The following is a 72,089-nucleotide window of genomic DNA, read 5'->3' as shown; positions in this document are numbered from 1 at the left end:
GATTTCATAGTCTATTTTGCTCGCTCTATTAGCATGCTTAAGACTGTGATATATTTCTCCGCGACAATATTATATAAAGGAGCTTATACTTTGATTGATACTTACTGGTTCTTACAAAACCAATTACTGGTTAGTGAAAACCAATTTTTCGCCTGGGGAGTTGGTTTTAAATTTTATTGCTTGAAATAGTTATGGCTAGCAACTATTTTCATTGCCCAGGACTTGATGTGCTCACAATTACTTGTATTACTCGTTCCAGATTCAACATATCTATAAACACAATCCATCTAAGGGCCTTCAAACAAAGTTACACTGCATAGAAAATTATTGCGAAAGCTTCTTATGTGTCTTGCAATTTTAAATCCCGTTTGGAAGTTTAATTACCATGCGCTATAAAATCGCCTAGTATGCTCATGACCTTTTAACCTCGTACGTCGTGATGCTTATATGCACTTTGTTGCTAACAGGCTGAATTAGGACTCTCCATTCGTGAATTCACTGAGGTCCCTTAACCGCCGAGAGAACTGCATCCGTCTTTTGGCCTGATTTTGCAATATCCGCGGGCTGGAGGAACTCATTCAGAACCCCTCCAGTGTGTGTTCTTCGACTCGGTTTTGCCGGGCTGCTGAACTTGACGTCTCCCATGCGACCGATTCGCGAGGTGCAGAAGTTGGTCGCACGGCACGAGGTCTAATGGCTCCGAATCCTCGTCGAGAGACGGCCGAAATGCGCCGTATTTGAGTTGGAATGCCTTCCGAGGCCAAGAACGCATTCGACCGCGCGACCTTGTGACTTTGGCCCCCTTCAATTAGTCCACTGAGCCATTTCCCCCATTCAGCTTCGCATCCTCCCGCTCGACTCCGCATAGTACTCCTCGTTTTGGGTCATTGTGAGGGTATACTCAAGTCGGTCGTGACTTTAGGGTCCTTAGTTTGCTTCAGTACTTTCGGAATAGATTTACCGGAGGGTTCATTGCGAAAACATCGTCGGACCAAGAGAAATTATGCTCGCAGTGATACCTACTGCATACGTATGAGTTAATTGAACACTTTTCTCCCTGGTTATTGGTAAATACGACCTTGTTTTCTTGTTTTAATCCCTGGTAGCTATGAAGTGGCACTTAGGAGAGTTCCTCTCATAGGCATATTGGATTTTCCATTAGGTTTTCGTAATTTTACGTGAATTTCTCCCTCAGGTGTCAATATTTTTTGCAATCAATGTAGTCTATTTCCGAAATACTGGATTCAAAATTTCACTTAGTGTTTCCATCGTTAGTGGCAAAGTTTTAAAATGCTCGACTTTTTCATCGGACCAAAAGAAATCATACTCACCGCGATGTCTACTGCGTATAGTATAAGTTAATTGGAAAATTTTCTTCCAGATTTTTTTTTATATTTACGTATTACTTTTAAATATGGTTACATTTCCTTGTTTTAATCCCTGGTAGCTTTTGCAATGGCATATAGAAGAGTTCCTTGCGTGAGTATATTGAATCATTTAGAAGGATTTCATAACTTTACACAACTTTCTCCCTCAGATATTTTAATATAATATTGTAATATTTTATAAATAAAAATATTATTGGCATGCAGTGAACCATTTGCGAAACACCGCATTCCAAATTTAAGTGAATCTTGTCTAAAAAATATATCAAATAAAAGATAATTAAATGAACTATTAGGCCGTATTTATAACTACTTTTACTTACTCAAAGGGATAACAAAAGTACAAGTGAGAAAAGGTACGTTGTTTATTTGAAAGATAGCTGTTTCGTGTCACGGATAAAGAATGTGTGTTGAGAAAAGCAATTAAATTTAATACGATGATAGGTGTGATGTAAAGATTATTTGGCGCAGTGTTATGTAATATATTGGAGTTTGATTTTAGCATTGCATTTTAGCATTTTAAAATTTTCCAGCTTATTACAATAAATTTCTGATGTTGTTCATTGTAATATATATTATATTTTGGATTTATCACTGTGTATTTCAATATTTCATTTTTCTAGGAAAGCAGGATTTTCTTTTGTGTTAATCCATTATTCATTTTGTATTTCATTGTGAACGTTTGAGTCGACGACCCCACAGTGGGAGTCCGTCCCATAGAGACATAATTCCATTGAATAATTTTTTTAGTTCCTATAAGTCTATTAAGTAAGGAAATCTGTAATAAATATATAGGATCATAATTTCAATGCAAAAAAAATCTCAAAACTGATCCTTCTTATTTAAGATTTGATTTTTTTGCGTTTTTACTGTATGACTAGAAACAGGTGAAAACCGTTGAACTAGGTGACTCAATGAACAGGCCTTTGTAATAAATTAATTTCTAAGGTAGTAGACGTACCAAATAGACTGTGAAAATTCCTCGTTTTTTTAAACAGTTTCTAAAGGTCAATGACCATATCTTATTCTCTGCTGAAGATTTATTCTAATATTAATACAAATTAAGATCTGCAACGACATTATAGCTGCTGTAATCTATAGATACATGATACTTTTATGTGATTTATTTTACTATCATAATTAATGAATATTAGGTGTAGTTGGCAAATGTATGAAAAAACTACACTTTCCTCTCATTTAAAATATGTTCATTATTCGCTCAATATATATCAATCGTAAGACGTAGTTTCAGCAGGTATATACACTCAAACCCTTTTGTATATCGTCTTCATTTCTTTAATGCACCCAAAATGGATGCCCTCACCTTTCGATGTTATAATTCTCCATATTTAAAACACTCGCAACGTACCCAAAAGAAATCACAATACTTGCAGAATTTGTTACTTCATATATGGTAATAATGGGACATTTACAAAAATGTGGTGTAGGTTACCACTTCAAAGCTATGCAAAATAGGTTACTGACACTCACCCCGAGGTATAACATCACTTTTTCCGATCTGCAAGACCAAACGTCTTGTGTAAGTGAATCAATTATTGACCGTATCATTGATTTAAACATTAATCTGATTACCATATCTCCTATTTTTACCCTACAAAGTACTCAGTTAAATAGCTACATTCTCTTTTCTTTAACAGTTTATGGAAACACAGAGATTCTGAGAATATCAGTGTTTATTGATATTACTATGATTTCCTTCTCGTAGCCCCATCTAATTAATGCGGTAATATATATATCTCTCTCTCTCCCTCTCTCTCCCTCTCTCTCTCTCTCTCTCTCTCTCTCTATCTCTGGGGATTAACGTAATCCTATCGTCTTTATTGTATAGTAAAAGGGAAGATGGATTGGTTAGTCTCGCCTCTCGATGACATCCGCAAATACCCGAGAGTACCCTCAGTGAAAGCTTCCTCACTTCCCCGCTCGCGCCGGAAGTGCATAAACTGGTCTCCGAGTGTAGAGGCACTCTAGCTCGCCACCGCAAGTGACCGAGCTGCACTCTCAGACGCCGGCAGAGCCCTCTTCACTTGGACGTGGCCGACCGCATGCGGCGTCCGCCACGAAGAGCGTGCAGCGGAGTCAAGGCAGTTCACGTTAATAATGTTTGCTCTTTTCAATGTCAAAGATACCTCACTGACGAGTTGAATCTATTTTATGAATGGCTAAATAAATATATTTAAATCTTATCATTGCCTTAAAACTTTTCATTTGGTAAACGTACGGGACGGGTTTCAACACTCGAGTGTGATTCTCAAGGGAAATACAACGTGTTTCTCATCGCGAGTTCGTAATAATACCAATCATTTTAGGAAGATTTATACGGGAAGAATGACAAGGAGGGAAGGGAGGAATATCAAGGAGGATGTGAATGACTATGGTATGGATGTCAAAGGTTAGTCTACCGGCTCAGGGGTCGGCGTGACAAAATGTTTTTTGAAATTATTTAAAAAAGTTTTCTTCAGACTTTTTCAGAGTAGTTCTCAAAATCCAAAGCTTCAATTTTGGTCAAAAACTACAAATGCAAGCTATATATATAAATGATGTTATTTAGATCTGATTTAGATATAGGTTTAGAACTGAAACTATTTCCCTTCTAAGTCTATTATTTTGAAAAAACTAATTTCTATTTCCTATGTTATAATTAATTATATATGTATATCTATTATTATAAATTTTAAAGAATTTTAGAATCTTCTTTTTCTTCCGATCCCGTGTAAAAGAGTATAAAAATGGTTAACACCAGTTGTCTATAAAAATACTACCACTTTACTGAAAAGACGATGTAGGTTTTCAATGGCGCCTGAATAAAGAAAAAGATCCAGAGACTTCCATTCCGAGATTTTCAATTTTCTCAATACCGTGGCTTCCGCATTGATCCCGTCCTCTCTTTCTCTCGACATTTATTTTTTTCTCCTGGAAGTCGATGGGTCAATGAATCGCTCCCAGCGGGTAACGTGCCCTTCTCCGTTCTCCTCTGCCTAAATTCTCTCATCTTCGTCACTTTTCTTGCCGCTATCCCACTTCGCGGCACGGGTGGATGGCTTTCAGAGGAGGAGAAAGTCCGAGCCGCGGGACGGGCGGCTCCAGGAGTCTCATCCGATACTCCCCGAGGACTGATAGACCCTCTCCCCTCTCTCGCAGCGAGAGATATAGCTCGAGGAGTTCTATGTGCCCACTTGTCTCCCAATTTCTCCACTCCGACTCACTTCTATCGAAATCTTTCTCTCTCCACTTCACAGACCTCTCCCCCACCCTCTTCGCCCTCCAATGGGAGTTTGACACCGGAAATTTACTGCTGAAACAGTTTTCTCCACTGAAAGATTACCTTTTTCCAGTTCTTGTCTCGCCCAATATAATCGATCCTTCTGCTAGATCCTCTCTATCTCTAGCTTTAACAGCTGAACTCAAAAGAGTTTTTCTCCCGAAATTCTTGGTCGATATTCTGCAACTAAATGATATTTTCCGCTTAAAAAATTCCCCGTGAATTTTTACAAGAGACCATTTTGTGTCAGCGATTTTTAATAAATGTTGTGTGCTTAATGAGAGTTTGAATTAACTTGTGGTTACTATATTTATTTTCAGTAAACATTTTTTTAGATTAAACTGTTTTCAAACACGAGAGCTCCGCCCAGTTACACTTTTTTGTTGTAACGGTAATTTTCCTTAAGATTTCCTCTTGAAGAAAATATATTCTTGTATTTCTTGCTTATTTATATTTATATTCAGCCATATATTTTGATAATGTATCATGACAAAAAAAACGTATCCGTCACGGGGATCTATCTTATATAAATCGAACAATTGCTCTTATGTATCAAAGGTAGCTTTAAAAAAAAAACTAAATTAAAATTTTTCAAGTAAAAAGACTTTTAATTCCTAAGTATGCTATGGTATCTGAATTAACATTAGCGAGTAAAATTTGTAAAGCATAACTTTCAAAGAGCAGCACACACTAAATAACAGAAAGTTATGAAACTCGATTTATTGATACTATACATTTCATGGGAAGAATATCTCTCTCTCAAAAGTGTATATTTCATGATATAATGCATCACAAATATGCATGGCATTTCTATTTCATTTTTAATTGAAAGTAATGGCTTAAATTATAAAGGCATATGCTAAAGCATTTTAAGCCCAATTACTTTGATAAACCAACCATTGAACACAATTTTTATTCGCTTATTAATTTCTTCCATGTTGGGATGAACGTAATTTTGCCCCGTGTAGATTTTATGATGAGATTTCTCGAGGCTAGCAATTTCTGATGATGAGAGCACATCCCAAGGCACGCATCATTGGCCGCGTGCCCCCTACGTGGAATTTCCGGAATACTATTTTTCAGGTTCTCTCGAGTGAGAGCGTCTTCAGGCGAATTATCCCGCCTGAAGACGCCAGTATGTTTACGTGAAGCACCCTCTCTCGGTAAATAATAGAGTTAGGTGCGGCAATCTCATTATCCCATCCCGGCTCAACTCCCGAGAACTTATTCCTTCATGCGGGGCGTCTGAAAAGATCTCGACATAAGTCGAGGTTCAAATGAGAGAAGGGAAGGTTAAGGAACCCATCACTCAACATGGCCGCTCGTCATCAGCGTACCCACTTATGAACCTATCCCCAAACTGCCAATCTTTTCTTCCCTTAAAAATAACCCATATCAGGGTGAACGTATAAGGTTGAGCAAGGGCGCTTCTCTCGACAGATTGTGTCTCTTATACGCGCAGCCATCTATCCCCCCAATACCACCATCAGCTCGACAACCTCGTCTTTCCTCATCATGCGATGCCGTGATATCGTTGGGAAACAAGATTGGTCCATTATTGACCCCACTCCCGACAACCTCTTGGGGTGTCCTTCAGGTTTCTCATCTTCCTTCATCCTGACTACGCGTCTTCCAATACTAAAGTAAAGCTTCCTTAACACCTTAAGAAAGTTACTCCATGAAAACTTCGTTTTTCATGTTTGCATTACATAAGGCGCCTCATGCTGGAGGTTTAACTGTAATATTCGTACAAACTTAACTTAATTTTCACATAAAAACGTATTTTCCCATCGGCTCATAAGTGAGAACGGATGGGAAATATAACTGATAACTTTACCAAAAATAATCAAACCTGCATTGTAAACATATTTCTGAGAAATTTTTTGAGAAGACTTCTACTTCTGAGAGACTTCTAAATAATCTTACAAAGCGCAATAACGTACTGAAGGTCTTGAAAAATCACAAGGAATTGATATATTGGAATTAACCATTCTTCGATTGTGTACTTTTGAGGTAAAAGAGTAGATGCATTATTCAACCGTGACATGACGTATTTGGTTCCTCAAATAGGAAAATCCTGCGTAAGATATAACACGAAGTAATATGTACGAAGTGTGTAACAGTAATATGCACGAAGTTTTCAAATTTCGTATATATTACTGAGTAAATACTCTTTTTCAAACCAATCGTGTAAATTAATATAATTAATAAATAGTTTCTTTGTATCATGACTGAGCTGATTTCCGATTTTGAACTTATTCGGCTCAACTGAAGGAAATTATGAAATTTCTTTAGCCACGCTCTTGGAAATATATATTATTTGATTTTTCTCAGTTATAAAATACCTCCTTCCCGATTTAGAAATACATTATTTATGTCATCGTGAAATCTAAGGAAATGAAGTATGAACAAAAAGGAATGAGTGGGCGTGAATAGAGATTCAGCTCTGAAACTCTTGGTACCACTAGGAGTAGTATCAGTATAAACCTTGGTTGGCCAGGGCTTGATCTCATTTTCCATATTTCCTAAATTTTATATTTTTATGCCTCGTTGGCATAGGACTGCTAACTGTTTCCTTAAAACTTTTTCTGAATGAACAAATCGCGATAGGAGTTGTGATTTTTGACAGATGTGTATATAGATACAGAGTTAAATTAATTTGAACCTGAAAATAATGATTAAAAATCTCTTTGTTGTCCTAGCCAATGTCTCCTTCCAGAACAATTTAAATTGAGTGTTCAATTTTTGTAAAGCCTGACTTTTTAATTTTTTTATTTTGTTTGTCTCCCGCTGTACATGAAGAATAGAAGAAGCGAATGAACAAGAAGGGGGCCCTGACGAATTTGTTCGCTTTATGTTTGCGGTTAAGTGGATGCAAGGGAGTTCATTAGTTACATAAGGCCGGGAGTGGTTAAATTAAAGCACGAAAATGTAGCTGTGGCTGTTCCAGTGTTGTGGTCTGGTCGATTTTTTTTCCTGGCCACGCAGACATATTTCATTATTTATAAACCCCACATTGTTTACCCAACACGTTTTTTATACTTACACGGTTGTAATCGAGACATCTATTTCCATTTGTTTTCCTCGGTATTTCAGGAGTGCTATTTCTTCTAGTTATATACCCACACGCTCTAGTCCTAATTCTTTTTTACTCCAATACTGATTTATTCGAACCGATTTTGCGTGCGTGGCGGTATCCCATGGCAGTTTACAAGATATTTTTCTAATTTTTAATATTACGTTCAGCCTGATCGCGCTCATACATAAAGAATTCAATTCATGAAACGTCCCTAGTAACCTGAGTTTCAGGCGCGCAGGCTCTAATTTCTGGCGCAAAATTCATCTGTTATCGTTTTGGTATCTTCGTAGTTAATCAAGATAGTAAGTGAGTGCAGTGAGTTGATATTGTGTATGAACATAGGTCAAGCCATCCCAAAAATTCAAAATTTTTATATTAATGTCCTTGAGGACATGAAACTAGTTTTTAATGCTTCAATACCCAGGTAAAAATGTCATAATAAAGAGAGGAGTAGCTCATGTTTACCAAAAAAAACATGTAAGGTCTGGCAGACTCTGTTATATTGATGTGATCCTCCTGTTTTTGGGTTTAGGATTAGTTTCGAGTCTAAATATGACAATTGGTGAAACCGTAGACTTTAGATTCCAAGCAATGCGGAAAGAGATGAACTATATGAAAACAATTAACAAATAAAGTGATATTTTAAGATCATACAAACGATTTCATTCATTACTAATAGGTATGTAGTAGCAATTAATATTTATTACTATTTATGAGAAAATTGGGTTCCGCTATATGTAGCCAAATTAAACGTCCTAGTTTAGATCTTTTTAAAATCATTATCTAAACTCTGTAATTTCTAGTGTTTTCAGATGTAATCTATGGTGCTTCCAAGTATCTACGCTTCTGCGCAATGTTATTTGAATGGGCTTAAGTTTCACAGAAGGCACACAGCTGCTCACATTTATCACGAATATTTACGTTGTCTTTGTCATTCAAGAATGCCCGTTACTACTACAAAAAAAATGGTCAAAGACAGTAGGGTTTTTATTTCCTATACATTTAATGGAAATAGAAAGTGAATTTAAAAATGAGTGTGGCTCTTTTCGATGATGTTGTATTGCTCCATTCCATTTTTAGTTGACAATAATTTTTAATAGATTAGCTTGATGTATATCATAGTCATTATCACACCCTACGGATACTCTCAAAGACGGAATTGGAGCATTTTCCGTAAGAGGATTAATAAAAAACCCCAGTCCAACGCGACGTTCAATTCCCGCCATTTTTACCCGAACCTCTTCGTCCTCAAGGATCCCTTGCTCTATCGGCCCTAGGCACTCGTGAGAATCGTAAACACGGAGAAAAGGACGGGGGCGAGGTCGTGTCGTCTCCCACTCGAGCCCCAATCCCCAAAGTGTTGCGGCTGGAACGGGTGAAAAATCCAATGGAGTGATGTGTGCTGCTCCTCCTTCCCTTCCCTACATCCTTCCTTATTTATTCTTGATCTCCTTCGTTCTCAAAGGAAGTCTTGGCCGCAGAGCGACCTCGCAGGCACCTGACCCCTCGTAAGAGTGCCGCAAGGCTCTCCTCCCCCGACAGTTTGTTTTTCCTCAACTTCCCATTTCGGAGCTGACCCTGCAGGACATATACCTACGGAAAGGGTTCATTTTTCCCCCCTCCTCCCCTCCCGACCTCCGCGGCCCCTATCGAGTGACCTTATCCTCGCGCCTCTTCCGCAACGCTTCAGGGGCACTTCTGCTCGGCACGTCGCGGTGACGATACCTCTGCGACCCGCTGGGGCTCTGGGGAGACGTAAAGTATCCCTCGAGTACGGCTGGCGGCGATGAACACGAAGGGATCTCCGATAATGTTTCACGTGTCAGCACACGAAGATACAGAGTTTCCTTAATTGAGTTTCTTGGCTTTCTATGTGCAACTTCTCTTTCATTGTCTTTTCCATCCTTTCGTATGGTCCTATGTTAAGTTAATGATTTTTAACTACGTGCAAAAATATTAACATTGAGCTTCACTCCCGCTCAACCGGTTGTATTTTGTCAAGTGTCCTGACTTGCGTAATCATCCTGAAGGCATTCAGTGGACAGTTTTTAACTTTTAATTTCTTGTTAAGCATTACAATTTATCTCTGAGAGAATATTTGTTGTAATATGCAATGTTTACCTTTTGCTTAGTTTCAACGATTATCTACTCTATCTTCCAGCCCAATTGTATAATAATAGCATAAAAATTAAACAAATTAATCGTAAATTTTATTTTATTTATTTTTCAGTTTTTCGTTGAAATATTTATCTTTATTTATTTGATATTATCATGGTAGCAATGCGTAAATGTTTGCTAGAAATATTATCTCGATCTCTTCTAAAAATAACTTTTTATCTTTCTTACGAGCATCGTCAAGGAATTTTTATGACCTCTCCACTAGAATCTTTCCATTGGACTCTCTCTGTCATAAGGGCAAATCATGTCTGGAATGAATGTTGGCAACAGGAACGAACTCGTGACTTGCCCGTCCTTTTTTTCACCTCCGCCTGGCGATCGACTTTCTTTCATCTCCATAAAACGCGACAGCTTGCCCTCCAATGAAGAATTGCGATCAGCAAATCCTCCGCCATGTGGAGGGGCCTTTATCACCTCCAGCCGTCCCACCGACATTCAATCTCCAAGCCACGTCTCACCTCCCGCGTAAAAACTGCCACGTCGAATTCCGCGCTCTTCTCTCCCTGCAGCTCTGGGTCAACTTTCCTCTCCTCTTTACCTTTCCCCGAGCAAAGCCTCCGCGCAATCTCACGAACTTAGTCGCCTCCTGACATACTGCTCAGCCGAAGTCTTCCTCTCTTTCTCTCCGACACACGCGCAAGGCGCAGCCTAGGCCATTCGGATTCCATCCAAGACTTTATTCCTGGCGCGGAAAGTCTTCTGTTCACTCGACATTGCAAGTGTGATCGTCACTCTTCTCCTCTTTTGGCCTTCCACTGCAAGGGCGAATCCTCTTAGAGTGCTATGAGGTCTTCTTTGACGAATTCTTCGCGCAGCCTCCCGGCCATTCCGTTTCATGTCCCAATTTATTTCTCTTTTTCTGCACTAGGCTCGGTCTCCCTCCACCAGAAGTTTCAAGTCTCCAGTGTCGAATCCCACCTGAGTAGAAAGGCGCCATCCTGGACATAGGTGTTTGTAATCGTCACACGTTGTTGTTCGTTAGATTCTCCCGCTGCGCAGGTCTAAAATGCGCTGTTTTCGGGGCAGTTATGGCTAAAAAAAAGTCATTGAAATAAATACTTGCAATTTTTCACGATTATGAAATTTATTACGACCTAGATTTCAATGTTACTACATCATCTTCATTGCAATTTATTAGAATTATTTGTTTTTTAAGTCAATTACGAAGAAGAAAAAGGACTTTCAAATTATATTACAATTTGTCATTTTTCATAGTACACATCCCCTCATAGGCCCACTCCTATTCCTTCTTTATATAAACGACATTGGCGAAGTAGTACGCAGTAAAGTACGATTATTTGCAGACGACGCTGTAGTTTACAGAGAAATCCGTTCCAGCAAAGATATAGATGAACTAACGAATGACCTTGCTGCTACCCAAGCGTGGTGCGATGCTTGGCAGTTAGAATTAAATTTGAAAAAATGTGTCGTAATGAATTTCTGGAAGAAGACCAACTCCCTACAACGTAGCTATATAATTCGGGGTACCCAATTAGAGACTGTTGAATCCGTGAAATATCTAGGAGTTAGACTCAATAATGATCTATCGTGGAATAAACATATTCGAGAAATAACCGGTCAAGCTAATCGTAAAATGGGTTTTGTTAAAAGAATATTAGGAAAGTGCGACGACAAAGTGAGAGAAATTAGCTACTTTTCCCTCGTTAGACCACATTTGGAATACGCTGCCAGTGTTTGGGACCCTCATGAAAAAGGCTTAATAACAGAGTTAGAACGCGTGCAAAGAAGAGCTGCCAGGTATGTGAAAGGTCATTACGATAGTCTTGTTAGTGTAACTGACCTCTTATATAAACTCGGTTGGGAATCTCTGTCGGACCGTAGATTGAAAAATAGACTAAAACTTTTAGATAAATTCAAGAGCAGTGTCTTTTCTGACGAAGTTAACCATATCTTACGGACGCCAACATACTACGGAAGATCAGATCATATAAATAAAATAAGAGAGATAGATTGTAGAACAGACAGATTCCGAATGTCATTTTTTCCACGATCAATAAGAGATTATAACGGCAGCAATAGAACTCGTAAATAGATTGCATGACTTGTAGTGTAGCCTACTAACCTATGTATAAATTAATGCATGTTTCTTAATTCAATTATTATTTTTAACACCATATAATAGTATAGTTTGTTAGTATACGGGACGTTTTTTGGACGGTGTGGTGTGCATGAGGGAGTCCAAATGCTGGCTGCATGCTGGTGATTGATCACCCCCTGCCAAACACCCTAGAGGTGGCTCGCAGGGTATTATGTAGATGTAGATTTAGATGTCCCCTAGCTCGTATATGGCACTTTGAGTGCCAACTAATACCGATATTCAGAGGTAAACTAGTGACATATTGAACATTTTCTTAACTTTGTTTCATATTTTTACGTCTCGGCCAGTGTGAAAATAATTTGATCGCACTTGATTGGAATGGTATTACGTTTGATTTTAATATGCTGATTTCTTAATTTAAACAAATTTTCCCAGGGGCCCCCTGTTTCACTGGGGGTATTCTGTAGCCTCTAAACCCTCGGCAGGATTTCTGCCCCCCCCCGCACCCCCAACCAATATAAAACTCAATACTTTGCCTATGATTGCAGAGGGCCATATCTCATAAAAGTTAAGGGATGCATCGAAATAAACGAGAAATCTGTCTCCATGGACTTGAACTTCACGTTTTCCATCGAAAATGAGCCTTGTAGCCCCAAAATATCCTACTTTGGGTTCTTAGTTCTTATCGGTCCTTGGGTACGGGTTCCCGCTACCATAAAGTAACCAAATTTTTGCACATGAAAATGATCTCCTCATGGGTCATTTTGGAACTAGGAAAATACAACCTTTCCAAATTCTGAGAAATAAGAGATAGCCTACTGAAAACGGTAATATAATCGGATATTGCTTAAATATTATGCATTTTAAGTAAATTGAATATGAATTTATAAGCTAGTTCTCCATCCATTTGTATATTCCAAATCCAGTTATTTTTGAGAACCCAAGTATGGTTTCAGTAGATTTTACTTCAAAAATCCCATAAAATGATGAGGAACAAAGAAAACCTTCTATAAATTGTCTAAATTACTACATAAAATTCCAATTCTAAGGGTAAATTGAACGATATTATCCCAAAAACTTATTTCGTGGCAAATTACACAATCTTTTTGTTCCTTATTTTTTAATGATATCATGGCTTGGTTGATGGCTCGATATAACCTGGATTTAATGCTGCTTCCTTTGCAATGGACTAGGCTATATTTTTGAAGAAAACCCAGGAATTCTTTAGTTCCTTTGTTTAGATATTGAATAATAAAATAAAACCAGGTTTAATCAATTGTGTATTCAGTGATTGAGTAATCACTAACTATTAACAACTCCATGTCACTAAAGTACGCATTAAAACATAGAGTGGGTACTGCCTAGGTGTATTTCAAAGCCCTGACCTCACCTTCCTACCTCGCTTGGGAGAGCTATAGTTTCTGAGTGTATAGGTTTTACGTCTATGCTCCTTGAAACGTCCTCGTCTGTTCGCCACTGTTTTTTTATTATTCATGATTACCAATGTTTTATTTGGAGAAACGATTCATTAAGAACTAACTATTATTAAGTATTTATAGATTATCATCACTGGTCAACAATGCTTAAATTTGTCTGACATAGCTTTCCACTCAATTTTCCTTTCAGCCAGTTAATCAATTCATTCTTGCACAGTTCCCATGTACATGATGAATCACATGTTCCAGAGATTTAATTCGAGGTCTTTCTGTCTTCTTCTCTAGATTTTCATAAGAATTCCTTCTTTTCCCCATTTTTCAAACGTCTTGATATCTCACGCGGATACTCCGATAGATAGAAATCGTAAAGAATTGGAAAAGAAATCTTTCTACGTTCAAGGAGTGCTCTGTATCTTCAGGTCACCACCTCTTCCGACTTATGGTCTCCCGATTCCTGTCGATTTGCGCTCCCTCTCGACGCCTTTCGTCGCCATTATCGCCAGTGCCTTCCCGCCCAACACTATCTCTTCTCTTCACCTTGCACCTTCGCATTAATTCTTGCGCTCCCATTCCCCCCTCCCCCCACTCCCATTCCGATGCCTCGTTTGTTTCCGATTTCCGATCCCTCCCATTTCTCTCCTTTCTCCTCCGGGACCAAGGCCTCTGCAACTTTCACTCTCTCACCAGATTCGCAACCATTTCACAACTCTCACAGCTGCCTTATGCTTCACTCCTCCACTTTAGGTTATTCCCTGGATAGTCTTACCCAAGAAATCTCCTTTTTAATGAAAAGAAATGTGTTTCATTAATTATAATAAATTTACTAAATAGCTTTAAATATTTATACTGTATAGTAGTGGTTAAAGACTGCCAATAACATACCATCACTACCCGTCATACTTATGGGGAAGTATGCGATACATTTTAGCATTTTCAAGTGCAATATAAAAGAGGAATAGAGTACTTTACCTTCCATGTCACTCTAATTGAATCGTCCAGGGGACTATCCGTCTGGATGGAACAGTACTAGATGTGTATATATTCTTCGTTTTCTAATGTAATGGGAGGCTTTCGATCATTATAATTAAATCAAAGGGCCTCTTTCAGGAAATACAGAGAATTGTGGAGACGCGGGAACGTTTCCTAATGAACCGCCCTCTTCGTTGTCTTAAATAATTCATACTATGCGATCCAATTATTTAAAAACGATTTTTCTTTGCGATAGCCAATGTATCTTGAGTAGCTAAATGCTCGAGAGTCGGATATCTCTGTTAATTCAATTATTTTAATTGATTTCTTCGTAGTAATTAAGAAGTTAAGAGTGCGATAAAACTCAACGATGACGATGGCTCTCCTGGTCTTATACTCTATCTTTTGCAATCATCAGGGGAGTATATCAGCAATATTCCTAACCAAGTTTTGGGTAGCGATAGCGAAATCGTGCCATCCTAATTCTTCATTTCACAAGGTAGGAAATAAAATGGAATAAAAATGGCCAGTAATGTACATTGAAATTATGCATTCCAACATTTGCATGAAATTAATTTGATGAGTAAATTTCACGTATTATCTGCACTCATGCTGACCTCAGGGTTTAAAAATTTCCAGCAGGGGTAAAATATTAGTATTTCTTCCATGACCCTGCCTTGTCATTTGAAAGCTGAAATCCTTTGCACCTAAATAGCCTGTCGCATCGGCACAGCTTTTTTAAACTTCAGAGTACTCCGAAGCGTAGGCGGATTTAGGGGGAGTACCGGGGCACTTTCCACCTCCCAGACGCTTATAAAAAAAGACAAAATTTTAATACGGTTCATTTTGTTCGTTTTGTTTTGTGCATTACGGAGTCTCTCGGCCGTATTCATAGATTTCCGCTAAAATACGCTAGTAGGGCGACTAGCTTAGTCGGCTACTAAGACCTTTAAGTCGCCTACTAAGATATGGTATTCATGGATTCTATTATGTGAGCTACTAAGAGCTACTAACTTAGTATGCTACTAGCCAGCTCGGCAGTCGATACTCGGTAGAGATTTGGGTTCAACCCGCTAGGCTACGCTTGACAACACTGCATCTGACTCCTCCGTGGCGCGGAAAATTCGTAAAACTATCAAACAAAAGAAATTGATTCAGCAAAATGCATGGAAATTTTTACTTCATAATTGATAATTCGATGTGATATCGCATCGCAGACATATTTTTTGATTGCTGCACACAAACATTATGCAATACTACCATTGTGAAAGGGTAGATTTATGAGTAATACCGAAGCATTTGTATTTTGAGATGCAGTTATTGTTGTACAAACGGCCGTTTATTCATTGATCATATACATTTCATATTGTTTACACTTCCGATATTTGTTTTCATAAGTGTATGCGTGATTAGTATGGAAAAACATAACTAGCAACGTCAGTATTATACACATTTGTATACGGAAAGCAGAGATACACCTCAATGTCGGAGTAGAAACGAAAAATTTTGCAATGCAGAAATGAATCGTTAAGATAAATGTGTGAATGATACTCATTTATTACGTTACAAACACCGGCGTGCGAGCAATTAGTAACATATGTTTGCAACTCCTAAAATGTTAGTCAAGGAAACAACAATCTGCTTCGCTACATTTAAATATTTCAAATATTGACAGCGTGCGGAAATATACGGCATATAGTTTACTAGAGGTGGTTAATGTAAATAACAAAGCATAATTAACGTAACTTGTTTTACTTATTTATTGCTGATCATATCACAAATAGCACTACAACGCACACAACAGTTCACTTCACATTTCACGAGCTACATCTTTATGACACTTATTATCCGTACATTCCGAATCAGCTGGTTCAATGGAAAGCTTGACTCACACTTAATTTAAACACTATAACATAACTCTAGTCAAGCATGATTATCAGTTTTCCAATCACTCTGCACACACCAAAAGAATTGGCACTCGTTGACGTTCGAAAGAATTCTTCACATCTCACTTATCACTAATGATTTAGAATCAGTTGATGTTATTTCACATTACCATTACGTAGACAATGAAATAAATAGGCTGAAACAAATTTCTAAACCAGAAATTGTATTATCAACAAACTTCCAATCTCACTCTCCACTATCCCTCGCACCGTAACCAAAACAAAAACAACAGCGCAACGAAATACGCGAAATGTAAACACTGGCGAAATCTCACGATGAAGTGACTATAATAAGTAATAAAATCAAACACAACTTATAAGCGTACAAAAGAATGAAAATTTATAAGCGTTTGCTGTATCCCTAAAGAACAACTGCAAAGAAAATACGAAACATACCCCCTTCGCAAAAGCTAGTAAATACCTTTGATCGAAATGATTACCTAAACCAGTATGGAAGAAATAAATTATTTTGTCGAAGCTCATATACTCACAAATCACTTCACTTGTCGCTTCACTCTTTACTTCATCGTCTATACGCAATCAATTCACTTAGGGGTGCATTGAATGTACAAATTGTGTTCACTTACACTAGAGTCGTAGCTTCCTCGCAGCTACAAAAAACTTTCAATTCCTGTCAACAATTACACTACATACGTTGCCTGCCTTACTTGAAGAATGGATTCTCGTATTCCATTTTGGCACAAATGAGTAAAACTCTATAACAGTATACAAATAAAACCGGAGTTCGATCATCCACAACGGTCCGCCATATTTAGTAGCTCCCTTAGACAAGGCCGGAGGGCGACTAAGAACCGGCTACTAAGATAGTAGCATACTAAGTTAGTAGCCCTTACTAACGATCCATGAATACCATTTTGCTAGTATGCTACTACTTAGAACGCTACTTAGGCGTTACTAGCTTACTAAGGAAACTATGAATACGGCCGTCAGTCATTTAATTTCATACTTAAATAAAGAGAATATTTCGCACGGTAATTGTTGTATCTTTTTTTAATCTCAAGTATGAGGAGATCGTTGGCCTGTCAGGCCCTTGTGCCCTCCCAACAGAAAAAATCCTGGATCCGCCCTCGCTATAGAGAAATTCATAAGCCACTACGTGAGGAGATATGGAAGGAGTAGAAATATAGGTCAGAATTCTTTTGGATGGACACCGAAGATCGATTCAACTGGGGTAAGAGAGCGTAGCGTAATATGCAGCGTTTGACTCTCACAATTTGGGTCTCATTGCCAAGGTCACCTGCAGAGTAAAAGCTCAGACCTACCTGCGAGGGCATCGCGAGAAAACTAAAAAGGTACTCCAAAGCCAGCAACACGAGGGCATTTGTTTAGACAAGCAATCTCTCATCCCAACTTTCAATGCTAATACGTGATTCGCGCAAAATAAATCGTCTGAGCAAATCAATTACGCCACACATGGCATTATTGAAAATACTTTTGCGAATATAATACATTTGTTCGGGGTCCAATATATTCATTAACTAAAAATTACCATCGGAGGTTTGATGGTATGAATAAGCTTACTCGCAGCTTTACGAGCTACTGTGCAATTATGAAACCTCTTGGGAAAATCTCCCCACCTGAAACTTTTGTTTTTTTCTATACGCTTAGATTTCCTGGGAATTGTAATTGAGTTTTTTGTAATAATGTCACTCTTACATGTAAAAGTGGATTCAATTCCCGGGTCGAAGCCATGGGCCGCCCCCACAAAAAATGGTGAGAGTGCGAGGTGGCTCCTAGACAAAGGAATTACTCTCCTTTCCACCAAACCCCAGTCCCTGAGTGTTAGGAATTCAAACGGTCATAGCTCATAGTCCGGAGTTAGCGCTATCCTAGCAAATTCAAACCAACCTACGGATAAATCACTGAGTTAGAGACCATTATGCACATAAAATTAATCAAATAATATTTTCTCCCTTTAGTGCTTCCATTTAGTGTCTCATTGTTTCTTTTCGTGAATGGAATTCATTTTGATTACGATCCGGAAAATGGTGAGCGACTCTTTGATGCTCACCGTTTTTCACTTTAATGGTGGATGAAAGCCAAGTGTATATTGTTGAATATTGGCATAAGATGGGAGGATCATAAAATGTGAGGCGGGAAATGTTAACAAATGCAGCGACAGAAAAGCTAGTGAGGACTTTGATGAGATTGAGTTTCCTTCTGGACGATTATAAAATAAAATGGATGCGAAGGAATCGGGAGAGGTGGGATTTTTTTTTTTTAAAGGTGCAGGATCAAACTGAAAGATGAGGGAGAGTGAGAAATAGTATAGGAGAGAGACAGGAGCCGCTTAGGCGAGGTAAGGGGAGGATTTTGGGGCTTCGATACTATTTTTATTGAGGGTGAAGAAGGTGTGGTCGCCTTCAATTCAAAGGATTTATCTGTTCACTTTTCCCAATCCGGTAGGAAAAGTTACGAGAGAGAGAGAAAAAAAAGAACGGAAAAAATAGGTTTTGGAAGTGGCGAGGATTGACAGTTATAGGTGTGGTCGAGAAATGGAAGGACCGGAGAATGGACAACCTGCAAATTTTGAGCCTTTTTATTCTGCGGCGAGGGTCTTCATTTTAGTCGTTGGTTTAATGAAAGCGGGTAAGCTATGCGTGACCAAAGAGAGATGAGGTCCGACTTTGGGGTGGGGTAGAGCCTGAGGTATGGTTAGAGCGGAGGACTTTTATTTAGTTCAGTCAGAAAAGAACTGGAAGGATAGGTAGGTGGTCACATTTAAACGATCAAAAGGCTTATGCTACCCGAAGTTTATCCTCGGAGACATTTTCCTCTACTGAAACCTAGCGGAGCCGTAATAAAAGTAATCTTGAACCTTTAACAGTTTGGTTTAATGTAACTTAAAATTTTCTATTTATACATCTTTTGCTATGCACTTTAGTTTTAATTTTAGCAGTAAAGGATGAAATTTGCGTTTGTGCTGAAAACATAAATCGTAAAAACAAGCATTAGCGTATTCAGCACGTTCAAAGATAAGTTATAATGCCACAATGGTTTTTTATGAACCACGGTTACCATGGGAGGAAAGGAATTTAAAGCTGTTATGTTTGAGAAAATTGCCATTAAACTGTAAATCAGCAAAACATTGTATTAGTATTCCATTTTTGCAGAAATCCTACCTAATATTTCCACCATTCTTCTTCTACTAGTAGCTGAATTTTCTGATTCACTATTTTCATATTAAAAATAGATTATATGGTAGATGTACACGTCTGTCACCAAAGCCAAAGTTCAAAGTTTCCTTTCATTAATTATAGCAGCTACATTGAAATTGAGAAAGTATTTTTATTCCCGATGTATATAGTTATTCCAGAAGAGATGGCACATGGAAGAGACACACATTTTCATTGCTATTTACTGAATAAGCTTTAGGGTACCCTAACTATAGGGGTAACCACCTCATGTGCTATATTCATTATTCATAAAATCCCTTCGATAATTCACTTCTTTTCTTGGTGCATTAGTGTCTGCCAAAGTTTCCTTGCCAAATGGAATAATCTCGTAATAACGAGGATTGATACTTTAATTTCCAAAAATAAATGAATTGTTACTTAACCGCTGAGTTTATTTTTTCGATGGCTTAGAATGTTTATTAGCCAATTCTATGAAGACTCTAATCTCCTATATGTACTGAGGTTTTTTAACAATCATCAGAGAGTGCATTTTGTATAACTGTATGAAAAATCCATATTAAAATCATACATATGCGATTTGCTTAATGTATGCTCCTTTAGCAAAAATACTGACATCATAGAATAAATAGGCACTGATTTATTTGTCTTCTCATTTTGCTGGAAATACGCTTACGCACTTAAAATAATTAAATTTTATTGTTCAATTTCACTTAGGATTCTCTTCAAGGAACTATTTTATTATCTGCCATAACTGCCCAAGTTGTTTTTAAAAACCAATTACTAAATAAGAAGTTGAATATTTTATATCCCGGAAGGTATGTAAACCTTTTAAATTTAAGCCTTCTCTTAAGCTTCAAGTAAATTATTTTTTTAGGCAGAGAATCAACAACTTCTCTGGCAGACGAAAATCCACTACCAGAAATTATTCTTCCTTTGAATTATTTCTATGGCCCTCGGAGCCGGCCTTTGATAATCTTCTTGCGGAAAAACAATGAAAGCAGTTATTGTGTATGATGCAATACACCTTCCTGAAGTACCGTTGATAATGAATAAAATCATGGTTTGAATTGAATTCTCTTGAAAATATTCAACGAAGACGGCTATTATGTAAAATATGGAAAAATATTCCCATTTTTCATGATTTTAATGTTTAAGACGGCTAATTGTTACAGTTTTGAAGTACTGTTTACAATACTTGTGTGAAAAACAAGCTTCAAAAGTTAACGGTGGGTAAGATTTTTCTATTATTGTCCTAAAAATTGCGTTTAATTCAGCCTGATTTTCACGTGATCTGCGGATTTTCCCTTACTTGTGAAAAAAACAATATTTTTAAGATTTTCCTATATTTTATCAAAACAAAATGTAATTGATAAAAACATCTCCTGCGTAGTAATGGAGAGTCTAACCTTAACTAGGACTACTTAGACTTAAAGATAATGTTTACCAAATTTTTATCGGGAGACACTGACCCGAAATAGCTTATCAAAGTTGAAATATGTTCTTTTCGCCATACAAAAGGATATACACCACCGAGATACCACTACTTTTTGGACTGGTACCTACATACAATATGCATGGTGTGTAATGCATTTCATAGAATTATAAATGATATAAAAATGTGTGATACAATGTACACAATTAAGGAGAAGAATAAAAAGTGATTAATTTATGTTGAAGAGAATCTAAACCCGAAATGCAGATATTTACTTTATAAGTAAAAAAATTCTCATCCTCCGTATCTGTTAGTTCTAAAATTCATCGATCCTCTTTTTGCTTTTGGAGAATAGTATGGTGATAATAGTCATCATCTCATTTTTGCTAAAATACTTTAGCAACCTTTACCTAATTTGAGAATTTAAGTCATTATACATTTCAAATAGTAATACTAATGCTATTCTCAGGTAATGCTATTAATCTACAACTTTAAGAGCATGAATAGAGGAAACGGAATGAGTCAGACCTTTCAAAAAGTGTTTGCGCAGTAACATAAAGTGGAACGAAATAAATTAGCAATGCTAAAGAAAGAGAAATATTTAAAATACGAATATTCTGCAGAAAATATGAAGAGTCTCCAGTTTCCGCCGCATGTTGAACAGCGTAGAGGAATATAAAAATAGTTTTCTTTTCCAACTCCGGGATTGGGAGGATTGCGAAAGGAAAGAAAACAGCAGAATACAAGAGGACCTGAGTCGGAAGAAAAGGAGAAACGCTGATGGATAGTAACGGAATAATGAAAATGGGTAATCCACGGAAAGTTTGGGTTAAAAAATAAGGGGGACGAGAGAGAAAAGAATGATTTAAACCAAGAGAATTGGAGAGGCAAGGTGGGAAAGGGAAAATAGCTTAAGAGAGAGAGAGGGTAGAATGCGGTGGGCATTGAGAAGTGAGGGATTATGGAAAGCATGAGAGATTGGAAGGATGAGGGGAGAGAGGAGAATGAAAACAATCAAAAGAGCAGGGGAGGAGGAGAAAGTATTGGAAATGAGGAGGGAAAGGAAAGGGGTGTTGCGGAACGAAGAGTGATGGTGCGACTTCCCCTTTTGAATCCCAAGAGCGGCAGCTGGAGAATGCCTCAGAGAGAGGAGAGAAAAGTTAAATCACGTGGTGCGAAGTGAGTGAGGAAGATAAGGCAGAAACGATTCTCACGAAAGGAATCCCAAAGCTACGCGAATTATGAGGAAAAAGTAGACTGCCTGTTTTTTACATGAAATCATCAACTGTTTCATTATGAGAACTCATTTGATACAGTTGGTTAATTCAATAAAGGGGGTATTTCAATAGAATTTGCCCTACAGTTGGTTAATTCAATAAAGGCGTTCTTTCAATAGAATTTGCCCTTGTAATTTCAGCAAATTTTTCTATGAACCCTTATTGAATGCATTTGTGATTTGTGAATGATACAAATGGAATGTGAACACGAGATTTCGTGGTCATTGAGTTAAGAGATTGAAGTGGTTATTTTTCAGGAAAAGCGCGTAAGTACCAATATTGTGCACAAAAAATTTAAGTTATCGACGAAGAACCACAAGTGAGAAGTATAGGTAGTATAGAGCAATATATGAGGATGATAGATAAATATTTTTCGCATTCTGATGAAATTGCATCAAGGGGCATTAAGTAGGCGATTATAATTTGATGATATTTTTAGACTAAATACAAATAGATTAAAATACAGTGGGAATAAAAATATGCCTTCTCGGACGATGGAATGATGGACACACACTTCACCACCTGGACCAATGCCTCGCTTTTCCACTGACTCCAATTCTCACACATGACTCGTCGTGCTGCGTCGACTATATATCTTTTTTCATCTCATCCTATCACCTTATGATCATTCCCTGCAAGGTCGATAAAATGCTGTGACTGAGCCAGCATAAAACCGTGATTTTTCTGCGAAAATTTTCAAACGATATTCTTGTAATTAAGAATGTTCTTTCTGCCTCTCATAATTACTCGTAAAGCTCAAGATTTGTGCTGGGAGTGACACGTTTTTAATATATTTGCCACGTCATAATTGGTAGCATGAAGGGATTTTTTCCTTTCATCTTAAGAATTGCATCGTTAATTATAATTAATTGAAATTAATGAAAAAATTCATTCTTTTAATTGCTATAAATGCACAGCAGAACTTTTTTAATACTTTACTAATGTTCAGTCCAAAAGCAAATGCATTGAATAAGAAGGATCAATGTGGCTTGAAGCTTAGTAAGTATGTTTCACTCTTCCCATCGCTTTCCTTTTCAATTATTAGCTCAAAGTTTAGAAATTATCAAACAGAATTCCTTATTCCTCGAATGTAAATAGTGTTTTATACTTCGACGTATAAAATGATGACATGCATAATGAAAGTACAGTGTTTAAAGGAATACGATAATCTATGTAGGAAACTGCTTTGAATCTATCTATATAGTATATTAATATTTATAGTGAAATGTGTGCTTTAGTTATTTAAAACCGTCTTCCGTCTCAACCTATTTTTGATATTTAGAATGATTTTCGGCATAATAATATATGATAAAAAGATTTTTGATGCATTTCACCATTCATCTATGCAATTATTGTGGTTATTGTACGAAATAAAGGAATCTTTAACTAAGCTGAAATTCTTTCAAGGCCTGCAGTAGCCTTGAGGTGAAAAGCAACCGGATCCTCTCTCTCTCTTCTCTGCATTCGTAACTTTCTCTCTCTCTCTCTCTCTCTCTCTGCCTTTCCTCAAGCGTAACCCTCACTTTCTCCATTCCACCCGTGGGCTCATTTTAACAATTCATCTCCATGCCTTTTCCCATCCTCCCGCGGCTGCTGCTTCCGTACCTGATGCTCGCTGGGCATTTCCACTGTATTCCGACTCATCTGAGCGAAATGGCTAACGAGCACGTCGAGCATTCACCAAAAAGAATTCGAAAGCAGAGACAAGAAGAATAAGCAGAAGAGTGTTAAATTTAAATGGAATTCTGGAAATAAAGCGCAGTCTACAATATTTCCATTTTTGGGTAAGTTTGAATCGTAACGCTTATAATTTAAAATATTGATGCTTCTATCAGCTCAATTTTTCAAAGATAGAGCCGTTCGTCATAATTCCTAACATTAGAGTGGTTCTTTAAGTAACTGATGAATTATTATTTAGGTTACGAAATTTTAACTATGGTCACATGTTTAATTTGATAGATCCAAGTTGAAGAAAATCAGCGCTACTATCAGGAATATTACACGAATGAATTTTTTAAGCTCCATTATGTTATGATTTTTACATTATAGTGGTTATTTAAGTGATTGATGAATTATTACTTAGAATATAATAAACTATAGGTTTTTAATGCATTCTCTGGTCTATTTTTCAGATGTGTAGGATACGAACACTGTAACCACTATCCAGCCGGAGACCTTCATTAACACCGCAAGTAATGTATGCACGCTGCAAATATAATTCACTTGAATAAGATTCATCAAATAAGTTTTATTAACTTAAAACTCATACCCCTATTTTCATATAGGTTTATTGAAATGAGATCGTTACATTTTCCCAGTTTTGAAGGTAAATTAAATTAGTATGGAGTACATAACATATTATATTCAAGTGAAATTGACTGAAAGCCCTAATTAAATTTCCTTATCATTTCCTGGATGACTTAATGCTAATACATGGGTATTTCAACGAATTTCTTCTTATTTATACTACAATATTTCCACAGACTCATCTTTGCTCCGGAACTATTTTCATCCTTCGTCCTGTAATACTTGAAGAGCATGCACATATTACGGCCGAGCCGTGGCAGAACATGTGATACCTGTTCATTTTTTATGCGGGAATTATTGGAAAAGAAATATTTCGATAAAAATTGAGAGTCTGCATGGGGAGGGGTGAAGAAATATGAGTGGTACTTCAATATGAGAGCGAACTTACGAGCAGTTGGATGGATGGAAGGGATAAAGCCCACGTGGGAGCGGGTAACACGTGTGGAAACGTCCAGGCAAGTTAATGAAGGGTGGGAAATGTTGATGTGGGCGCAGAGGAGGAGGAGATGAGGCCGGGCTGGACCGAAAGAGAGGGGTGAGAATCCCGCGAGGGAGGGAGAGAGATATAGAGGGGAGAATCGGAGATTGTTGAGGAATGCGAAAGAGAAGAAGGAAGACCACGCGTTGGGCAACGGCATGTGTGGCTATGGAAGGTGAAGTGATGGAGAAGAGGGACTTAGGAGTGGAAGGGGACGGAAAAAAAACTATGGGAGAAGAGGAAGAGAAAGAGACGGGGTGATAAATCATAAAAAAAAGCGGAGAGTAGGGAAAATGCGAGCGGGAGTCGTGGGAAGGGGTTGATGGTTAGAGGGGGGTATATATAAGTCGGGAGTGACAGTTGTTGAGGATGGCAGGGAGGCCTCCGGTGATCTCTTGCATCAGCAATGAAGTCTCGAAAGGGTAGGTAGCTGCTGCCTCCGCCCCGGGGCGGCCGGTAAGGGAAGGGGCTGGATAGTGGGTGCGTGGGTATAGGGTATGAGCTAGGAGCGCCTTTTCCCCCAAATCCCTCGCTCCTCGCCCACTCCGCGACGCCTCCACACCCAAGTGTGGCGCTGAGCCTTAAAATGTTTCCTCCACTATACCCTAATTGTCCCTCCCTGTTGCTCCTTCTCGCCCCTCTGCCAAGCCGCATTCCTCTGCACGCACATCCCTTTTGCCTCAAGCCGGCATCAAATGGAACGTTTTCATTCCGGCCACTCCTCCGCTGCGTGCAGCCCCGTGGCTACTCAAGTCCCCCAACTTTCCACCCTGTTTGAGTCGCGCCTAACTGTGCTTTGCTCTCATCTGCTGGGGTAAGTACTTTAGCGTGACCGCAATGACGCCCATTACTACAGCTTCTACAGCAGGGCAGCTTCAGCAACTTTATTCCTTTGCTTTAGAAGTATTTTTATTGAGATTTTACGTCCGTTGAAGTATTTCTCTTGGCTAAAAATTCTTTTTTGGGAATATAGATGTGTTATTATTTTTTTATACTGTTGAAAATGTATGTTTGGGGGTAATGATAGTATTTTTAAGAGATATATGTACTAGGGAGTAGTCGTGTGGAAGCAAGGCCTTCACATAAGGGTAAGATTCTTCATGAATCATAAATATTTTCCGACAGAGGAAATTCTGAACTGGAATATTGTCCCAAAAGTGTCCTAAGTTTGGCTGATAGAGGTCCGTTTAATCCACCCCATCCCAATGGGATATGTACACATATCCATAATACTGTCGAGCATTTTAATGTCTTATACCTTATAGTATGAGAGAGGGTATTGCGATTTTATCCTACTTTGTGGAATTCCTCGGGTAATAACACCGATTTAGGTATTTTATCAAGACAAAATATTTCTGAGGATAAACAATGCATCGCATTTTATATTATTTTAAAAATATCATCATCTAAAATAGGTAAAATTACTTTTAAAAATTGCTAAAACATCATTTACTGCTACCCTAACAAAAAAAATCCATCATCAGCTGCTTCGTAACCATTGATCCCAGTGACCCATAGTTAAATCCTATTCGACGCCAGCATTGCGTGCAATCTCTGTATTTCAACATCTTGCTGACGTGGCTTCCCCCTCCTTTCCCCGCCACCGCTTCCCGTTCCAACAGCGCTTCAGGGGGTGCTTAGAGACGCCCTTCGCACCGCACCCCAAAAACCGCACCCACCGAAATCCTCCCCTCTCCCACACCCCCGCCCCATCCGCTCTCCCTCGCCCGCTTTTCACTTAAGTTGGTCCTAAAGCGCCCTCCAGCTAATTTCGGTGTCGTTCCTCGAGGTCGTTGGAGCGTGGCCTCCATCCCCTCCCCTGCGAATTTCATATTCTTTCAGCGCCACGGAAAATAGACGCTTCCAGGATCTCGGGAATTTTTCGCTACCCTTACCCCTTCATCTCTCTCTCTCCCTCCGCATTTCTCATATGTGAGGATGTATAATTTCTCGAGGGCTGGAATCGGTGCTGCAAATGGGAATATTTTTTGTGTATTGATCGCAGTGGTAACCCTTAGGTGGGGATTTTCTTCATAGAAACTATTCTCTGGGAGAAATTTGTATTCATGATGAAAGAACAAATTTTCTATTTTCCAAAAATACCCATTTTTAACCGCAAAACCCGTTTCACCACGCTGTGGAATATTCATGGCGAATGAAGGGAGGGAGTTGAAGATTTCTGTAAAGGTCAGAGCTGTGATTCTCATGTGAAATTTGTTGCGCAGCTCTGTAGAGGAAGCTGAGGATTATGGATGGGTCGAAGCATCCGGAAAAGATACAGGGTTGCTCCTAGTGGTCCATTGAACATTGCGCACATGTGCAATGCATCAACCTTGCATCATGATTCGTTGAAATAGGTTATCTTGAAGACATAAATTTATAACAGATATTACATGGATTTCTTCATTTAAAAACTACTATATAAATGAAAATAAAATATTAAAATACATTTCTTTAGCTTTTTAGAAATAATATTGTTAGGAATATGTATGCATTACGCAGCAGTCAGCGCGGGAGTGATCTTATCCTATGGGGTTTGTGTTCTATTATACAATTATGCTAAAATTATGTTTTTCTTAGATTAGCTTTTTCTGGAATTGACTCCTACTAAGATAACTTCATATCCGTTCAGCGTTATTTCCCGGAAGTTGGAGTGATAGTGTAAAGGTTGATCTCATCCAAATATGCTCCAATGAAGTTTTGATAGTAAACTTTCTGGAAAGTTGTAAACTTTCTGGAAAGTTGTTCCTTCCTTTCCTTCGGCAATGTATAATGTACCTAAGTTATGGCATTATTCCGCGAGGACAATACATTCAATTGAAGCTTTAACAATGCCACAATGCATTCAGTTCTGTGAAACGTTAATGACACTGAATTTCTTTAAGTTTCCCCAGTGGAAATTTTTGGACTTAACAGCACTTCCAGCATTATTCGAGATAAATTTTGTTGTTATATCAATGAAGTTATTTAGTGAAAGGTCTACCTGTACACAAGCTCATTACTATTTGATGTAGAAATTAGGTGCTTATTCGTTCTTTTCATCGGTTGTTTACCAAATATATAGCAGGACGTTAGTACTTTTATCTTGGATTTTTCTTCATTCCTATAAAATGCTACTAAACAATGGAGATAAAAATTTATCCGCAAGGCTTTATTATAAAAATGTCTACTAAAGAGACCAAATCGAAGCTAATTTCGTAAAATTCGTAACACCAGTTTTTCTGCATGCGAGGCTGTTGTTTCAAACCTGTAGGCTGAATTCTTCGATTCTCTGAGGACCTTGGAGTTGTATTTTCGAGTTATTTTTTCTGTGGAAGCGCCACCTCTCTGGGGAAATAAGACCTTTGCCCGGGACGTGAGGAAAGAAAAAACAAGTTTCGAAGAAACTAGTACGACGCTGTTTTTCAAAAATCAAAGTCAATAGTATCGTCGAAATAGGTTTTGGGACTGAAGGTTAATGTATGACCTGGAAACTTTTAGGAGCTGCATTAGGAAGTTCTGGGAAAGCTCCCAAGTTTTCGATATCACCCATTACATTTACCTTTCATCTCTCTCACATATAGATCTACGGTTACGAACCACGGAAATCCAATTGGATATAAATATGCATCCCTTAAACGATTCGTCCATAAATCAAAAGGATGCCTACCTGGTAAGAAAAATAAATAAAATTCATTCAAAGTTTTAAAACACGTTCCAAATTGCTTCTACCCCATCCCTTTCCAATTCAGGAGGCTAAAGCGCCCCTTCCATACTTCGTCTAACCTGAAATTTCCAAGGGAACGCGGCACATATAGACCAATTTCATTTTCTAAGCTGCTGTTTGCTCTTCGGGAGAGAAATCTCAAAGTCAAATGGACCGTAAATATGCAAAATTTCCAACTACTACCTATTTTTTCACTCAGTCGCTCGTTCAAAAAATTTAAAAGATGATAACCATGAACGAATTTCGATAGTGAAATATCTTTATTGTACTCTGTGAGAAAGAAGTGGCGCAGCCAAAACGTTTTCTGTGGTGTATTTTATTTAAGAGTTGATTAACTAGATTACTTTATTGGCATTATTTTTCTTTATAAGCAAATCGCGAGTGCAACTTAGGTAACATATTAGAAAATTATCATATAATGAATAGTAAACCTGGATAGATCTTTCATTTTGATTTAAAAAGTCTCTTTCAATGGTATTTGGTTTAATAATTTAATCTTAGTACGCCTAAATAATGTAAAAAAATAGATGTGTTTCGCATTTTCAGAATTTTATCGACATGGATGAATCGCTATCATGACAGGTCGTCCTCAAATCATAGGATACATAAAAATGAATTTTAAGTTTTAAGACTTTAATTTTACGTGAATAGCACATATACAAGGGTCGTTCAATACGTCCTTAGAATTTCCGATAAATTGTTCTTTTATAATCAAAAATTAGTATTAACCAGTAATACACTTGTGATTTCTCAGTGGTTAAAGCTTGAGCTGCATTCATCCCATAGTTTCATTGTTGTTATCGAGTGTAGTGAACAACTTTCATTTGTTTATTAAAATGGATAAAAGGGAGTTTCATTCGATGATCAAACACTTGCTTTTGAAAGGATTAACGTTGGAGTAAATCAAAGCTAACTCTCAAGAAGTTTATGACAAGCCTGCTTTTGTGTTTGCAACTATTAATAATTGGGTAAATGACTTTAAACTAAGGCGTACATCAAAATAAATTAACATCGTTCCGTATGCCCTGTGGAAGCGAAAAATTGACCAAAATTATTCAAAATTATTGACAAAATCCACGATATGGTAAAAAAAATAAATAAAATTGATTCAAAGTTTTAAATCACGTTCCAAATTCCTTCTACCCCATCCATTTCCAATTCAGGAGGCTAAAGCGCCCCTTCCATGCTTCGTCTAACCTGAATTTTCCAAGGGAGTGATAGATGCATAAAAGTGCTTGATATAGTTAAGATCATAGGTATATAGTAATGCACGATTGCTTCATTTTTGCTCGAAAATGTAGGTGTGAAATAGATCTTGGCAAGATCACTGCCGCGTTTGCAAATAGTGGAGAATAAACTCCATCGCGTGGTCAACTTAAAGGCTGTTTTGGCGCTTTTCTTTCGCAGCCCTAAATATTTTCAGCGTCGGTACACAACTTTAAATGAAATATGGATTCATCACTCCGCTACAGAAATAAAGTAACTGGAAAAAGAATTGAATTTTATATGGACATTTTGGGATTTATGCGGAATAATCTACACCGATTACTTGGAAAGGGAAAAAGTGATAACAGGAGAGTATTATGCATCGCTAGTAGGCTTTTTGATGGTAGACATTTAAAAAATCGTCCTTATTTGGAACAGAAAATTTTCTTCCTTCCACAAGACAATGCACAGTGGCACACCCGTTCAGTTGCTATGGCCAAAATTACGAAATTGAAGTTTCGGTTACTAAAAATTTCACCGCATTAGAGTTCATTAGAGAGAGGACATTCTTATTGTAGTCTTGAGCAAAGCCTCTTTCAAGAGTTAAGTTTTTTAATAGAAGGTCCTCTTATCTTAGCTCTTGCGCATTTAGAAAATTTGTCCTAAGGTTCATACAACGATAATGGCCATTGATTTTTGTATGCAGTTGATAAAAATATCGTTTTAAGACTAGAGGATGTCATTGATTGCCATGAGATAAAAATGCATTGAATAAATAGAGTATTATGCATTTCTAGTAGGCTTTTTGATGGTAGGCATTTAAAAAATCGTCCTTATTTGGAACAGAAAATTTTCTTCCTTCAACAAGACAATGCACAGTGGCACACCCGTTCAGTTGCTATAGCCAAAATTACGAAATTGAAGTATCAGTTACTAAACATTTCACCGCATTCACCAGATTTGGCCTCCAGTGAATTTTTCTTTTTTCAAAATTTGAAGAAATGGTTTGACGGACAAAGGTTTACGTCTATGGAGGAGGTGATCACCCAAACTAATGCCTATTTTGAGGGATTACCGAAATTCCACTTTTGGACTGCTTAAATTCTTGAAAAAATGCTTGCAAAAATGTATAGAGCTGGAAGGCGATTATAATGAAAAATATAAAATTGGCCGAATACAATTTGTTTTCATACATTTTTCTAAAGACTATTTAACGACCCTCGCAATTAAAAATTACAACCAATATTTATACGAATATTAATAATTTTTTACATTCAACCGGTTGAAATACGATACATGGCTCGAGCGTCAATAGCTGCAAATATGGGCGGCCTGTACTTTTGGAAAATCTATTTGTAATTTCTGAGAATACTTTCTCTATATTTACTTTTCTCAATCAGTAGGAACGACTATTTCATAGCACCAATTATCGTTAGAGTAATGAAAAAAGTTTCAGGAAAATTATCTCCTTTGGCTTTCCTTTGAATTTAATTGCATACAATTCTCCTAGGCACTTCTAGAAAATTATATTTTTAATGTCTAAATCTATGTGCAAAATAGCATTTATATTACACTTATAAGTAATTTGATGCATTAAACCTAATTCACTTCAATTTTCCTTTTAAAAAATCTTATCCACCGGATTACTTCATAAGTGTCCGAGAGATGTCAGTGTGAAATTTTTGCTGATACACATTTATAATAAATGAAAAAGAAGTCCAAAATTTAAAACCTAGAAAATTAGTAATAATTGTGTCAGAAGAAAAACGACCAGCGATACGCAGTTCTGAGAGCAAAATATAATGGACCAATGCGTTATCTTGTCTTGATAGTTCCCTTAATAGATTTTTTTAACTAAAGTCTACAAATAAAAATTCTATTACCAAAACAAAATAACGTTTCGGGACCACATTAAATGTGCCAAACCTTCAGTTTCACTCGCGGCTCCAATTTCAGTACTACAGCTCCTTCCTTTTTTATTCTTCAATTTTCCCTAAATAGTTATTGGCACCTTCATTTCTATTAATCCTTCCTTAAAACATCAGTACCCTTTGAAATATGATTTTATGCTTTCCCGGCGAATAACGTGGGTAAACTTTTCTCGGGATTCCCACCGGGTTAATGTTTTCATAACGGCCAACGTTTCAAGTACCGTCTCGGCGCTCATCATTAGGGCTCAATATTGAGGACACAATAGAGAGGACATTCTTATTGTAGTCTTGAGCAAAGCCTCTTTCAAGAGTTAAGTTTTTGAATAAAAGGTCCTCTTATCTTAGCTCTTGTGCATTTAGAAAATTTGTCCTAAGGTTCATACAACGATAATGGCCATTGATTTTTGTATGCAGTTGATAAAAATATCGTTTTAAGACCAGAGGATGTCATTGATTGCCATGAGATAAAAATGCATTGAATAAATTGAACAAAGAGCTATTTCAAGCAGATCATGCTGAAAAATTAGAATTGAAGTAAATAATCTGAAATATTTCAATCAAACATTTATGAAATTATTTCGTTCCGAAAAATTTGAAGCTGTAAATTGGCCGATAGAGACAAAACAAAACGTGTAAAAAACCCAAAATACTGAGTATTAAATATATATTTTCTAAAATAAAAAATGTTATGCGACCGAATGCCCTGCAGTCGTTTGTTATAACTAGGTCAGCAGCAGCATTTGCCTCGAATTATTATTTTTGAGAATTCTCTAGTTTAGTTGTGATGTTGGAGCAGAATCATTTTTCTGTTGAACGCTCCTCTTTATTTTGAATATTTAACAAAGCCGCAGTTGCACGCGTCCATTTGGATGATTTTTGCGAGCGATTTCAAAATCCCCAGACTCGTATTCGGAAAAGGCCAGAAATATTTGCACTGTAAAACAGGACAGAGATAATGATGATGCATCTGTGGCTATCGCATTCGAAAAAAAATAGTCCGGCTTTGGCACGCAAAATTAAAACCGGTAAATTCGACGAATGGTCACACACACACTACTCGTGGATGAATGCATGCGAGCGAGCGTATGTTTATGGAGGACTATGGGTTAAAGGAGTGGGGAAGATTTCCATTTTAATTATGCGCCGTGACATTCTTATCTTTTCTCACGGATATTAATCCCGAGGAGACTTGAACCAAGCATCGTCACTCCGAATCCGGACGTTTAATTTGAGGTCAGCATGCTTGGAATAGAAAAAAAAATTGTGAAAGGGCATGAAGGATGGTTTGAGAACAGGTGTCTTCAAACACCAGATCTGCGCGTTAAGCTCTTACCACTCTCTTTCGGACCTACGCCACCACCTCCACCCACACTCTACTTAGCCACTCGCGACCTTAACCTCGCTCCAATTAATTTTTTCGTTGTCCACGAGGGAAGAGGATAAAAAAAACATAAGAGGGGGCACTTTGGTCCCCGACGCCACCCGATACGCCCTTATGAATTGTGTGTTTGCCTAACCTGCAGGATGTGGGATGCTATTTTCCGGGACAAAATAATAAGAACGAGGTGGACAGGATGGCTTTCCTTGGAAGCAAAAAATGCAAGCGTCGTGTTCACTGGAGGTTAATAGTTTGAGAGGCGTAAGACGCGTTAATTTATAGGAGGTTTTAATGGCTTGGGTGTCGTTATGAGGGAGGTCAAGGTGGTCGGATAATGGTCTTATTCAGGATGAGCTCATTTCGTAACATTCCAGCAAGGATGGAAACGTTATAATACCGAAGATGGTTCCCGAGCTTTTATCACCTGCTGATATATAAGCCTTTTCATTAAATCTAAACTAAAATCCTGTGGATTACGTGTAATCGTTCAAATGGCAATGAATACTTGCTGAAGCAAATGATTGGCAATGAGTTTTTATTTGTATATTTCAACAAATGACAAAATGTTGGACATATTAGAGACACATGCTTAATGAATTGCATGGATTCTGATGTGGCCAAATGAATTTTTTCGTAGAATGTACCGTAATTTTCATTTAGAAATTGGCTTTCTTTTAAAGCGCATATTCCATTCTTAGCATCTTAATAAAGTAATCGACAAATTTGTTCATTTTAATTAAGTATGTAGCCAATGACTGCATCAATCTAATCTTTTCGATGCAGTGCAATTTTCCATTTCATCCGCGCGGTAATTTAATGATTAAAGTATGAAGTTTTCAAGTTCCCTATGCGTTGAAGAGATGTTATTTCTACCCTTATAAATAGTGTGTTTCTGGTGATAAATCGGAGATAATTGCAGTTTTCAATGCATATAAGTTGAATATAACGATATAGGCCTTGTTTCTGTGAAAAAAGTCTAATAAGAGTCTATTATGCTCATCTTGTTCTTTAGTAGCGACGGCCAAAATAGCTAATTAAAAACTTGGATACAGAGGCAATATTTCAATGAATATTTGAGGAGAGAGTAGCATGTCATCAGCGGGAGCGAAGCAAGCGATGGACTGGGAAAGAACCTGCGGTGTTCCAAATTTGCATCTGCGCCAAAAAGCATCAATTGACTACCCCACTCGTAAATTTCCTTCCCGCCGACCACTGACCGCAATGCCTTCAACAAGGTGCGTGAGCATTTTACCGTCAAACACTGCCCACGAGGCTCTTTAGTTGGCTCAGTTTACTGTTTATGGAACCCTCACCGCTTTGCTTGGCCCCCGCGGAGCCTGCTCGTTGAAATCCATTGGCGTGAGTGACGTCCCCGGTAGCAAACTGGGCTTTGTAGGGCAAGAAGGTCACCGCCAATATTTCTGTTCTCTACTGGAGAGTTTATGACGGTTATTATTAGCAGTCGCAAAATCAAGACAGATGATGAAATTAGCGACTCGTTCTGCGGTTCTCATTTTATCTTCTTATTACTAGCTGATGTTTTTTGTACTCAACCGTTATCGACGATAGAACTGGAATAAACGCCCTGGGACTTTGATGTATCACCGTAGAAGTATTTATCCGTTTTCAGAGGGAATTCAAAGGAATTCTAGCCTGTTTAATGCCATTATTTTATGATAATCTACTTCTGATGATAATATCTCACAGTTTGGCTTTAAAAAATGCCAGGAATCACAGGACATATTTTGTAATAATCATGCTTTGATGGGCTTAATTCTATGTATGTCAATGTCATATCTTCAAGGTTTGGTGTACCTCTCTAGATTTAGAACCATACCACCCACCTCAAGCAATGGGTGGCAATAGGAATGGCAAAAAAAGAGAAATGCTGGAAAAAGAGCTTATGAAGTCGACGGTTTTAAGAATGGTACATTAGATATAGTTTACGGCCGAAGTTGAAGTGAAACATTTTTCTGTATTTAGCATGTAATAACAGTTATATACTCGAGATTATTCAGCAATTTTACACTTTTAATTTGGAGAATATGATTTCCTCATGATAGAAAAAAATGTTACCAGCCAAAAAAAATGCGGAAATGTGGCCGCCTGGTGATTTCATGCCTTCATTTCTATTCATCTTTTGTACATTTTTCGATTTTGAGAGAATGGATAAAACCTTCCTTATTGTTTTATTTGAGTGCATGCTAAGGAATCTCTAAAGTACACTCACATTTTTTTAACATGAAATGTTCCAAATCATAACCTATCTTTCACATATAGGGGCCATTTCATTTAAAATGAGTTGTGGCGTGAACAATTGCGTTCTTCGATTATAACTGACCCAGCCGCAGGCTCTGTAGCTCTCCTGAGCATTCTTACCACTCCATTACCCTAGACCCCGATCACCGAAAGAATGCTTCTCTTAATCGATGGTTTTTCATACAACCAGCATCTTGGTGCTTCGCGTTCTCTTTATGATTTCTCTGGACCGCATAAGGGATACTTCACATAAACTTTTGAGGGCAAATAAAAAGTACAGTTCCGCCACTTTTTAAATAGAAATTATGCTCGTTTTCATTCCTCGCCGGGCTTTGAAAATATATATTAATTAATATAGTATTCTACCGATTAAGGTAGGTTTCCATGGAGTGTTCAAGAAGTGATCTGGAAGCCTCCCTTTCCTTCCAGCACTACCTTCTTTAATTCAATGTAAGGCCTACTCTCTTTCAATCTATCTAAAAATCCTATTCTTTTCCTTCCCCTCCCTCGTTTCCCTAACATTCTACCCTTCAACACCATTTTCAACATCCCCTCCCCGCTAAGTACTCGCTCCATCCATACCTTCTGTCTCCTCCGTATCTCATCTAAAAGCTGCCTCTCCTCACCCACCATGTCCAGAACTTCGTCGTTCCTTTTCCTCTCCGTCCATTTCACCCTCTCCATCCTTCTCCATACCCACATCTCGAATGCCTCCAATCTTCTCTCGTCTTTTTTCCTCAGTGTCCACGTTTCCGCCCAGTAGAGAGCTACACTCCAAATCAAACTCTTCACTAACCTTTTCTTTAAACTCTTACATAACGATCCTCTCAGAAGCTCCTTCCTGTTCATGAACGCCTCCTTTGCTAGTGCAATTCGCTTCCTGATGTCCTTGCTACTGTGTCCGTTTTCCTCTAATGTGCTGCCCAAATAGTTAAGCTGCTCTACCTGTTCAAGTTTTTCCCCACCTACTTTTATCTTGAGTCTCACATTCCTCGCTCGCGGTACTTTACAAAACCGCATTACCTTAGTCTTCTTGTGATTAATCCTCATCCCATACTCCTCGTACCGCTCGTCTAACGCATCCACAAGGGCCTGTAGTCCCCTCGCTGACTGGCTAATCAGTGCCTGATCATCCGCGAACCTTACCGATTTCAACATCATTCCTCCCACTTTCACTCAAGCTTCTAACTCATCCCAAGCTTCCCTTACCATCTCTTCAGCGTACACGTTAAAGAGCAGCGGCGATAGAGGACAGCCTTGCCTCACACCTCGGCCAATGCTTGCCCACCCAGATTCTCCGTCCGCTACCCTCACTTGTGCAGTCTGTGCCATATACAGATTACGAATCAGTCGCCTATCCCTCCAATCTACACCCATTTTCTTCAGAATATCCATTAACTTTACCCACTTCACCCTATCAAATGCTTTTTCAAAATCCACAAAGCAGGCATACACGTCCTGGTCATATTCTAGGTTCCTTTCCACCAGGGACCTCATTATCGCTATTGCGTCACGAGTTGACTTCCCTTTTCTAAAACCAAACTGGTCGTCGCCCAAATACTCGTTTGCCCTCACCTCCATTCGTCTGTTCAATATCCTCAACACCACTTTCGCCGCGTGCGATATTAGGCTAATAGTCCTATAATCTCCGCATTCAACAGCTTTCTTCTTTTTCGGTAGCGGAATTAGAACCGTCTTCACGAAATCTTCCGGCCAACACCCCTCCTCATAGATCCTTCGAACTAGCTCGAAAAACCTTTTCTTACTATCCCGCCCTAGATTCTTCAGCAGCTCACATGGGATATTGTCCACGCCCACTGCTTTCTTAGCCCTCATATCACGATGGGCTCTCTCGATTTCCGAATCTAAGATCCCCGGCCCAAGATTATCATCCTCCACTTCACTTTCCTCCTCTAAACTCAATCTCTCCGGCCTGTTCCTTCCTTCGTAGAGATCCTCCACGTATTCCTTCCATCTACTCCGTACTTCTTTTCCCTCGGTTAGCATCCTCCCATCTTTAGCCTTAATTTTAGACATGGCTTGCCCTCTTTTGCCGCCCGATAGCGACTTAACTTTGGCATATAGCGCGCCTACCTCTCCTTCCTTTTGAAACTTTTCCATTTCCTCACACTGTCTTTTCCACCAAGCCTCCCTTGCTCTCTTATTTTCACGCCGTAATCGATTATTAATTTGTCTATGCATTCTTTTTCCCTGTTCTGTGTCCACGTTTTTCCACTTCCTCCTCTCCTCCATCTCAATTATCATGTTCTCCGTTATCCAAGGCTTCTTTATCCTTCTACTCTCAACGTACCCAATTGACTTCTCAGCCGCTTTAACTATTCCAGTTTTAATATTATCCCATCCTTCCTCAACAGTTGTTTTACCTTCAATCTCCCGAGTGCTATTTTCAACCAGTTCCTGACATTTTCTCCTCATACTCCCCTTCAGAGCTTCTAAATTCCATTTCTTCGCCTTCTTAACATTCATAAGTTTTTTGAATCTGACGTTGCATTTCGTAAGTACTAAATTGTGGTCTGAATCCGCATCCGCTGCAGGGAAGCTGCGCGAGTTTTTCACACTATTTCTAAACCTCTGCCTTACCATGATGTAGTCTATCTGATATCTCCCAATATCCTCAGGACTTTTCCATGTGAACTTTCGCCCTTTGTGATGATTAAACCAAGTTTTTGTAATGAATAGCTTGTTTCTCCTGCAAAATTCTGCTGCTTTCTCTCCCCTGTCGTTCCGAATTCCTAATCCAAACTCTCCTACTTCATTTCCATCCCTCCCTTCCCCGACTGAAGCGTTCCAGTCCCCCATCACTACCAGATTTTTCTTACCCGGAGTTTCTCTAATTATTTCTTCGAGCTGTTCATACACCTCATCTACTTCTTCCTCCCTATGAATGCTGGTTGGCATGTGAACTTGAACCACCAAAAGGTTGGTGGGTCGTGTCTCAATTTCTACCACAAGAATTCTATCGCTTACCTGCTCTATGCCTACCACACGTTTTCCCATCTTCCCGTTTAATACTAAAGCTACTCCCAGGGGCGGATACAGAAAAAACTCAAGGGGGGGGCGCAACATATCTTGAGTTGTCTTTACTTTTATCGTAATAAAAGATGATCAAGTCACAGGCAAAGTATATGAAAATTTTATTTAAAGTGATTATAAACATGTAAAACACAATGCCATCTTATGATATAAAAAGTTACAATTGTGGTTTTGCAATGTTCGGCAATACAGGCGGACCCGCAAGGGGGGGGCGCGCGCCCCCTGCGCCCCCCATCTGTATCCGCCACTGGCTACTCCTCGTTGACTTTCCTCTCCACCACTATATATAACCCTGTACCCGTCACTCCAGTAGTCCCCACTATCCTTCCACCTAACTTCGGATAGACCCAAGATATCTATCCTCCCTTTCTGCATTTCCCTTTTTATATTTTCTAGTTTACCCGCCCTCATCATTGTCCTCACATTCCACGTCCCTACATTCATCGATGCCTTCTTCTTCTCCATCCACTTGGTCATCTTGTCCTGCGCCTGGGATGCTGCTGCTGATGCTGAAAAAGATGATGATGATATGTCTCTGCAAGGATTTCGCATGATACGGACCCCGAGGACCTTGCCGATCTCGTTGCCACCTACGACACCCGCCCTTATGGGCTGGGTCTCGCGATTCCACCCGAGGCTAGTTTGATCAAACTCCATGTTTTCAGGGAAGAGATAGTTGGTAGGGTTTCCCACTTCCATTCCAACAGTGTTTTTTACGTGACACCGTCACGTGGACTACCTTTCGTCTGGTTCCTACCCTTCGACCTATCTGGCATGGGTGGCCCTACCGAGAATAATTGCGAATTAATCCCGCCAGCGCAGCTCTAGGGGTCATAGGAACGCGCAAGCCTTTCCACCGCGACAAGGTTGTAGCCCAAGGGAAAGGGAAAATATATAAGATAAAGAAAATTATGCAAGAGGACATTGAAATCCTTTACTTCGATGGGAAGAAAAAAATAAGCATATAGAGTAAAAGAGTTGTAAATTTACCGTTGTTACCATTTTAGAATCATTCGTAATAGGAATTCAAAGTGATCATACGTTAAGCAAAAAATCATACAGATGAAACGGAACTAACTTCAATATTATGCTAAGAGAAATAAGATTTCCCCGGTAAAATAATTTCTATAAATGGAAAATGAACCACCAACAATTGCCGTTATCAAAACAGTACCATAGTTGCCCGCTTGAGTGGAGAACAGCCTTCGAATCAGAGGACTCTTCTCCATCTTAAATCCCACAGAAATTTTCCACTGTAGCCTTTGGTCAAAAAACCTAAAAGAAAAATGTTTCATAGCACCAAAAAGCACTGCAGGAAACAAATTCGATAATTTTCAGTGACAATTGCTGAAACAAAAACTTAGACTAATGAATATCAGATATTTGGTCGATCATAAGTCTGTTGTAGAAATTTAGCTCCACCGTAAAGGTTCATTTTGAAGAGGGTATAAATAATAAGACTCAAGAATTTATGTGAAAGGATTTACTGAACAATTTTTTAAATCTTTGTAGTGGCACTACCAAAGTTTCTCTTCCTTGTTGCATTTTTTGTTCAAACATTTTATTCTTGCGAAGACCCTCTGCTTGGCGTAACATTTAATAATTGTTTTGTCCAAGTTGGAAACAGCACAGAACATTGATAATTTGTCGAATTAGTCCTAATTAGAGGGTAGAGTCTACTTCATTACAGTTTGCAGGTAAATATAAACGCGAAAGAGAACATAAAAATATTATATGGTTTGACTCAAGTCAACATTTATAAGTTTATAAAGGCTATTCTTAACCAATTTACTAGTTCGAGAGAAAATATTATGATTAAAATTAACGTTTCTTTTATGTGAACTACGATTTAACACTCGATTCCTGATAAATATTTTTATACTCGCTAAAACTTTTCTGTCCCTAAATTAATAAACAATTTTGCGCAACCGTGGCCTCGAAAATTTCTCAATAGTTGTCAAAGGCACACGAAAGGACTCAAATTTACAGACTTAGTACTAGAAATTTGTTTACCTGATATCTTACCATTGGCACACGATGTTACTCATAGCATGTACGAGGTAACCGATGAATTTGCAAAATAGTCCCTGTATGAATGAGTGCGCAAAATATTAAGTTCAATTTGCCTTAAAAGGGAAGAATTACTGATTTTCCAATGCAATAGGGGCATCTAAGTTCTTGATTACGAAATATTTAGCATATCCACTTAGTTTGTCTGACTGATTCACTTTCACCACTTTTTTCACATGTGTGGAGGGCGAGACACGGTCAATGATTCGATTAGTTAATATATACAATAAAAAGATTTTTCAATTTAAGCATCCGCCTTTGATATGAGACATTCCGTCCAGCTTTCTTCGTTTTCGACAAGCTGTTGGAGCACGTTGCCACAGTACAACGGGAGCCTGGCATATCCGACGATTGAAGGCGCTCTTCACCCACAAAAAGTTCGTCTTATGAGTAGTGGATTACAAAGACGATTTCCAGTGAAATTGCAGGAAATTGCGGCGCAAGGTATCAGTAACTTACTCTCTCTCAATTTCTAGCGTGCAAACAATGAAATACCTAGGATCAGCTGGGATACAGGGTCTACAATGACGTAACGGGACTTCTGCTGGCGCATGCGCAGTTGCGAATGAGGCAACCTTACAGTCTAAGAACCTTGTGTTGTTACCACACGCACTTGATGGAGTACGCTGCAGTTCAGAATACCTCTTGGTGAGCATACCTGTTGGACTGAATACGTCGCACGTGAGCAGTGTAGACATGAAGAGTGAGTAGTGAGTTTTAGAGTACTGTTCATTTTCGAACCGGTTCATTTCAGTGAACAGCACGTTTTGGCAGTTCGGTTCTTTTCGACCCATCTTTGGAAGGGATAACGTTTAAAAAGCATAATTTCACGCATAACTTTTTTCATGAATATTTCAGTAATTTCGTTTATAATAAACATTTTCGAATATTCGTTTTTTCGCTTGAAATTGCTTTTAATTCATCTGAAAAAGCCTCTTCCATAAATACCCCTGCTCTCGTCAGGAAGTTTCCATCATTTAGTGACAATGAAGGCTCGTAAGTGACCCGTTGGACTGAGCATTCGTTGCTCATATCTACAAGTTTTGGTAATCTTTCCTGCTTCTTCCGTTCGGCGTCCATTCCTCCTCTTGCTATCAGTATCATCCTCCTCCATTCTTCCTTTTCTTCCCTGCGACCTCTGGATGTAGGGACTGACAAAGAAGACGAAGAGCAGGCGGTCCTTGGGTATGTTGTCCCTGGGAGAAGTGAAGGAACGAAAGAAAAACCGATGCAGAGAACAAGAGATTGGTTTATCGAGGTTAAAGGGGCCGTGAGAAAACACGGGTCTCCCTCAACCTGTGCACGAAGAGATGCGCTCGGAGATCTTCGTACTGGAAGGAAACAGGATATTTTTCTGTAAAAAAGCAAACTGCAGAATAAAAATGGGTGTACAAGATAACATAATGTGAAGAGGGAAGAGTGAATTGGGTCTCCAAGTACTGTTCTCGATTTTAAGAGGGAGGGTTTTACTCAGATTTGAACCTGAATTTACTCATTTTTTGCCTCTTAGATGTGCAGGTCATTATTGTCATAATACGCGCAAGGCGATGATCAATTTTTAGACAATGGTAAAGCCCGCTACCCTTGAACTTGGTCTTATATGTGCAATGATCTGCGCTCCGAGATTTCAATAATTGAATTACTTACATTACCTTTCCAATGTTAGAACCGACAATCGTTGGCATCGTTGATCGAGCGTTGAGTGACTACAGCCTCAAAATTAACATTTTTAGCTATGATTCTTTCCGTCTTGCTATCTGCTATCCCTTCTTCCTTCGTAAAATTATGGATTTAAACCTAAAAACTCTTTATTTTATTCTTTTGAAAAAGTTTTTTACATAATTATTACTCATGTCTTATAGCTTGAACGTCTGAGGTTTTTACCAACAAAGTATAACTTTTAGGTGAATACGAACCAGAATTTTCACATTAAATCATCACGTGTGCTATTAAAAGTAATACGAATTATATTCCATTTCATGCGTACCTCCTTTTTAACTTATCTGTCGATTATCTTCTCAAAACTGACTGTAAAATATTTCATCATGAAAGCTAATTACAATTTTGATAATTATAAAATCCCTATTATTAAGCAAGTATTATTGGTGAATACTTCTGCGCTTCCTCACCCACACCGCTGCTAAAAGTAGCTTTATCAATAAGGAATCAGGGATGAACTGCGCGAGAGGACACAAATAAATTCAGTGATATACGCTTTTTAGTGTCACTGATAATGAGTCATATTGTTAGCGGGAAAATTTAAGCTAGGTTCTCTCATAAGTTTTTTTGCGATTATGAAATTTCCCAAATCTCCCCTCTATTTCCTTTCAAGCCAATTAAAATTTTCTAAATGTTCACATTTTTCAAATCTAGGTCAAAAATCACTTCACACTCCTCTCGAGAATCTAAGTTTTCACTACTGATGCCTTTACCAATTTACGTTAATTTTCCCTAGCACTCTTAATAAGGAATCACTAAAATTTTATACAAATTTTTATCAATTTAGGGCGTAATTTTACCTATAATATTTTCTTAAGTACAGGAATTCCTGTATCAATGTCAGATAACTTTTGCATTCTTACCAGGAGAGGTTGGAAAATTTTTGCCATTAGGGAGACAAATACTCCGTTAATATCCCAGTATATTTAATACAAATAAAAATTTTCATTTCAAGGCAGTCATTTTTTGCTCACACTTGCTACCTTTATCGATTTCGTAAGGAAAATACCTATTTCTGACCATTTAATCGTCTTAGATTTTAAATAGCGCGGAACACTCCCCATTTCCTTGCGGCGGTTATTGGTTTAGACTTCAACGCTTCCATTTCCACACCCTTGCTGGAGGGGGCGCCATCAGTGGGCGTGCCATAGGTGGAGGAAGGGGTGGGGTTGAGGTTTGCCGTTGGGAGGATAACTTCGGGGACAACCACGCGAATAATGCCCCTCGGTCCACGGCACGACCGGGTGCCGACACCGCAGACCCCACCGCCGCCGACAACCGATGTTTTCCCGCCTCCGGAAATAAAGGGCAGCACAACGCGGGCGTGGAAAAGAGAGGAAGAGAAAAGGCGGGAAACAGGATGGGCGGGGCAGCAATGTGGGAGGACAAGAGGTAGATCAATGGCGCGTTGATACGACGACGAACACACTCGGCTGCAAATTAAGTTCCTTTGTTTGAAACCCCAGCGGCCAGCCTTCAAAACCGAAGCGGGAGACTCCGATACTCCATTTTCTCCGCCCTCGACACCCCCTCGGACAAACCCCGACTCTTACGCGATCCCCGGGCTTTTTCTGCCCTTGCAAAACAATCCCCACGCCCTGGGTGGTTGGACCCTCCCTCACCATTCTCTTCCGCCCTCGATCCCTTCCTCATCGTTTCTTTCCATTCTCCCGTTCCTTCTTCATCGCCCTTCTTCCGTTCTCGCCCCTGCCGTGTTTGGACACGGAACCTAGCTGAGTTTCCCGGTTGCTGAAAACCACCAATCCGTTCGCTCTCATTCCCTTCTTTTTCTCCATGCGGTCTTAAACGGTGTGAAGCTGTGCATAGTACATATTTCATTCAGAATCTATAAGCACCTTACCATCTAGGTATTTCAAATTAGGATTAGCAGATGTTACCCTTTATAAATAGGATTTAGGATAATATCTGCTATAATAGATGAATGGAATCTTATAAAAAATCGCATAGAATTGGCAAGACTGCAATAACAAATAGATGTTTTTCGATATTTTGGCGGCAGTAATTCAAACTAACTCTGTGGAAGGATATTTCTGGGGTGATCCCATATTAATTAATAACAACTTTTAATGGTGGTTAAAGGACTTCCTTTTTATGCTTCGAGGAGGTGTGTTTATGCTTGAAACATTTAGGGTTTTCGCTCCTACAGCTATTTTTATTGCCATTTAACTCTAAAATTTGAAGATTCGCGAGTTGAATTCCATCTAGTAGTGGTGCACAATTGGTATTCACAAACAATTTAGTTTACAAAAATGTTCATAAACATGTGTGCGCTCGAAATACTGCCTTCGTCCATTTTTATCGCATTGGTACTCTTCCATGACAAAACGAGCATTTTATGATGCATAGTAGATAATGTGGTATGGATTCTTTGTAAAAACATCATATGACCACATAGTATACTTATCAGATCATAATACATAGTCACCACATAGTATAGGTCATCAAAATATCATAATATGACCACATAGTATAGATGACATCGCCACTGTTAGAACGATGCTGAAACAAATTTTCTTGCTTACATTCTGCCGTGGATCGTCTATTCCCGCTCGCCATCTCTCTCTCTCTCTCCCTCTCTCTCTCTCTCTCTCTCTGCATAGAGCTGGAATCTAAGCCCTTTATGCTCCACCACGCCTCGCCGCTTGTGTCCTCAAGGAGTGCCTAAGAGACGAGGGGAATGGGAGTGGATTCTGTGTGAACCTGTGGTGGTGTGGAGAGAGCGGTGCGGATGACCGATGCGGGGAGGTTGTGTTCAAGTACGCCGGGAGTCGCCGGACCTGTCGCCGCCCGATCCCTTCGCTTGTTCTCGAGTCGGCAACAGAGGGAGGGAAGAGGAGGAGAGGTGCCAAACGAGGCTTTCCCATTAAGGGAGAGACCGCCGCCGGAGGAGGGAATGCGTGGCAGAATGGAGTGGAGGAGGAGGGAGAGAGGACTCAACGGATTTTGAGTGGTGACCAGAAAATGGGAGAGCAAGGTCGAGAGAGGCTGAGGAGGGAGCTTGAGAACCAATACCTTTACGTTGGTTGGGAGAGAGAGAGATGGCTCAGTTGAATTTTTAGTTTTTTTCCGCAAATATTCTATGTCGCGCTGACAATTTCTGGGACCGTACTGTAAATAAATTCTATACAAATTAGCCAAGACCAAGGGTCGCCAACCTACGGTTCGGAGACGCATGGGGCTCTTTCGATGTCGAATTGTGGCCTTCCATTTCAATACGAAAAAAAATAATGACTGTACTATTTTATTTTCAAAGCTCAAAAAATACTGCAGACAAGATAAAAGCTTTGAATTCGGGAAACAGTGAGGATGAAGCGTCCCTATAATAAATACATTTCCGGTTGTCAAATTAAAGTACTGACCAAATGTAGCTGAAAACCTGGCTGCATACCTTTTGACTCCTATGTCCCTAATAGTTGCCGACCCCTAGCCTAGAAGAAAAGACCGTCAATAGGGACAAAGGCTTCATGTTAAGCAATACGTGGAAGAGCATAATTAACCACAGCATATGAAAACAACACAAATCGATAACACCAGCCAATTAGTATCCACTTGAACGACACTCGAGTATATAAATATCGACAAGGCCTTCGCTAAACATTTGATGAAGGTCCTGAAGACGATGGTAGACTTAGCCGTGGGACTTAACTTTGGGACCATGTACCCAAAAACTTACCCTACTTACTTACAATGAGTTTTCCCTAGATAGCCTTTTATATGTTTATTGCTGTAGTTACAAATTACTAGACACCGATTTTTCAGTTCCCAGATTTTGAGGTAGTCTAAAATGTTAAAACGTCAGGCTGAATTTCATATAAATACTTCATGAAAAGCAAAAGTGCTACAAAGAAAAAAATACTACAACTTCACGTCTTCGGATGAAATCTCCCTCGTGTAGCGTAGAAGGGCAAATGGTAATTGTGGTAAATATTCATATGAGCTCTAAACGTGAAGATAGTAATGCGGGCCCATCAACCATTTCACCTTACCATGTACTACGAATTAACATCATACTTGAAAGTATTAATCGGTATAACCCTGCGTTTCGTAACGATCACATCAAATATATTCTCTAAATCAGTGAAATTCGTCCAGTATGTCAGATAAAACATCGTTGCCAAAAAAGATAGGGTGTATCTGAAGGCATCTTGTTCCACATAAGCCCTCAGCGGGGGAGGAGATTTGATCAGAGAGGTCTGATTGAAGGTCGTTCTGGGTGGCCTCCGTAAGGCTTAAAGGCTTTGCAGACCCTGGGGGCGGAGAGCGGAGAAAGCTACTATGCGTGGGAAAGAGAAAGAAGTCAATGGACGAAGGTTGGTGGGAGGGAACGGGGCGTGAGTTGTTGTGACGGCCGGCCTCTGTGCGTCCATTCGGCGGAGCGAGTGATGGGAAGGATGGGAGTGTATTGGAGAAATGGGAGGAAATCATAGCCCGATCCCTATTGGGTGGTGGCGAAACCTACGCAGGAACCATGCGGAGGGAATTGGAGATTTGTCGAAATGAAAAGACAGCGATGGGGTGGCTGGGATGACTTAAGGTGGTCCTGTATTTGAGGTCTCTCCGGGGAAGGATTTGGGACACGGCAGATTGGAACTGGTGCCGAGAGGATGATACTGTGTGTCTTTTGTAGATGGGAGACGTCCGCTGTGATTGCGAAATAGATAGGTAGTAGATTTTTTTGCCTGGAAGGCATGTGTGCCAGGAAAACATCTGGTGTCATGTTTTGTGCCCGGGATGGTCGGAGGGATTAAGAGTCGACTATCGTTATGTTCTTGAAATAGGTAGGAAGGGTGTCGATATGTAGATGTGGGTGAGTGGTATGCTCGAAAAAATTGGCTCGATTACCAAAATACATTTATCTTTTCTCTGTGAGTACAATTTCACCTTCAGTTGAAGATGAACTTTTCTCAACTTAGAATTTTCTCCTCGAATGTAATTTCATGTTTTCTCTTCTTAAAACTTCACCTCCAACGATAACACAGGACGACAAGAAACAGGAAATATTTCCTCTAAGGGAAATATATTTCCAAAAATTACTCGTTACCTTATGACAGAGTTCGCAAAAATTCAATCGTCCCCTTCTTTCCATTTTACCCAAAATTTATAAATATATTGTTATAAATTTACATTTTTCATCAACCAAAGAAAGTAAGTCAACAGATCAACTACTGCTTATAATAAAAGGACGCAGGTACACGACTTTCCTATTTGCCTTACCATCTGCTGCTTGGATCCAATTTAGTTGCCAATAGGATGCTGAAATCTAAACTTCGTGAAATTGACCATGACGCCCTCCATACTCCGCATGTCACTTCAAGCGCGCGTGCCATAGGTTCGCCCCTTCCGTCCTGAGGAGAGGTGATGAAACCATGGGTTACGGCACCCAGTGACAACAACCTTTTTGGCGCCTCTTAAGGTATCGCCGCGGGAAAAACTCCCCTACTCCGATTTTAAAGCTCCTGGGGGAGTGATGTCAGCGGAATCATGTAAATAAGTGCACGAAATGTAGCGTGATTGTTTGATATAATACGGGGAAATAATGCTAAAATTCACACTGAAAAACTGTCGTATATATCGGTAATTAGTAGGGGATGACGGAGAAGCTATAAGCGCTTATGCGGACCCAAAATCCGTTGCTTCAAGGGACCGTGTAGCACGTGACGCCGTCGTCGTGACGGCCCACAATGGGATGATCCGGAAAAAGCTAGCCAAAATTCATCTTCTATGTTGATCCGTCTCGAACAAAGAGAATTTCACGGTATTGTGTTCTTGAAGTCTAAAATCGGACGTAAATATCACGACCTCGCGGGCCAATCACAAACTACTTGAAAACCACGACAATCCGCGTTTTCAGGCATTACACAAACGTTCAATTAAAATGCAATCTCCAGGAAAAAATAATTTAGAAAAACTTAAAGAAAATTGAGCAGTCATTGAAAATATTGATTTCTCATTAATTCAGTCATATTTCCATTATCTATTCACTCGAATTATATTGATATAACTATTTATATGAATTGCAATTTGAAGTTCAGACTTCATTCAATGAAAAAGGTAGCGGTGATATTGCTCTATATAGGATTAAAAATGCCTTCCGTTTCCTTTTTCTTCCATGTTTACTTTTTCCAACTTAAAAAAAACAGAGTTCAGTCATGCGTGGAATAGCTGTCAGAAGAATAAATTTAACGAATTAAAACTAAATGTATAACTTCCTTCGATAAGTATCATTTTCCAAAAACTATTTATAATATAATAATTGCTCCTTTCATATGGCCACAATAGCCTCGTGAGATTACGTGGTGGAGCGAAAAAATAGGAGATATATTTGGAATGTTTCCATTTTTAGACAACTTTTTCGCCCTCTCCGGGGCATAAAAATAGTCTTAAAATTATTAAATGTTAGTCACCTTCTAGCATTGATACTGTGTGGTAAGTCTGCTATACAAATAAACTCCTCTTCGAATGCTAAAAGTTCGAATTGTGGCCTAGCCTTTTTCTATTTCAGGCCACTTTGCGGCGTCAAAAGGAAGTGCGTGTCTGCATACCATAGTCAGGGTTGCCTTTGGTGTTTAATGTGACGGGTTTCACCTGTATCTTCGGTCCCGGAAGCAATAACCTGAGTAAGCCAACGTAAAACGCGAAAGCTACGAGTTCCTATTGGGTGTTCATTTTCGTATGTTCGCCTGAAGGGAGCCGCATAAACAAGGAAGGCCACGTGACCCGTGAAAACTTTCTTTGTAAGTTGCAAGAATTATCAAATTTACATGTGGTACTCCTGAAAGAGAAAATTTTTTGCGGAGTATGAGATATGTTGCCGGATGCTGGTTTTATACCTCGACCGTGTTGGGGAATTATTCGCAATTCTAAGTTGAGCTGATACACGTGTCGGCTATGTACTCAAATAGGTGTCTAAAAGGTTAGAAGCAGTTTCCATGAATTTTATAAATTCTTGCTTTAAAAACTAGTTCCATTGGGGTAAAAATTCATCTTTTTCACATCTTAAACTCACGATTTTTTTGTGTGAGTAATTTAATGCGAGCGGCTGGCATCTCTTTTATAATTCAATAAATAATTATGCTATGAAAACATATCGATAAATATATTGGTATGCCCTCAAAAATAGAAAATTAAATGAAGTTTTGACGAAATCAAGTTCCTCAACTGCAACTATTTCCTACAAAACGCATTAGTGATTCATTGACTAGAATTCTAACTCTTGAATTTAAATCAATTTATAATTTTGCAATCGCCATTTGGTGGAAGAAACAACTTGCACATATTTCAATTAATTTATTCTGGAAGAACCATAAAAGCACGACCATGGTATATGTAAGAGGTTTAGAAAGTATCGATGACAAATATTCCTCCGTATGAGCATTCAGTAGCGGATACAGAAAAAACTCAAGGGGGGGCGCAAAAGATACCTTGAGTTACCTTTACTTTAATCGTAATAAAAAATAATCAAGTAACAGGCAAATTTTAAGGTTTCAATTAAAGTGATTTTGTATAAATACAAGAAAATGCCATTTTATGATATAAAAAAGTTACAATTGCGGTTCTGCAATGTTTGGCAATACGGGCGGACCCACAAGGGGGGCGCGCGACCCATGCGCGCCAATCTGTATACGCCACTGTGAGCATTGCAATTGCATGAGCTATCGGAGGAGTATTTCAGTTTTCATAACATTGAAGCCAGACTTTTTTTTACATCAAAATAGTAAACATATCTATATCATTGTAAAATCTATGCTATCCACTTACAATTAGTTTCATTTGTAATCCAATCCCATTTTTAAATTGATGTTATTAGCAAAAACCAACAAAGACATAAATGAAACCAATGCTTATAAATATTTTTATTCCAAATATTTGGATCTAAAGCATACGAATTCCTCTCTAAATTGAACCCCCTCAATTGCTTTCACGTAAATTCTCGACGCTCGCGCAATTTTGAGTGCGCTGACTGAAATATTTCATCGTAAGCTTTGGCTTAGCATATAAATTGGTATCCCAACGTATAAAACGAGAGTGGGGGACAAGGGAATTTCAAATGGAATCAAAATGCTTAACGGTGGGCGGCATGAAGAGAAAAAAGCCAGTCACGAATTTCAGGAAGATGAATGAGAATATTTCGAACCAAATCGATTGGAATGCATCAAATTAGCGATGACTGAATGGCGACCAAAATGACTGATTACTGCGACAATGGCCTCGTTATTGAAAGCTGATTTACCCTTTGTAACGACCAGAAATTACTCAAATATGCCTCAAATAGACCGAATTTGCATTTACGGGAGCGTAGTTGTATTTTATTCATTAACTTGATAAAATTGTCCCAGTTCGATGAATGTGGACCAGATATTTCTTCAATGCCTCCTCTTCCGTAGCATTATGATTGATGTTCCGAAATACCTATGTATTTCCAGAATGATTGGTACACTGTCGAGCTTTGGGTGGAAAATATATTTTCCGAGCAGTTAGAAATTGACTCCCGAGTCCTGAATTAACAAAACGTATTCGTCAAAAAAAAATGAAGGCATAGTGCTACGATTTATTCCAATTCCTTACAGATTTTTTTATTTGGTTCCGTTGACTTTGATTTCATTGTTTCAAATTTAATATAAGTCCAAGTAGTTGTTTCTCATCATTGACTATGATCTCATTACTTCATATTTAGTATGATAGGATGTTTTCATCTTTACTTAATATGGAGACAATAGAAAAATATTTTATTCAAAGCATTCAACCCGTCGGCACTTCAAAAGTAAACCAAGATATGCTTGTGCGATATTATTTTTAACCTACTGTGTTAATTGCGGTAAAATTTATATTAAGTTTCGTGCGAGTATTACCGCTGAATAATATTATAGTTACTACCTCTTACGCTTAATATGTATCTATATATTCATTCATTGGCAAGATTATCAGCTTCATATTTTTCAGCCTTTGAGAATCTTGCGAATAATTTTTTCTTCTGCATAACAATGAAGCATTATTATCGATTGAATTACGTTTTCGACATGTTACCTACTCGCACACATTTGGTAAGGACATCACAGGGACATGTTTTAACAGATTAATTGTACAATTCATTGAAAACTAAGGCAATACGAACTAGAGGGACGAAAAAACTGAAGACGTCATGGGTTCATTCACGGAAAAGTCACCTGCCTGTACCCTTTCATGCGTAAATGTCACGTTTAAACTGCCTCGACAGCTTTATATTACAAAATATCCGCGTCACCTGCGTTTTATTTCAGATCCCAATTTTATATGCTGAAAATAGGTCACCTGGATTACTCCTGCGACCCATCTCGCCTGCCTCCGGCCGTCTCCTATTGCGCCAAGCACACTGTAAAAAGAGAATCCTTTTAATGTTTCCGATGTCACGAGTCTTTTCATCCAGCGCTCTTTGACGGTGCTTACACGGTTTCAGATCCGAGTCAATGTCAAAAGTGTAGCAGTCGGTCATCTTTGGGAATCGAATTCCATTTTTTTTATTCCAGGGTCGCTTTTTCGTAAAAGAAATCAGGTGAGAGACATTGGTACCCTGACTTTTCCGATTTCCGCTTGTCCCCCTTCAATCTCTCATATGTTCCGTTTGATTGCTCACTCGTCGCCATGCATGGTAACAGCAGCGTAATGCTCCTTTCATTTTCTTTCTTTCTGCATTTAACGATCATCCCCATGTCGTCGCAAACGTTCTCCCATCTCTAAAGCTCTTCGCTGAAGAGTTTGAATTCTGAGCTCTATCAATGATTTGATGATTCATTCGCGGCTTTCCGTTCATTACAGCCTTGCTAACGCCGCGAAAAATCTATTTTTTTCAGGTGGCACTCCGTGCTTCTATCATTAACCTCTTTGCTCGTTTTACCTGCTCGCTGTAAATGGGCATCTCCTTATCTTCTACATCGCTGTTTCTTTCCTAACGCTGCTATACTTTTTGAATTGCAAACTAAAAACTTCCTTTAATTTTCTCCTATGCTTAGGTAGTCTCCGTGGTGAAGTAGACGGTATAACAATGTTTGATATTTTTTATCGTTATCTGCACTTACAGTGAGATAAGAAATTTAACAATATTTCTGAGAGCTACCGTCAGCTTTGGGTCATTTGAGCCTTAGGGAAGGCTAGGGAAGGAAGAGTGGATAGTAATTCGGCATTAGCACTAGCCTAACTTTAAGTAGGGCTTTGCCATAAAATTTCTTTGAGGAAAGATCAAATATAATATCCAAAAACGTGCGATGCCTTGAAAATGTTCAATTGTTATCATCATTATTGTTTTAAAACAATGAACCAAGATGAAAACAAAAACTCCATGCATTTAGAACTCTCATTATTTTTCTGATAATAAACAAATAGGGTTTCTGTAAGCAAAGTGGCTTTACCATTCGGGTCTTTTAATGATAGCTATTTGAGATAAATTGTTGCTGCTGCTATTTCTGCAAATTTTATGTATTTATTTTGTTTTTTTGTGATTTATTAACTTTCTAGCATAAAAGAAGGGAATAGCTGCCGATGAGTAATTTACATGTTTCATTTGCCTCTCATTCCTAGTATACCAATTACGAGTTGATTTTGTATTTTTGGCAGTCGTCATAGATAATCAGTCCTCATACTTTTTTCTCAATTCATTTTTTGAAAGTATTTGAAGAAACATCTGGTATAGTAATGGTCATTTTTCATTTGACTACAGTACATAATTTGCCTTTCACGATTTAATATTTTTTCTTACTCGCCTTATTAATATCTTCAAAATTTCCGCTCCTTTTAAGTTCTTTTACTTTTCATTCATCGCCTTTTTTCTGGTTTTACCTTCATAAAGGTTGTTCGTATTTCATTTTATTGTTTACTTCCTTCTTACTTTTCGATCGAGGTTAGCAATAATTCATGAACACTTCATAGCAGTCACATCGAATGGCAGACATCTGTAATACCTCCGTAGTTTTTTAAAGTCATCGTAGTAATATTGCATGCATGCGATGTTGCGTGAAAAATCAATTCACCGCAGCGATTTATTTTTTTTTAATCGATGAAATAGAATAATCATGGGATAAAATTGAATTTTTTTATTATTAAAGTAAAACCATCGACATAATTGAACTACGTAACTATCTATGAACAGAATTACAAAAGCTTTAATTAATCTAAGTAAGCGTTGAGTAGCAATGGAAATTGCTCATTTAAAATAATTAGCCAGAATGTTAGTTGGTTCGTTTCTCGAATTTTTCCTGAGTCTGGTTTCATATTTAATAATTTAATGGTTTGGTGGCATTTTCTTTGCAATAAGAGTCAAAAGTAGCCCGTACTTTTTTATTATTTATCATTATGATACATTGATAGAGTACTAAAACTTTAATTTTGCAATTCAGAAAACCAAATAAAAAAACTAAAATTGAAATTTTAGTTTTCTGAATCGATAACAATGATGCATTTCAGAGAATTTACTAATTGTTTCTGAAAATCGTGGATTTAACTTTTCTCTCAAACGTGAACGGTGGGTTCAATTTTTTTAATTGGATGAATGGACCAGTTTCGGCGGACTCTCGTGGATCATAACACGGATACCGCAAGAGTTCGTTTTTCCGAAACATTTATCCGCTAAATAATTGAGTTGATTTTCCCAGGGAAAGTTTCTCCGCATGCGAGGGACGAGAGCAAATATATATATGTAAAAAAAACTGAGCTAAAACTTTCAGAGTCGTCCCAAAAATTAGCCCAATTTTCTGCTTTCCGGGCTTAATAAATCAAAACTAGGTCAAATATCTTGCCTCACTTTTAAATGCTTGGTCTTCTCATCACTCCCTCCTCCCATCTGGCTAAAACTGTGGAGAAATAACGGCGGAGATCCCGTGCTATGATCACGCTGGGAAGCAACTTGGTTGGAGAGTGTTCATCCGTGTTATTAATTTCGAGTGACTTCAGAGGAGGAGGAAAGCTCTTAGCCAGGAGAGACTTGTATGAACTAGGCCACTGCCATAACTTCCGAGCAGGGGAGGAGGGGGAAGTAGCACCGGCGAAAGGTGCACGGGTGGTGGTGCTCTCGAGGGAGCACAACGGATGAGAATGTGTGCGTCACTGATAACCAGGGAAACAAAATGAGAGAAAAAGTTAATGGGCGGGTGCGAAACCCGCTGACTCGCAAACGGAGGAGGACACTGGCGGAAAATCTCGAATTTAAGATGTAATAACGAGGAGCCCACCTCCTTGGTGGCTTGCATTTTTATCCCGCCTTGTTCTGGGTATCATAATACTGAGTATTAGATAAGTCACAGTTAGCTAAAAAAAAAAGGACGTAAACTTTCACTGGCGGTAAAATCGTGAATTTTGCCTGCAATTAGTAGTAAATAGGTACTCCATCAAGATAGGTCTTTTCTCTTCCTCTTGCACAGTTTTGGTCAAGTGGTACACGGAAAATGTCAAGTTTTTGAAAGCATATATTGATTGTTCCCTTATATGGTCGCTTGGCAGGTACGACTGTAAATTTCTCTGTCACACATTAAAATACCTTTATGAAGAAGCACTAAAAAGCAATATTGATGGTACTCCAATGGATGAAAGTGAATTTCATGATCCAATAATTGTGGCTAACAAAGTGGGAAATTTTCCGTAGACATAAGACAATCCACGAACTCAAGCGGTCATTTGCGCATTCCGGTTTGAGTAGAAAATAGGTCTTATAGGACAGTTATATACCTTTCCTGAGAGATAGCGGACACAAAGAACATCTACACCGAGAGGAGGAAAAAATCCTTCAACATCATGTATATTAACCCTACTTTTTTCAAGAATCGCGGATCTGTGAACGTGTGATAAATAGCGGTGTGACCTCGAATTTGGGTTTATGTGTTGATTTTCTCTGATTTTTATAGCTCATTGATGCATCGCGATTTAATAGCACGATCTCCAATTCGTGTCATCCATTCACTTTGTTTGCCGCACATAGATGTGCTGCTGGGTATGACTAAGATGTCGCACATATTGCTGCCACGTATGTGGGTTCATCACAGCAAATTCTTTATATCTCTTCATGTAGGACGTTTTTGTTTTTTTCCATGTCACAATGGATAAAATAATTGTCGTCTAAGCCACACCAAAAAAATTTTAATACACGATTTTCCGAAAACAGTATAAAATACACCTAAAAGTAGAGAATTAGAATGTCACTCGGAAAATAAGAGTGCTAATTAGGTTCAGATATTTATATGTCGTTCCAAATCTTGCTCACCCATCAGGATTTGCTAAACTTATTTCTAATAAACCTAAAAAAACAACCACGTTTTATTCTCCGAGTGAAAAAAAGCATAATTCTTACTTTTTAGTTCATTTATACTGTTTTCTTTTTGGAAAAGCGTATTTTTAACCATATTTTATTTTATTCTCGTCATTATTTCCATGAATATGTCTGCTCTGTACCCAGTATTCTTACACATCAGATAGGTTAATTTTGCTAGAGCAAATTTATATCTCTCTTTCATCCATTTATATGAGAACCTTCTGCATCTTGCTTAATTATTCTTGATTTTAATTTTGCGAATGTTAATCATCCTTTGGTATAAAATTAATATGACTCCCAGAAAGAAGTTAGCTTCATATCAAGCCATTTCCTACCTTATCGTTGCCATGGAATGTCCTTATCAAATGTCTTCGAGATAAATTAGGCAAAAATGTTGTACCTATGATTTAATTTAAAATTTTCGGCGTGTATTCCACATACTAGTAAAATGGGTTATTTTTTAACAGGAACCAATGCCTCAGACTCATGAAAGAGCTATGTAAATTCATAAATAAAAATAAAATAATGGATATTTAGTAGCCTTTTTGTATTCTCGACTTCCAAATTTTATTCTTGGGTAAAATATGTTTTTTCAGTAGTCTACTTCTTCCCTTTTTATTCTAATATATATTTTTATTACACCAGAATTAGTAATGCTTTTCTTAATTAAAATTTCACAAATAAATCATTAAAAATATGTTAAGATAACTGCTAAGCTTTTACCTCATAAGTAGTGGATGGCTATTGAAAACGCACAGAACTGAAAACTTATGGCAGCGTGAGATGAACTGTGGCCATTTTCTTTGTGATTTATTCTTTCTTCGCGCAGGAGTGACATATGTCGGGAGCAGATATTTGAGGCTGTGACAGGAATTAAAAACCTTCACTGAATGTAATAACAAACTCTTGGTAATAGATATGGAAAGTTCTTAGTTGATAAATTTACGGAGGAGTGATAATGCAAGTTAATCCAGAGGAATTGGGAAAATATCCCATACCAAACAAGATGTTGGGAATCTATAATTCGTCTCAAGCTTTCAATTCAATTTAAAAATGCTCTTCTATTTGCATATATGATGCTATAGAAATATGCATAGCTATATGAAATTTTAAGCGTCATGAATTTTCAATAGCGTAGTTATGAAAGAAACATTACAGTCAAGTAAAGTAAACTTTTATGCCCAAACTAAAGTTTTGAGCGTAAAAATTGAAACTAACCAGTACTATGAGAGGAGAAGTCTAGTTATCCTGCTGAATATCTAAAGCAAGATTTGATCGAGTATTGAAAAATTTAATCTGTGAAAAAGGGATGTATAAACGCTTGATTGTGATCTAAAAGAACATAACGGCATGGTATATTTTTGACCTAGATAATGCAATTTTACTTTTATGTCATGCATATCATATTAACGACTGACATAACGTTATTCTTGAGCGAAGTAACATTAAATATTGAAATCTTTGATGTGGTCCTTGAAGATCAATGTTTTATTTAGAACGCAAGAAGAGTCTTGCATTCTCAAACCCTTAAACTTAGAAATGGATTATAAATATTTATTTAACCTGTTATATTTTTCGATTTTATCTTTGTTATTTAAAATAATTGTATTGCTCCTATCTTTGATTTTAATTCCACATTCCACATCGTCGAAAATTACAATAGCTTCACATGACATATTTTGATTGGAATCTTTTACTTCTTAATAAGGCCGCGGGGTACAGAATTAAAACACATGAATTTAAGCACTTAATTATTTCTCAGAAGAACTTAATGAAAGTGTTTCAGAAATGCTCAGGGTTCTAAGGTGGGAGAGTTTACAAGAGAGGAGGAAAAGAAGCAGGCTAAGTGGCATGTTTAGAATAATGAGGGGGGAAAAAGCATGGAAAGAATTTGGGAAGGACAATTCAAAACCCAGATTTGTTGTAAAAAATTATCACCGGTTCAAGAAAAAGTGTCGATCATAAAGGACAAATTCAAAGCAGTTCTGCTTCTTAAATAAAGCCATTAGGCACTGGAACGACCTACCAGCAAAACTATTTGAGCCCTTCAAAAAAAATTACATATTTTTAAAAATCTGTTGAAGAAGTAGGGACCAAGGGCTTCTTATAATGTTTTCTATTGTTTTTGCATCATATGTACATGTTACCACCAGGACAATGGCCTACTTGTAACAATTTAATTATAATAATAGTATGACTTCTTATAATAGATAATGAAAATACTGACCGTGGTCTACTCAAGTTTTCATTTATACATATTTTTATAAGGAATTTCGTAAATAAATTCAGACAACGAATACTCGGTATGCTTTTGATATTAATATTATTTCATCCTCTGTGAAAGATAAATTTCAAATTTCCTCATTAACCCTTGGCTCGTATGTCACGCATCTGAGATATTATTTTACGATCCTTTAACCGACACGTTTTATGAGCGCATATCCCTCCAGGAAATGTGTTTTCGTGCGATTAATTAATGATGCTCATTCATCCTCGAACGTAATTTTCCCAAGCGCCAACAAAAACCGCGCAATAACCGGAGGATCGTTGCGTAAAATCCTTTTCAGCCCCAACGACGTGGCGGCGCCGAGGGTAAAGACGAACTGATCGCAAAACCCGAGTTCCATCGCCCGGGCAACACCGACGTCGCGCAGTCGGCTGATATGGAAAAATGCTGTCCCCAAAACCTGAAAAATATTTTATTTAAGTACAAAAGATGAAAAGTGGCCAATAAATTGGTTTATCTTTTAATGCATGCCGTTTTTCATAGGTTCCATCAATTTCAAAAATACATCTGCTCCAAATTGACCAAATTTCGCTGAATTTTCCCGCATTTAATTTTTTCGGACTTCAGCGTATTGAAACTAAGAGTAGGTGCCTACATTTTTTGCTGTCATGAAGAGGAAACGAAACTTTCACGACTTATTTTCCGTGAAAATTGATGTGAAAGTTGTTCCGTATCGTACCCTAACTCAGAATGGGCAGAATGGTCAAAAAATCTACGAGCCTTGCTGTAGATGTGGTGTCAATACGTACCAGAGAGTAACTTGGTGTCCTTCTTCATCTATTTTTCCATACGGACAGAAATTTTACCGAAAGCAGCATCCGCCATTTTGTAATGTATTGACGATGATTATCACAAAGCAGTGAAGAGAGCAGGTATTGATGAATGGCACAGAAATTTTGTAGCAATACATTACTGCTTTCATTCCATTCCTTTGCTGACAAGCATTCAATTTCCAACATTTGCCAAGCACGATATTCCCCTGCCACCAGACAGCTCCTGACCATGCCGCACGGTCGAAAAATCTTCAAACTAGCGTCACTGGCAGTCACAGATCATCTCTTGCGCTCACACGGCACATCATTTCACATTGCACAGGCCTTTTTTGTATATTTGGCGTAAATATCTCAAGGTAGCTTGGTGGCCCCTTGTTTATATCCCTACATAAACACAAAAAATGGAAAAAATAACGGGTCGACGTATCGGCCACAAATACGACGAATTAATCCTGAAGGACAACAGCAAATCTTTTATCAACATTGTAAATTTTAAATTACATTTCATGACTACAAAAGGTGCTCCATTCGTTATAGTAAACTGGATTGCGAAAAAAATCAATACGAGCAATTTTTGCGAAATTTGTTCGACTTCGAAACCATGCATTTTTGTCAAAAGATGTAACCGGTAAAAAAAACTGTATGCGATATAATATTTGCGAATGCATTGACGTTTGCAACTTTTATGATCAAAAAAGCATTTTCGAGGTTTTCGCCGGCTTTTTTCGATATAAGCCCACTGCGCGACGTTTTAATGACGGATTAATTCGTCGATGATTGGACTGCATCATCGGCAGTCGGCGGGGATGCGACGCGGAGAGAGGGTTAAGTGTCGAAGGGTTCGACGGCGAGACCGACCGACCTCGGGGCCCGTATAACTTTACGACCAGAGCGCAAACGTTGACACAGTCCGCTCCGCGAATGGCTACGCGATTTGGAAACGAATCCTCTCTCCTCCCTCTTCACGCTCGCCCCAATCGTCCGGCAATAACTCCACCCAAAAAGAGAAGAAAAACGATGCAGTTCGATGTCCCTTCGCATCGATGTACGTAACGTCAGAATAAAAGACTGTTCCGCAGACAAAAGGTGTATTCTCGCAGTGAATTACTGCTCCGAGACCCTCATTTTTTTCATGTGGTCGAAATTCTTTGAATTGTTTCCATTTTCGTTTTTTTTTATGCTCAGCCGTTACGCGGTTCATTGTGTGTCTGCGAAAACTGCTTAGTTATCTTTTAAAACTTCTGTGACCGCTTATTTGAATTATTTTTGAGTATGTAGTAACTGTACCTAAGGAATAAGTGACATTATACATTGCCGAAACTCCTCTTATAAATTCAGAGACACTGTGTAGTACAGAATTATGTGGGTATTAGAATTCATAATTTCATGAATTGAAACAATTTTGAATACCCATGGGATTACAGTGTTATGGTTAACTAAGGAAAATGAGTCAGTATCTGTACGTTGCCTTTAAAACGTAAAATTTAGACAATTTTTTATGCTATGTATGTTAGTGTTAGTCACTGAATGCAAAGGGAATTCTTGTCGATACGCCACAAATATACGATATGAAGCAAGGAAAAATCTCCATCGGTAATTTTCAATGAAAACGCAAGGTCAGATTGACTCTCTTATCTCCTTGTAATACTTTAAGACGTCTCTAAGAAAGCGAAGGTGTTGCTTAACTGACATGCGTCATTATTTCCTGCATCGCACTCCTAAACTCATAAGCCCATTTGCCGCAAGCGGAAGTGGGATACAAATTTTAATGTTTTATAACCAGTCTATCTGCTATAAGGCTCTAGAAACATGTTTAATGTTTTTGGAATCCCATATATATAGTGAAAATTAATATATAGTGAAAAAGCATGTGTGTTTTGAAGTCTGGCAAATGATATTGGCATCGCATAAAAGGTAAAAAAAAAAGTCTCCTTCCGTTTGGTGTGTTACGGCTATATAATTACCCTGACATTACATTAGAGCCCAATGTTCTATCTTTCATTCCTGTCAGTATAGTTATTTTTAATAATTAATGAAAACGAATTATTCTCAATGATTCAAACTTATTAAGGAAAGTAATAAAGTAATACTTTCGCCGACTCCAGCCACTATCAATTTTAGGATGAATAGTTGATAGGCGCCTTCCCCTTGTAAACGTGAACACATTGGTATAATGAAATGAATATCTACTTACTTGACTCTGGTTTCAATATAATGAAGTCATCGTAATTTTTGCGGAAAAAAATACCTCATTATTCCGATGCTGATAAATTTCCCAAGATGTCGCGAGAATCCACGTATATTATAATTGTGAGTGATTGTTTTCGCATAATGATTTTACTATTATACATCTACCATCTCATTCCTTCCGCACAGTCAATAAGAAAATAGTTTTTAGCGAGCTCGTTCAGATTTTTCAGTAAATTTTCGACCTATCTTTGATATCCACCTGCCTTTATAGCTTATCAGCTTCGTATCTAAGAGGCTTAACCGATCCCTTCCTTCCAAGTCCTCCTTTCCTTCCCAAACGTTTTCCCCCATGACTCGCGAGACCCTGACCCCTGCATCTTTCATCGGACAACACTCTCCACCTCTTCCTTCGAGATGAAACGCTCTTCGTTTTACGTCCCCTTCCTTCAGAGCGCCATCCCCATCATTGTCCCCGCGCTTCAACTGCCTCGTCTGTCTTCCAGTTTTCATCCGCCCAACCCAACTCAATGCGAAGGTCTTTAAATGGGGTCACGAAAGGGCCGCGAGGGACTTCCTTCCAAGCACTCATCACTTTTCTCCGCTCTCTTTTCGACTGAGGTCAGCTAAATTTTACATGTCGGCGACGAGACGGTAAAGTTGCATTTTGTGGGGGCCGTAAAATTCGGTGCATCACTGTGGAGACTCATGCATCAGATGAAATATTTAACAGACGTTTTCCTCAAAGTAATCGAATCCTATGATTGCTCCACGTGGCATTCGCTAGAGGTCGATCTACTGAGTTTTTGTTCGGGGAGCAACTTGGATGTGGAGAAAAACAGTCATGGCTTGTGCATTCGTGAAAACAATCAAACGATAAATTCAGTAAAATGTCAGTAACTACGTCCGTGTAGTTATAAAAACATAAATATGTATTTGTTGATATTCCTTATCGAGGTATTTACCGCAAATATAACCCATGTTGGGTAAGACTAAATATAAAAACGACACACACAAATTTGAATATTTTTGGTGGCATTTAGAGTTAGAGTTAGGAACACCTTCCTCAGAGTTAGGAACAAGAGCTCACCTTTCTCCTCACTCTTGATCCCATATATACTTATATATTTATTTATTTAGATAAGTAAATTATATGTTATATCTATGTTTTGGCTGTGTATGTCATATATATTTTTATGTAATGATGAATGAAATACTTATCCTTTGTGTTTTGTAGCACATGAAGTTCATAATTAAAAGCCTTTGACCTAAATCCAAATTTATTTTAACCTTTTGTTCCATTAAAAACTACAGAATTTTCACAACGAACATTTTAGGCTTACCTTAGAATTTCCTTTGGTCCATAATATTCATCCATTACTTACGGTAGCAATGGAAGAAAATTACGAAAAAAAATGTCCACGTGGACGCCTAAATAATTCACCAAATTCAGCTGGGCGACATCTCCAGCGGAATATTTTCGGCATGAGGAATAAATGAGCTTTTTTTCTCTGTCCTCCATCGCTTGCACCGCTTCGAATAAAAACCACTGGAGTGACACCGGAACCGGGATAACATTTTCAAAGAATATGCGCGCCCGGGTGTAAAATTTTCCCGTAGAAAATTACGCTTACTATCCTTTGAACTCTAGAGCCGCTGTGTAGTGCATATGAAAAAGATTTTCGCGCTGGGACCGTTTCGTTATACTCATATGCTATAGGTACCCGAAACAAAATAACGCGATACTCTCGGCGCAGCGGGCCGGAATAAGCGGTAAGGATCAGATTATTGCGAAAGGACGGGTGGACCCGGAGGGTGGGGCTGGGGCTATGTCCGAGGCGACCGTTACCTTTATCCCGTTAAATAATATTTATAGGCCCGTTTTAAGCCCCTATTGAGAAAGAATATCCGAGCAAAAACTTCGCCGATAGTGACGGTAATCCAATACGGCGCTCTCCCGCGCGTCCAAATCCCCAAAATCCGACCGCCGACGCCACCGCCTCCCTGCCCCATTGTGCCCACTGCAGCTGCCGCCCCCACTCAGGTACGCCCCACGAAAACCTCCGCCCCATTCCCAAAAGCGTCAAAACAACAACGCTTCTCTCTTATATTTCCGCGGAGCTAGAGCGATGGTATAGGCATTGAGGAAAATGTCGACGGATGTGCAAACTAATGCAAACATATTTTGTCCCACCACCCAACATTCACGACGGTGGTAATTATTTTTTAGCGTGAGAGTTTTGAAACTTATTACGCATTTGAATTCAAGCGGTAGGGCCCAGGGATGTTTTGAGGCCTTAATGGAATGAGGGGCTTTCTGAGAAAAAGTATGCTGGCTATTATTTACAGCTATTATGGAAATCGCTCAACAAATGATAAACATATCATGCCAGTCTAATAAAATTATTTATATTAGATAAGGAATGGGTCAACTAATAAATATAATGATTAAAAAACGAACTTACACGTTAATTTTATATAGCCTTTAGTATTTCCTCTTTGTTTCTTAAGATTTAGATGTGCTTCTTTTTTGTGCTTCATATTTTGGAATTAAGCTCAGTAACGGACAATAATCTAATGTAAACTCTGCTTGAACCACTAAATTGCAAATTTTTTTTTATTATTATTGAGTATTTAGGCGAGGACAATTTTTTTGCATTTTAGGGAGTAATTATAACCTACCATAAAAATTTCACTGTTTTCCATTGATAATCACAAGCTTTCTCTCGGATAATCAAGTTTTGCGAAGGGAATTTTTACCAGAGATATAGTAAATATTACCGTTCTATTCCAAATTTTTTGACTCAGTTTTTTTAGTAAAGCCCCTAAATACTCCATAACCATCGTATTGATTCAATTCTTTACTCTTTGTATTTTTATTACAAACAGATTGGCGGTAGCTGGATAAATCTGATTTTTCGCTGTATTCGAAATGGTTGAAACCGAATACGCAAAGGCTGTTTGGTTGTTGGAGGAAAAATATTGAACTTCTCCAGCATGAAAGAGATATGTAGATAGCTACACTAGGATTGATTTTAAAACAGTGTGCTCGGAAAAAATGGGGTGCTGAAACAGGATAACAGAGAGGAAATAGTCGAACAAAACATCTCTTTGAACGATGGTATGCAAATAAAAAACTTTGCAAGCTGCATCAAAGGGTTTCGGCGATACTTTTGCCAATGTATAATCGAAAGCGGTATGGAATCGCTTCCCCACAATCATGTGGCCAGAGAAACGGGTTCGGTGGGAGTTGGTTTAGCTTTTGCAAGTGCACCCGCACCGGGTTTTCCCAAATATTTTTTTCAACATCGAAAATCAAAAGGTTCCTCGATGTCGGCACACCCTGTGTCGCTGTTGCATAGGTACCTATCTCGTTTCCGCTCGGATACCCTGTATCCTCACTCCCGCCATTCCTGCTGCAATCCCCACCCCGCGGCTCCCTTAATTACTTATTTTTCGACGGTCCAGCACGCCGTCCCTCGCATCCCGATTGTTTCAGGATGAGGGACCAGAAATTCAGGAAGGGAAAAGCCATGACAACCGTATCAGTAATTCCAATCAGTGAATCCGCGCTCAGCCGACCGGAAAATAATACGATGCGGTCACATTGATGCGAGAGGGGGTTAAGGGGGTTGGGGGAAGACCACGTGTTTGAGCCACTGAGGGACAGAGCTGCTACGGCGGGTAGGAACGTTGGAAAAATTATCTGATCGGAGTTCCTGGGCGTACCAAATATGTATGGGGACAACAATAAATACGGAAATCCGTCCTCATTAGGCTATTTGCGTGCTCGAATGCCGTCTGTCCAAATTTGCTCCGGGTGAAATGAGAAAGAATTGAGACCCGTTTTGGAAAAATAAATTGCTGTTGTTGGATACCATGTCGAATTATGTTAATTTTGTGCTACTGTTGAAACTTGGAATGCAGCAGTTAATGTCTCCACGCTCAGTAATGCCAAGCGAGAGAGCTTTATTGCTTCATCATTACTTTACCTTGCGGAGCTGCTATTTCTATCCATGACATTAAATTTCATTATTGCTTGATATCATGTTGTAGCTCGACACAATATATCCACTAGGCATCATTAAGTACCCAATGCAGTATTATGAAGGTATTTTTTTATTTCATGAATATTTTAATTCGGTGTTTCCATTGTTGTTCACTGATATTCCAACATGCTATCGGCAGTTGTTCAAAGTTTTAAGAACACCTGTTATTTGGAACAAAAGAAAACACTGGTATACGCCCTGATTTTAACTAGCCGTAAAAAAATCTATTATCTCAGATAGAGGGTTCCGTTGAGATGCGGTATTTTTCTAGACGTTGTAGCGTACATATATTGTGAGTAAATTTACACCGCTAGCTCTAAATTCAGTGCTATGTTACGAAATGGCTAAAATTTATATGCTTCATGGAGAGTGAAGATGATGAAATACGTGCTAAGGTGCTATGAATTAAGTTGTAAAGTTGAAATAGTATGTTAGTTTCAACTAAAAGGAAGGTCTAATTTAATGATGGAGTTTTCCCAAAGAATATTTCTCTTCACTAACAATGGAGTTCAGAGTGAGAACTGCGCATTTGCCTGGAAGATAAGCGAGCGTGCGTACAGCAGCAACGAGACTTTCTGATAGTTCGCGTCGGTTCACTATCTTTTATTTTATGTTACCAGGTTGTGGAAAATCTAAATTTCCGCGATCCATAATAGTTTTCCTTACTCCCTTTATGCCTAAAAGTATTTTTTACAGTTTTTAAAAGGAAAGGAAAATATTACTCCTGATTGAATTAGTGTAGCTTAACTGGACTGCAGCCAAAGGTTTCTGTTGTTATGGATGATGTGGAATTCCTGGAGGAGCACAATTTTTCTCATTGGAATTCTTGGTTTTACTTCAATTATAAATGGCGAGCAAATCGATTGCGGCTCGTTATACGCCCTTGTATCCAACGATAAAATTTTTAAACACATGACATCTGCCGCCATTGAGAGCAGCTTGATTTCTACCATTAGTTCTTTCCTTCTGACATTTTTCTATTAAATTTTCCCTTTTCATCATTCCAACTCACTAATTTTGCCTAATTTATTTATCAATTACTTCCCAGAAAAATAACATTTTAAAGTGAAAATGGACTCGCAAAATTATTTACAAAATACTTCACTCATAATCAGCTTGCAATGAATGAATCTTGAAATTAAACCTCGATATGGACACTGATCGTACTTGCGCCAATACCTCGTCCCCTTTATCTAACATTTCCAAATTGACTTATAGTAAAAATCCTACGTTTAAAAAACTAGAGAGAAATTTCTTTATGAAATTCTGAGAACTCTGTTTGAATTATATCTTTTGCTGTATAGAAAAATCATCAATAGAAACTCATCTTATTCCAAATTAGTTTTTGATTTTTGTTTAACTGAGCCACCACCTTTCACAAATTTCAATTCTTGCCTCGATGAGTGGGGTGGTTTTTGACCTTCTACTGCGTTTCATGATCGTAACGAAATGTAAAAAAAAAATGTTATTGCGTAGTCCGAGCGGGAATTCAGTCTCTTTTATTACTTTTGTGCATGGTGGAAACTGCAGTCGCATTGACACAAATGATTGCTGAGTACGACTTCACGGAAAAAAGTCCTTGATCTTGAAAAGCCGTTTCCATGAATCAGAATGCATCGCGTTTTCACCGAAAGGTAGGTAGGTAATAGCTTTATCCGCCCAACTGACGGTCCAAAAATTCCAGTCCCAAGCAAAGGCCAAAATCCAATATTCGTTCATTATTTCCGACGCATTGGCTGAACTCGCAACTGAGAGAATTATTAATCATCAAACAAGGAGCTGTAGCCCTCCCTCAGAGGTACCCTATCCGTGCCTATCATTCTTTGACCCCCGTCACTTTTCACGTGCTAATTATCGAGTGAAGCCAAGCAGGTTAATTAATTTTGTCGCGTTGTTTTCCAACCGTGCAACTCAAGCGCGTGCATGACCTCGTGGGAGTGGAATTGACCCTTAATATCCCTTAATAACGTTCATTTATTATTTCTTTCTATTTGAGGACACAAATAAGGGGGTGAGAAGCCAAGGTGCGCAAGTAATTTTTTTCTAAACTCAGTTCGGTACAGAATTGATGGAAGAAATTTACAAAAACTTGATAGCCAAAATATACGAGTGAGTCTCTATTCTCGGCTGATATCGAATGGAAAATCACAAGCACTACTAAATATCAAGTTGATCTCGTTCGTTTCCTTTACCTAATTTCTGTACCTAACTCTGTTTGGAAAAAATATCTTTTGTACCCCATGCATTCTTACTGCCTCAATTATTATCTCTTTTCTTTCGTTTTCTTCGAAACCCTTGCATCGAATGTGTCGCTTAATTTTCTTTCTTCACCGATCTCGGGTAAAGATTGGCGTGAGAGACGCATAACTTTTTAATTACTGTTGGACGGTGGGTCCGCTCGGTATTGCAGTTTGATGGAAGGTATTACAGTGCCCCCGCGATCTCCTGTCGTCAGTGATTCGCCGCATTACGGATTGATCACGTATCGTGAACGATGTGAGTGGAAGTTTGCCGAGGTCGCGTCCTCCGCGGCTTTGCTGATGAAGAGGAGCAGGAAGTAGGCTTCGCGTGGGCGGAGAGGAAGGGGATCGTCGGTAGTTTAGGAAATAAATGAAAATCTTGCAGAGAGAAAAAAAATGGGAGCTGGAAAAAGAGAGAAACGTCTACGCGACTAAGTTTCTCTCTCTCTAGTACTAAAATCTCTTTGAAAGAGATTCTTTGCCAAACTCAATTACTTCCTTTCTCTTCCAAAGTTTCGAATGAATCTGTGAGTTAATACGGAAAATTTATGACTGCTTGTTCTCGTAGTATCGTTCTTCAAATAGACGATTGTGTAACGCAAAAAAATGCTATTTACTTTTTTGTATTTCCACGTTCATTCCTTTTGACTATTTCTGGAAGCAATTCTCTTTTCAAGGTCCTGGTGATCTCGTGTATTTTTCCAAGGAAGCGTGCTGACCCAAATTTTCTGGATATCTACTCAATACAATCGTCATCCAAAGTAAAACTTTATAGTGAAAGGTTTAAAGTGACTGAAAAATTATTTCTTCTAATAAGAGAAGTACGCTAGAATAGGTGGATTTTAGGGTCAAATGTGAAAGAAGAATCGAATCTAAATAATTCTATTCACTCAGTAATTTCTCATAAATTGTAATTATTATGTGTATAGAATATTGTAAAGTTAAATTTATATCATTTATTTGTAAAAGATGCAAATTATTAATATAATTGTATTTTTCCATGGCTGTTTTAACGCGTTTTATCTCCCTTCTTGACAGAGATTTCCTTAATAATGAGATTATAATATGGTGACTCCCGGTCTCTTCTGGAATTAAATATAGGCATGACATGCCCTTGCATACATATTACGCTAGCGGACTTTGCGTTGATCGCAGGTATAACTCCCTTTAATGACCTTCCATCATCAATGAACAACTAAGTGGATAATAGCCCTGCTATTGGTCGCTTTGGTAACGGACTAAATATTTTGCTTCAGGAATATCCCTGAGTGCATCACTAAGAGCTTTAAACTTATAAATCCCTAGGCTTAATTACCGCAATTTGCCAAGCATTTATCGTGGACTTCCTCGCAACATTACGTGATAATTTTTAAAAATAAAGTTTTGTTCCGATTATAGCTTTTCCCTTATTATATTTAATGCCCTCATGTACTGACATTATATCTGTTTTGCAAATAATGTGGCAAATGAAAGAAACTCGCTGACTGGCGATCCTATCCAATAATGCATCTTTATTTTTTCACGACCCAAAAATTTATTATGCACTCTGATTTACATTAAAGGAATAATTTCCTATTGTCAGGGCTGGGCAAAATACAGGCCGAGGAGTATTTGAAATACAAAATACAAAATACTGCACAAAATGTATTTGAAATGCAAAATACCAAATACCTTGGACTTCGGTATTTGATATGCAAAATACAAAATATTATTTTAAATACTTTTAAAATACAAAATACACTTGTAAGGAAACTAAGACATCTTTTAAAAAGTTCTAACACATAAATAAACATAAAAATTCTAACATACACATATACATTTGAGATTTTTCAATATAAAAATTATCAAATGTTGCTCTCTATGAATGAATTATTCCCCTTGAGGAATACAAGTTTTTCAAAAAGTCTGTCTGACAGAGATCCCCTCACAGGGGAATGGATAAACCCAGCAAGTGAAAATAGTCTTTCCACTGGTGAAGATGAGCATAGGCTTGTATAAATCTGATGAACATTTTCTTAATATTCGGATAATTTTGTAAACTCGACAGCAATTTGTTCTTGTCATTGAAATAGCTGATCACTTCCAACTCAATGTGGGACTGTGTCTTTTTCTCACTAGTATTTGATAGCACTAAGAAGTCGTCCTCCTCTCCACCACTTGTAGTGTCACAGGTATCATCACATATACTAGAAATGTAAGACTCTAAATAATGTATAGGTACATAGATTTTGAATGCGCTTTCGTTCACAGTTTGGAATATGGTCAGGAAGCCACCGCAACTTGAAACTAGGATGAAAGCAAGCAGCTAAAATAGCCTCATTCACTACAGGAGACAAACTGAAAAATAATTCAAATCTATCATGCAAGATTTTCACCAATGCTGTTACTATTCCAGCTGTGTGACGCAAATTATTTTCCATCAAATGTTGCAACCTGATACCCAGAGACATCAGTGTGGGTAGTAATTGTCCATAATAACAGGCTTTCTGGCCCTGAAGGTAATCTAAGGCAGTGGCGATTGGCTTCATCATGACGATGAATTTCTCTAAATATTCAATTTCTACTTCTTTGAATGTATTGCTTAAATTGATTTTCTCAAACAATTTATTCAACCTGTCTTTGTGCTTCATTAATTGACTAATTGAGTCGTACAGTGAATTCCACCTCGTGGGGCAAGGATATAATAACTGATATCCTAATATACCCTGAATGATTTCTGAAGATTTTGGTCGACGTGATACATTCCATAATGTGGAGCACTTTGCAAGAGCTGGATAATGTATTCTATTGACAGACGAACCCTTTAGAGCATTTTGTGAATCAGTTGTCGCCAGTAAATTTAAGGTGTGACTCGCACACCTCATCTGGTGGGGTAGAATTATGCCAGCGTTCCTATAGTCCATTTCTGAGCCCTCTCCGTCTTTCTCACAATCTATTGCTCGAGGCTCCAAGCAATGGAAACGTACATTTTCCGCTTCTTCAGCTTCAAAATCATATGCAGGATATAAATTTTAAAGAGATGAACATTATTACATTTTTGTGCATACACTCATTTTCGTGTATACTCTTAAGATAATAGAATTAGCTCATAATTACCGTCGAAATTCAATGGAGTGGAAAGAGAACAGCCAAATTCTTTGAATGCTTTCACAAAATTTGAACCATTGTCCATAATAGTTGAGACCAACTGGTCATGCTTTACATTGAACTCTGAATGTATTTCAAATAAAATTTCAGCAACTCTGTCATATGAATGAATTCCTTTAAATCTTCTGCAGGCTAACGCAGCACTTACACGCTCTAATGTGAAGTGGTTAATCTAGAAAGTTTGACTTAGAAAAATGTTCATTTTACGTATCTGTGAAGAACAGTTCAAATCGAACAGCAGTTTAGGTATAAATCAAAGATTAGAAGTTGAAAATAGTGGATTTCAGATTTATTTAAGAAAGAGTAGAAACATATTTCATACCCAATGTGCCGTGACACCCATAAAACTTTTGTGCTTTGTTGACCAAATGTCTTCTGTTGTTGATATATGCGGGATTTTTTTAAAGGTTTGTTTTAAATTCTCACATAGAAACTCATGATTTTCGCCCAGTTTACGTCCTAAAGAACGTCGGGACATAATTTGAATTGCTGAGTCAAGACCTGGAATTGAAGTACACCTACCTTGATTAACTGTAATTAATATCCACATTTTTCTAAGGCATAGATTATGTTGAAATTACCTTTACACATTTTGATGAAATTCGCATCTTCTACAGTGGATAAAGGCTTCATACTATTGACCACATAGTTAATAACGTTTTGATCAAATTTTTCCTGTCTTGTAGGTAGGGAAGTACTACAACCCTGAAAAACATCCAGCTTAGATTGTTTAAGTTTCTTTTCAGTTGGATCATCGTTCTTCCTTTTGAGTCTGATCCCTCATATTTTATTTTTTACTTTATATTTTTCATACTCCTCAACAGCGTGACGATGCACTCTCTGAAATAGTGAAATTTTATCGGTTCTGTTAACCAAGTTAAGAGAATATTAGCAAGATTTACGAATAAAACTTTCACTTTCATCATGTCTTACCTCCAAATGTGTTTTAAAGTTCGTACTTGCCTTCAATGTACCACTTATTACTGTTTCTTTATTTTTACACAGTTGGCACATGGCTTTCACTTTTCCGTGCGATTCTGAAACACATATTTGAAAATATCTTCCATCTAATATAGCTGGTAGTCCAAATAAATCCTCTGAACGCCCTGCACTCTCTTTAGGATTCTAAGAAGTATAAACCCCTTCTAGTTGTTCCATTACTACAACTGCAACAAATTCTTGATTATCATGTGATCACTATGCCTGTCGTTGCCTCGATACGGTCAGAGCTACCTAGATAGAAGGCCCGATCGCTTGCGCGTGACGTCACTGAATGTAGTGCTAACGCGAGAGCACGCGACTCTGCGACGCCCGTAAATAAGAATGTAGCGGGTTCCGAGAAAATGGATATACGGCTAAATGACAATATTTTTCAATTTGAAATGATAAGTAAATGTTTACGTTGCGTCTAATCCACCTAATAGCATACTTAGATGTTCTCCTGGAAAAACCTATTTTATGTCAGTTTCATTTGCCTTTCACGATATCTTACATTATTTTTAACGTCAATCAAAAGTACTCACGCGAAAACTAATATGCTAGATGTAAATACTCGAATTTCGTAAGCACTGCGAAAAACTACGATGCCTATTACCATTTCCGAGAAATTTCATTTCTTGAGTTCCGAAATTTATATTTTGATTTGAAACAAATTGAAGACGTAATACATTGTCGTTCTGAGCTAGAGGTACCACATTCCAAGATTTTAATCTTAAATAACATTCTAGACAGGATTTTTACATCTGAAGAGCATTTATTCTTCAACACAAAAAAGTCTCAAAATTCAACAGCATCAGGTGGTGATGTCA

The sequence above is a fragment of the Ischnura elegans genome, chromosome 1, assembly GCF_921293095.1.
Source record: "Ischnura elegans chromosome 1, ioIscEleg1.1, whole genome shotgun sequence".
Lineage (NCBI taxonomy): Eukaryota > Metazoa > Arthropoda > Insecta > Odonata > Coenagrionidae > Ischnura > Ischnura elegans.
This window is presented reverse-complemented; position numbering follows the sequence as displayed.